This window comes from Sceloporus occidentalis, unplaced genomic scaffold, assembly GCF_023333645.1.
Source record: "Sceloporus occidentalis isolate IW3139 unplaced genomic scaffold, rSceOcc1.0.p SCAF_58, whole genome shotgun sequence".
Lineage (NCBI taxonomy): Eukaryota > Metazoa > Chordata > Lepidosauria > Squamata > Phrynosomatidae > Sceloporus > Sceloporus occidentalis.
Genome location: NW_028317038.1, coordinates 1557912 through 1630000, shown reverse-complemented (window position 1 = coordinate 1630000; position 72089 = coordinate 1557912). Strand labels below are relative to the sequence as shown.

General features: G+C 38.3%; 1 protein-coding gene across 1 annotated transcript; it reads right to left on the bottom strand.

Moving 5' to 3' along the window:
- Positions 1–20984: 20984 nt before the first annotated feature.
- LOC149287609 (spermatid perinuclear RNA-binding protein-like) lies at positions 20985–62799 on the bottom strand. Its single transcript, XM_089492623.1, is given in 16 exon segments — positions 20985–21061; positions 22961–23005; positions 23276–23399; positions 25210–25350; positions 25788–25922; positions 26447–26599; positions 27832–28040; positions 33457–33540; positions 34552–34663; positions 40957–41054; positions 41719–41830; positions 42989–43084; positions 43663–43754; positions 53581–53725; positions 55811–55976; positions 62594–62799. Coding segments are annotated over 16 exon segments (1995 nt in total).
- Between the last annotated feature and the right edge of the window lie 9290 nt (positions 62800–72089).

Sequence of the window (72089 nt, the reverse complement as noted above, 5' to 3'; positions counted from 1 at the left end):
ATATAGTATTAATTGATCTTCTGTTACTGTTTCTTCTATACAGGAGGTCTCAGTATGATCTCCAGCTGCACGTAATTGTAACAGAATAACGCAGAATAATGAAAATGTATCCAGCTCCTGTGTATATATAAGAATATGTTACTATACGTGAAAAAAATGTTTACCTCTTCTGGGTGTTTCCCTGTTTGCTGAAATAAGAAATAAAGCATGAGTTCATTACTTACTTCTCTACTCCCTCCTTTCCTCCGTTCTCTCCCACGTGTTTCACAGTCCCGATATCTCGCCCTTTCTTCCATCCCTGGTTATTCCATCCCTGGTTACTTCTCTCCTGTTCTTTAACTATAATCTCCCTCTCCCATCTCTATCAGACGTGTAAAAATAAAAAGAGGCTTTTTCGAGAAGCTATATCTATAGAGAGAATTAATAACTGGCCTCTGTGTTTATATACAGACCATGTGGACTGAGATCTTCCCTCTAAATACTCACCACACACTCACTGCAGGCTCTTCTTCAACTAAAAATACAAAGCAATAAGTAACATGAATATGATATGTTTGGGTTCTTTTTTCATTCATCAACCACTTTGCTATTAGACGCCATCATATATTCATAAGGAAACAAACAAACGCAGAGAACTCCTATCGTTTTTAATGAAAACCGATGACTTTACTGTGATCTGCAGACCATCCATAACAACTCAATATGTTCCCTGTCTGGGGTTTGAATAACAGTAGGGCTGCAACTAATGATTATTTTCATAATTGATTAGTTGGTCAATAATTTTTTTGGATTAATCAATTAAAAAAATAAATGTAAAATAACTGGATGTTAAAAACAAACGGCAGAATAAAAAAAACATTGATAAAAATGCATTTCTTGTTTTTATTTCCCAACCTGCCCCCCCCCAGTTATGCACATCTGAGCCCAGGCTTGCCACACTACCTCCCAGATATCACATACCTCCAGATATGCCACATATCCCCAGATATGCCACACTGCCTTCCACATATGCCTTATATACCCTATATGCCTTATACCACCAGATATGCCACTGTGCCCCCTGATATGCCTTATACACCAGTATGAATTATACCCCCCAGATATGCCATAGTACCGTCATAGATTCACAGACCTGTTCACATCACACCGACACAATACTTTTATAAATAAGTACTGGGTTAATCTTCACTGCCCCCAGGATTTGGTTTCCCCTTAGTTTGCCCCCCCCTTTACATCTAACTGCAAATTAAGTTAACCTTATTGAATTAATTAAATTAACCCTCCATCATCAGCATTAAATTAATCCTAAAGAACCCATCAACCATAACTGCCCCTAAATTAACCTTAACGACCCCCATCAACCATAGCTGCCCCAAATGAACCCAATCACCCCATCTGTCAAAACTGCCCCTAAATTAACCTTCAACACCCCATCAACCATAACTGCCCCTAAATTAACCCTCAACACCCCATTAACAATAACTGCCCCTAAATACCCCATTAATCATAACTGCCCCCAAATTAACCCTAAGCACCCCATCAGCCATAACTACCCCTAAATAAACCCTCAACACCTCATCAACCATAACTGCCCCTAAATTAACCCTCAACACCCCATCAACCATAACTGCCCCTAAATACCCCATTAACCATAACTGCCCCAAATTAACCTCCACCTCCCCTAAGTTTCAGCAGCCCAAATATTAATGTTATACTGACAGTTAGATGAATGTCTGAGCCATGTGGACGCTATAGGAAATGGGCGCGGCCAATCGGCAGTGTTATTGCAGGGAAGGACTGGGAGGGGAAGGGGCAGGGCCAATCGTCAGAGTGACTGCAGGGAGGGACTGGTAAGTAGTAACTGCTGTGAGCCATTGAATGTAACGGATTATAACGGATTATTTGCTCTGAAAAAACCCTCATTTTATAATCGATAAAAATCGATTCAACTAATCGATAATGAATTTCGTTGGTAACTATTTTCATTATCGATTATTATCGACTTTATCGATTAGTTGTTGCAGCCCTAAATAACAGAAGCTACAATATGATGGGGTCTTGTGTATTACAGTAAAAAGTTACTTCAGAATGTACTTACATGACATCTGACTTCCCATCACCTGAAAAATGAAACACATTTATTCAGTTCTATATCATATCTATATAATCACAATATGTCTCGTTGAGCCGGGTTTGCTGGCGGACTCTGGGCAACCAGGGCAGGAAATTCCCCCATGGTGGGAGAGGGAGGTGAAGCCCCTTATAATCCCTATTCTGATAATTAAACCCAATAAACATTGGTTACTGGGTCTTATTATAAATACCAGTTAACATTTTACTGGCAGGGAGCTTACAACCTATTGTGTGTTTATCACCTGATCACCTATAGAAATACTTACTCACTATCTTCTCAACCTGTTAAGAAGATGGAATAGCTAGTACTTTGTACATCTACATCTGAACTCCATTGGCAGCAGACTTAGTATGAATTAGCTTTAGGGCCACTATACCATTATGAGGGGTAACTTACATTTCTGAGCCTTAATACATCAACCCAAGGATCTTTACCAAATTAGTATAAAAAACTACATTTAATCATTTCCGGATGCTGTGGCAAAGCCTTTCAGCTTGTCGAGGATCATTTCTTTCATGGAGTTAAGCATTTCCTCTGAAGATATAAAGTGGCACATTTGACATTATAAAAATGACTTCTGCGTAGAAATTGGGAATAGAAAGGTAATAATATTGTCGCTTCAAATGAAATATTGGACAGAAAAACATTTAAAGCAACACAACCACAAAATTAATTATAATGCAACCTCTTCTAGGAGAACACCATCTTTCCAGCTGTTGAGAAGAACTGAAATACCGTATTTGCTCGATTATAAGACGACCCTAATTATAATATGCCCCCCAAAATCTGAATATTACTTTAGGAAAAAAAAGAAATAGCCTGAATATAAGACGACCCTATAGGAAAAAAGTTTTACTAGTAAGTGTTAATTCATGTAAACTATGTAATTTTTTTTTATTTTTTTTTAAAAAGCTATGATTGAGAAAAAAAAATTTTGTTTTTATTTCCTTTTATTTTCCAACCTGCCCCCAAGTTATGCAGATCTGCCCCCAGGCTTGCTACTCTGCCCCAGAAATGCCTTATACCCCATATATATGCCACTGTGCCCCATGATATGCATTTTAACCCTCTAAATGCCACTATGCCCCATGATATGCCTTTTGACCCCCTATGTGCCACTGTGCCCCATGATATGCCTTTTGACCCCCTATGTGCCACTCTGCCTCCAGAAATGCCTTATACCCCTATATGCCACTCTGGCATTTAGGGGGTTAAAAGGCATATTATGGGGCAGAGAGGCATATAGGGAGGTATAAGCCATTTCAGGAGGCAGAGTGGTGTATAGAGGGTTAAAAGGGATTTCTGGTGGCAGAGTAGCATAAAGGGGGTTAAAAAGCATATCATAGAGCACTCTGCCTACAGAAATGCCTTATGTCCCCCATTTAACCCCCCTCCAAACTTACCGGTACTCCTGACTCCCCGGTGTGTAGCTGGGGCAGCGTGTAGACGTCTACGCGATTCGCGTAGGCAAGTTCCGCTGCAGCCGGAAGGAGGTGCGGTTAGCAGCGGGGGTTGTCTGCGTCCATCGCGCAGACTTTCATCTGCGAATTGCGTAGACTGACCAGGGAGTCAGAAGCACCGGTAAGTTTGGGGGGGCGTTTTACCAGACAAGAGCATCCAGGTCCCCTGTAGCGCTGCGGGGGATCTGGAGCTTAGTCTCATAGTCAGACAAATTTGAGGTCTGATTATAAGACAACCTCGATTATAAGATGAGGGGTATTTTGACGAGCATTTGCTCTGAAAAAAACCTTGTCTTATAATCGAGCAAATACGGTACTTGGTTGATACAGAATTCCCAGCTCATCAAACACAAAGAGGATTAACTGCCGATGAACCCCAAAGACCCCACATGGCTAAAGAGAACCCCTGAGATTTAACAGGTTAACTATTTAGTAAGTTTGAGCCCCGGTCTCAGGTGGGCTTGGAGGATCCAAGGATTACAGTGAAGGAAAAAATGATTTGATCCCCTGCTGATTGTGTACATTTGCCCACTGACAATGACATGATCAGTCTATAATTTTATTTGAACAGTGAGAGACTGAATAACAAAAGTTTTGTTTGACAAATCGAACCTTCAGCTCCCTCTACAGATTTTCTATGGGATTACGGTCTGGAGACTGGATAGGCCACACCAGGACCTTAATGTGCTTCTTCTTGAGCCACTCCTTTGTTGCCTCGGCCATCTGTTTTGGGTCATTGTCATGCTGGAATACCTACCCATGAGCCATTTTCAATGCCCTGGCTGAGGGAAGGAGGTTCTCACCAAAGATTTGACGGTACATGGCCCTATCCATCGCCCCTTTGGTGAGGTGAAGTTTTCCTGTCCCCTTAACAGAAAAACACCCCCAAAGCATAATGTTTCCTCCTCCATGGTTGACGATGGGGATGGTGTTCTTGGGGTCTTAGGCAGCATTCCTCCTCCAAACACGGCAAGTTGAGTTGATGCCAAATAGCTCACCACAACACTTTCAACTAGTTCTCTTCTGAATCATTCAGATGTTCATTGGAAAACTTCAGACGGGTCTGTACATGTGTTTTCTTGAGCAAGGGGACCTTGCGGGCACTGCAGGATTTCAGTCCTTCACGGCATAGCGTGTTACCAATTGTTTTCTCGGTGACTATGGTCCCAGCTGCCTTGAGATCATTGACAAGATACTCTCGTGTAGCTCTGGCCTGATTCCTCACCAGTCTCATGATTATTGAAACTCCACGAGGTAAGATCTTGCATGGAGCCCCAGACCGAGGGAGACTTCCTTTTGTGAATAATCGCAAAAACTGTTGTCATCTTCTCATCAAGCTGCTTGGTTATGGTCTTGTAGCCCATTCCAGCCTTGTGTAGGTCTACAGTCTTGTCCCTGATATCCTTGGACAGCTCTTTGGATCCTGGCCATTGTGGAGAGGTTGGAATCTGAATAATTGATTATGTGGACATGTGACAAGATAAGCGCTCAGAATACAAATCAATTTATAACTTATTAGAAGTGCGTTAGGATTTTTTGTTGATATTCTGTCTCTCAATGTTCAAATAAACGTACCATTAAAATGTTACACTGATCATGTCAGTGCACAAAAGTACAAAATCAGCAGGGGATCATATAATGTTTTCCTTCACTAGTGATGGGCTGAGTGGAAGCTTTAGTGATTACCATGCTTGTCCTATGTTTATACTGTATGTGTATTACCCACCCGATGATGTCAGTCATATGCTCCTCCGATTCCAACTTTAAGCACTGCTGGGTCTACCTGCAGGATACAGACAGTATGAGAGCATAACTAGGGGTGTAACTAGAAGCCTCAGGGCCCCGGTGCGAGAATCTCTTACGGGGAAACCCTCCACCCCCAACCATCTCCCTACAACCAAACCTCTCCGTACCCTCCCTTCTCACCATCTACCCTCTCCCTACTCCCCCTTCTCACCATCTACCCTCCCCTACCCCCACATTTTTACTTGTCTTAAAGCATATACAAATATTTGGTCAATACCAATTAGTTACTGTTTAAGGAGACTCATGCTATCTTTCTTAATTAAAAAAAATACCTTTAGAACTTTTTTTTAATGTTTAAAACTGACATCAGTGATACAAATGGTATCATCTGTTTCTTTGACAGAATCCATTATTTGGCTTTGTGGCCATGGTTCATCTGTTTTAAATAAGCTTATCTGGCGTTATCAACTTCAGAAATATTCACTTTGCCTGGTGATCTTTATTCCAGGATGTTATCATATGGTCTTTCTCTTTTATTTATTTTTTTGTAAGACTACCTTTGACCTTTGCTGACTAGCTGAGTTTCTTTGTTTGTACAATATATCCTGTGGGTTTTTTTTAGTCAAAATGGAAATATTTTATTTGATTCTTTTTCCTTCATTTGTCAATTTCAAAGGTTTACACAATAGTAACAAAAATGAATACAACCATTTGTTATTACCTAACAAAGTAATCAAACTGTATAGCTAACAATAAAAAACATTTATGTCATTAAGTCTTTCAACATACTATTGCATCCTCGGAAACAAGTGCTAGGTGACCGAGTACGTAATAGTAGGTCCCTTGGTATTTGCACCTGTGGTGACATTCCAAAGACAGCCTCTCTACCTTGCATCACTAGTTTCCTCCTTACCAATGTAAGGGTGCTCTACGAAAGCAACAATTACATAAGTATAGCGGGGAATGCCCAAACATTGTAAGTAAAAAAGGTTCCCAGAGGGTCTATCAAGGCCCTCCTGGGACCCTGATGAGCCCCATGCAGGCTGATCACAGTACTGTAAAATAAGCAATGCAAGGCAATAGAGCCCTGCTTACTGATCATTCTGTGATCAGCAGCAGTGGTGATTCAAAAAATTAAATTCTCCATAGCAACCGAGTTTATTTTGAATCTATTTTCAAAACAAATTTCAGCTCAATTGATAGCATAAAATGATGAAATATATACATAATACAAAATAACAATTTTCCATTAAAAAAATTATAAATACAATGCATTAAAACTCTGGACCAAATCAGAATAAAAAATATTTCAATAAGTTATTAAACACGATGGTTTTAATACCTAAACTGACAACCAATTTTTATTCAGTTACATTTTTGAGTTTAGCAATATATTATCTACATGATTACTATAGTGTAATTTTATATTGTATCAGTACAATAATTTGTTGATCTAATTGATTTATTTGGGAATGTTTTATAATCAGAAGTTGTATTATTGAACACAGATACATAAAAAAAACAGGGCATCAAAAACATTCGATATATGTGAATATTTGTAACTAACTTTGTCCTGATAAGCGGATAATGGACTAATTAGAGACCGATAGAAAAAATGGACGAGAAGTATGATTAATCATACAGCACCTTAAAGAAGTAGCAGGTGAAACACGTAGTATGCATGCATGCTATGATGAGATACAGAGTGAGAGGTCCAGCAACGAGCACAGATCTACAAATCAATAAAGATAGGATTAGTTGAAGGCGACTACTAAAATAAGGAAACTCGTGGATTCCTTCATGGAAGCAGTTATTGTTTGTTTTTAAAGTGAATTTTGTTTTAGCCGTACCTCCTCCCTTGTTTTATTTTCTGCATTTTGATGACAGGCGCATAGTCGATCCGTGGGCCTTCTAGGAAAAAACCCACCAGAATACCCAACCCCCCAAAATCAGACACGGACACCAAAATTGCAGTGGAAAAAGTCCACAGCTTAAAAACATAATTTACAAAAAGGCACTGTCATACAAAATACAATAGTAACAATAATAGCCCGACACCACCCACACCATGACAATGACCCCAAACAATAATTTAACAATGACCAAAAACATAACAATAAAGTTCCAATAATTTACTTTGTCTAAACTCCTTAATAGGGGTATACCCAGATACCCCTACACCCCCAGGTTCTGAGCCACAGACCAGCTCGAAACCTACAAAACATAACAACCAACAACCTTTCGTTAACTTTTACCACAAAAACCCCCATTTAAACGCTCCAAACTTGCCTCTCCACCCTGCCGCTGTGACAAAACGGGACCCCCCTAAAACCATAAATAGGGAGGGAGGGACAACAACAGGTCTGGAAAACTGATTATAAAATGAGATCACAAAATGGCTACCACCTATTTATATGACCCCACCCCTAACCTGGCAAGCCAATAAAATTAAAACAAAACCCCTTAGGCCCACCTCCTAGCACTGTCAGGGCCCCCTCCACTAAGCTGCGCTTGTTCCAGAGGCTTCATGAGCCAGCTGTAGGGCCACTGATTGAGGAAAAGTTAACAATAACAATACAGGGCAGTGTAGCAAGAGTAAAATCTCTCTTTTTAACTCGGTATATGTAAATTTATATTACACCATGTTCTCTTTCTTTTTATTTTCTTAATGATTAATTCTCATAATAAGATATTGAAGATCTCCACTATCTATAAGGGAAGTATATTTCCAAGGTCAGTATGTTTATATTGTCAGGTCCAAAAAAAAATCCTGTGTTTTGAATGTTTCCTAGGATTGCTGTGCAGTTTGCTTACAATGTATTCCAGTTGCGCGAAACCATCTTGGGGGCTACTGATGCAATCGATGCATGTAAGCTTGTAAAACGGTAAAGTCGTTATATAGTGTAATATACAATACTTTGGAACTAAAGGAATTTTTTTACGTTTCATTATTTCTTTCAAATATTGCAAATATGATACCTTGCAACTCTAGGCTGCAGTGGCATAACACAAAACCCTGGGGCTTCAATGCAAACAGTGTTAAGGGACCCTCCCCACATAGGTATCCTGTTTTTTTTGCTAACTGTCCCTGTCTTGGACAAATGTGAAAATAACGATCATTTATGTGCACTGCACATATTATGGAGAGAATAAATGCTATTCTACTCAAAATATGATTCAATGGTATTGGTAGTAACAAACATCTTATGCATGCTCCACAGCAAAATATTGCAGTCAGATTAAGGCCAGCTTCACTTGACTTAGGTGCTCCCCTGCACTGCAAGAGCTGCAGTGACCTGTGTTATGTCACAGAAGCCCAGTCTTTGGTCAGTCCTGGTTGAATACTTAGATGTTGAATCTTCTAAGGCACTGAAAACACTAATATATCTGCTGCGCATTTGAACAACTATGACTACCTAGACTAGATTCTGATTAAACAGTTTTTATACAGCTTTGTAACAGCTGTAGCTTTTTTTCATACAGAAAACAGACATTTTTTTTCATAATATTATACCAACAGAACCATGCATAATAAGAAATCTAATAAACATTGTTACAACTTTGTTTTATAGATCCCTTAATTTAGAAACACTGAAACAAATGGTTTCTGTTGTTAGCCTTAGGACACATTGCTACACTCTCAGTTTTCACTCTGACTCACTTAAATATTATTGGCAGGAATGTGGCACATTTTGCCCAGCTGCAGTGTATGGCACTTTACAGCCCGTTACAACTGTACTACAGTATTCTGAATGTTTAGCACTTTTTTGCTCACTCAGCTCCAAGAGATCATCTGTCAGGATTCATAACCATCATGTCCGAGTATGTGGTATTAACTATGTGGCATTAAACAGTACCGCTTTTAGTAACTTAGAATTGTAGAGACTGGGAGATATGCTTCAGGAAAACAGACATTTTCATAGAAAGGTTCTACAAAGCTATAGTACAGTGTTAGGTGCCATGCAACGGCTGTCATCCAAAAATTGTATCTTTCAGATCATTCCACACACCCTGCTTGCTTTCTCCTTTCACTCTTTGAAGCCCACACTATACATCTGTTTCATCTTCTCATTTACCATCTACCTAGAGAAACGAATCGATTTCCATATCTGTCTTGTTCTGACACTCCAACTAAGTAAGTATTGTATGCAATTATTCTTTACGTGGATACATCCCTTTCTCCAAACACACTACTAAAGAAGAAGCTTTTGTTGCATATTACCAGATGCTAGGTTCTCTTTTGTAAAATGATATATTCCACTTCCCATTAACAAACTAATATTTAGGATGATCCACTTTTAATCAGTTAACTGCAGAGGATGAGATCAGCCACAATGGCACTACCCCAAAAAATTGTATTAATTCCCATAAAAAATCATGTTAATGTAAAAGTTAGCAACAAACCCAAGCTGCGTACACTACTTTACCAAAAGTGAAAAGCCTTCCCAGATGAGCTTTCCAGACATAGCTTCGGAATGAGATATCAAACTAGCTCATTTAGCTGTGATGGCCAGGTGTCTACATACTTTTGGTCATGAAGCGTGACTGGGGCTGTTTTAACATTTTTGCTGTGCTTGTGTTGAGCTGTAATTTTCAGGTATGGATTTACAGTTCCTTGTAAATGTCACTTCCAATCAAAACCTCAATATGTGTTCAGCAAGATCTAGTACAGATTGAGTACAGTGATGTCACCCATGCATAAGTTTGCCTTGTGGTTTGGGAGCTAAAAGGTCACATTTGGCAGGTGCAAATTTTTCATCTTGGAGTTTTGATATCCGGCCATCCTGCCCCACGTTCCATTTGGGAAATTTTTTTAAAGCAGCCAATTCAACTTACCCCCATCAAATCAGATATTTTTTTAAAAAAATAGACACCCCAGGGTATTTCAAATTGAGGTATTTTATCTATTTCCCTGCACTAATTAGATCACAAGCCTTTGTCAAAGTTTGTAGTAGTCATTTCTTGTTTGTTTTTTAATGTACATTGTAACTTAGGTTTTATAACACCTGGTATATGTCACTGCCAAACAACCCCCCAATATGTGCTCAGCAACGTCTTCTAAGTACAGTGATACCACCATTCATAGGTTTGTTGGGTTGTTTGGAGTATGCATTTTTAAATTTGGAATTTTGTCAGTCTGCACCCGAGTCCTATTTGGGACATCTTTGAACCTGACCAATTTAATCTACCCCATCAAACCAATCAGATTGCCACAGGTGTATAAATTCAAGCACCTAGTCATGCAGTCTACATTTACAAACATTTGTGTAAAAAAAAAAAAATATGGGTCTTCTTATTAAGTTTTTATTGTTTTTTTTTTACAGAAACCTCCTTAAATAACTTGTTTGAGACATTTTACATTCAGAAATCAGGAAGAACGTGTTTCTCTTCCTAATTTGAATGAACACAAAACATTGAATACAATTATTATGGTCAACCAAATGCTTGTGTAACAGAACTTTACAATTAGAATGCTTACTTAGGTAACAGGGTGTGCATGATATAATTATGTAATCATAGCGCAGGACCTCCTACAAATATGTACAGCTAGAAAAGCATGTATTTGTTTTCTTTCATTTTGCATTAGATAAATTCTGTAGTTCTGCTTTCTTTATGAAAGTGGTTGAAAATGATTGGCTTTGCTTGGTACAGAGAGAAAATTATTTATCAAACATAATAGCAGAAAGAAAACAACAGATTATCTAGTCAAACCTCATTCAAATTCCTAATGTATTTAGTTTCCATAGCAATTTATGATACCCAGAATTGTCTTCTGTTAACATGAAGAACATTCAGATAAACTTCTATGAACTGGCCAACCTTGTAAAAATAGATGATTATTTATTTGTACTACAATAGCTTCATTTGTAATTCATGTTTTCCAAATGTTGTATTTTATAATTTAATATACTTAATAAACCTATGTAATTGTGTCTGGTTTCTTCCCCTTAGCTTGACCACTTTTTGTATCCTTCCTTTGATCTTGAGTCTGTCTAGCCTGACTCTTTGTTGTGCATTGGCTATGCTGTTCTAGTACTACTGTTATATTGACCTTGGTTTGTCTGACCATGCTTGTTTAACCGTGAACTAACCTAAAATCACGTGCTATATAGTAAAATAAACAAATGATACAAACAATACTTCCCGAATAGGACTGCAGCAGCCCAAAAACGAACACTCCTCCTCAGGGTGTAGAAATTCAAACCAACCAAAAAATTATGGGGCGCAGATACATATAAGGGAAAAAAATAAAACCAATATAGTGTAGAAAGTAAAACCAATTTTTATGTGTGAATTTAATGTTGCACTCACAAATAGAATAGATGATTGAATGCAAAAGTGTCTTTAATAATCTTCGTTGACTCTAGAAAATAAACTTAAAATGGTGCAGTATCTGAGAAAAAAATTATTGAAATCATCAGCAAAAGAAACACTCACATTTCGTCCATGCACCCTAAAAGGTGCTTGCAGAGTGTCAATGAAAAAGTCCACAGGTTTTTGCAGTGTAGATCCTTCTAAACGCGTTTCGCCGATTTGTTCGATTATACTTCTACTGAAGAAGCCAAGTCGGCGAAACGCGTTTAGAAGGATCTATACTGCAAAAACCTGTGGACTTTTGCATCTTTGTCCCCAAACAGCCCAGCATGAGTCAACTTTGTCTCCAAACAGCCCGGCCTGTGCCATCTTTGTTCCATAAACACCCTGCCTGTGTCATATTGGTCCCCAAGGCTCAAACATCCTGCTTGTGCCATCTTTGCCTTTCCACAAATCAATTATACATCTATCAAACACTTTTACAGTCACTCACCAATTCACACTTTCATTCACATAATTAATTCACAATATACTTACTACCCTCTATCTACCTTCCCCCTTTTCTACCCCCTTCTTACTATCTACCCCCCTCTCCCTCCCTTCTCACCATTTACCCCCCCTCTCCCTCCCTTCTCACCATTTACCCCCCCTCTCCCTCCCTTCTCACCATCTACCCCCTCTCCCTCCCTTCTCACCATCTACCCCCTCTCCCTCCCTTCTCACCATCTACCCCCCCTCCCACCCTTCTCACTATCTACCCTCCTCCCACCCTTCTCACTATCTACCCCCCTCTCCCACCCTTCTCACTATCTACCCCCCTCTCATTATTTACCCCCCTCTCCCTCCCTTCTCACTATTTACCCCCCTCTCCCTCCCTTCTCACTATTTACCCCCTCTCCCTCCCTTCTCACTATTTACCCCCGTCTCCCTCCCTTCACACTATCTACCCTATCCCCCTTTGTAGTTAAAGGTTTTGGACTTACCATCCAGAAGTCCTGCGGTGGGAGCACGACGCCTCCGTCTTCCTGCTCTGCCGCTGCGCTGCTTCACAGCTGAGCGGCAAAATATGATGTCATATGATGTCACATACCGGCACTGCAACGGAGTAAGAGGCCTCGCGAAAGAGACTGAGGGGCACTGAGCGGTTGCTAGGCGCCCCTCTCCTCCATGTTAAAAAAAAAAGGCTGCCAGGGATCCGGGCCTGATGAGTGGCACCCGGGGCGGACCGTCCCCTCCGCTAGGTACAATAAAGGTATAGAATTCACTGCCAAAGGGAGGTGGCACTTTAGATAGCTTCAAAAGGGGTCTTGTTTTTTTTTTGTTGTTTTTTTTTTTTAGAAAGGCATGACATACCAGGTTAGGTAGAAGGGATGAACTTGATGGACTTAGGTCTTTTTTCAACCTCATTTATTATGTAAGTCTGTCATAATATTCAATAACAAATTTAACCACCTTAATTAGTTTGGAAGTATCCTCCACAGCAAAAAACAACCAACTCTTCCATAATTTCTCCCTCCTCAGAAGATGATTTATCATCTGTAATTTAAATACATGCATCATCAGAATCCTGATCAGAGGAAGAATCAGACAACTCATCATAACACACACAATTGTGAAGGCTGAACCGCCTGGCAAATCTCTGACAATGTTTGTTGCAGATTTGATTGTAGCCATGACATAGACTCAGTGAGCAGAGCAAGATTGTCATGTATCATTCCGGCATAGATTGTTCACAAATTAAATGTTTCCTTTTAGAAACTTAGAACTTTCTGTTTCAGTTCAGGGAAAGGATCAGGAGGAGGATCAAATAAACAGACACACATAAATACACCAGACTTTATATATATATATATATATATATATATATATCTATATAAAACAAGCAAAAAGGCACAAACAATTACAAATTAGCAGAGATTCATTTAGGGTTGATGAGCTGTGGCAAACCGCAATGGCAGGGAGCAGCTAATCCACCCAGAGACAGAAAACCCAAGGGCAGAGCTAGGCTTAAACTACATTTTTTGCTCTAAAACGCTCCATATTGGCATCACCAGGGCAGCTGCCCTTGATTGATTGATGCCAGAGGAGGCCCTGCCAGCGACCAATAGAGTCGCTCATACGGACCTATGGTCTCCCTGTGCCAAGTTGCTCCAAGGTGTACAAGCTGCACTAAGCTTCTGTAGTATAAATCTCTGATCTGCCAATCAGCCCATGTAGAGCTTTGACACAGGAAGCCAAACAAACTATAGTGCAATCAGCCAGTTGTACAGTGGATAAGACGCTGTCGACTCCAGGACCTGCTGCCCAAGGCCTAATCAGCCTAGCCCAAAATAAGAGAGAATGTTTGACTTGTCTCATTTCACTTACAATTTAAAGGACTGTCAACTGTAAATTCCAGTATCTCAGCTCCAACAGGCTCTTGTTTGCTTCTCTGTATATAATAGAATAGATTTTGTATAATTGCCTTTCTACAGTAAATACACATAACCTACCCATATAGCATTTAACATTATGACATATAATTTCTCTGATGTAGAATATCATTACTCTCTAACCTATTATAATACTAGACAAACCATTCAGGCTTTAAAAAAATACCGTGCTACTGTTTTGAAAAGCTAACCTGTTAATTATTAACAAAAACATAAAATTCTACATTTTTTTTTTACATACATTCTTGCAAGTGAAAAATGTATCTGGACTTGTCTAACCACCTCATTTCTATAAGCAACAATGATTGAAATAAATATTAAAAAAAATGAGTTAGACAATCACAAAATGGAAGACAGGTATGTGTTACTAAATATGTTCTCAGGATGAGATGAGAGTGAATATACTAATAAAAATAATTCATGTTTTTTTAGGTTACTTTTTTTTCCTAATGTTGAGACAACAGTTGATCTTTCATACCATTATTCACATTACCATTGTAGTCTACAGTAATTGTTTATCTGTGTTATTTACAATAACACTATCCATCCACCAATAACAAGACATACAGGAAGTAGAAGCACACAATAGGGTTTAACCGCTAAACAGGCTGTACTGGAGACAAATAGGTGTAGGGGCAGCATGACCAGGCTAGACAGCGAACAAAGTGGTTAACTATATTAGCTGTGGGGAGAATGAGTAAGCAGATTCCCTGGGGAGAGTCTACAGGATGTTGAGAGGGGTTAAAAGGGCAAGTAGAGGGGGTTGGGGGCAGGTCAGGGCACAAGAACAGCAATGGACACTACCCAACACCCACCCTGTTGTATTGATAGGTGGTGCTCCTTTGTCACAGCTAGGGTGAGTGGAGGTTGATGTTGAGTCAATTCCTTGCCATTTTTGGAGATTATCTGTGAGCTATGGTGGTAGATGGCAAGAAGTTAGGCATGATGGCAGTACGTTGGTAGTGGGGCCCTCTGAGCTGGTGACCTGTGGCTAGGGGGTTGTTAGAGTGTCTGGCTTTGCTTGATGGAAAGGCTGAGTAATCTCCACCAGGGTAGAGTTATATGTAGCTGGGGATGTGGCTGCATAGGGTTAATATTTGGTTAATGTTCTACATGACATTAAATTGAGATATCCACTCACCATTGTTTACATTTAAGTTTACTTTGTACTTTAACTACTATTGTTATTGGTAATAAATGTGTTGCCATCTCAATCCAAACTTGTGTCTCCTGTGTGTTTATTAGGGGTTGAGGTAAGGAGGGAAGGAGCGACTTGGCTATGCTATGAACTATGTGAAATCTCAGTTTGAAAACTAATGCTTAAAAAAGTACACTAAAAAGTTCTGAGTCTCTGATAAAGTGTGATGCAGCATTTTGTTGTACGATTATGCAGAAGGTATTGTATATAAAAGTTCACGCAGCTTTAAACACAGAGATTTTTCAAACAAAGAGCTAGCAATTATCTTTTATTTATATAGCACCAAAAACTCAGCGCCTCTACGTCCAAAGGGTGTCATGGTTAGCGATTGGATAACTGGACACATGGGGTGTGGGTGTGCAAGGGTTAACACCAACCCTTTGGTCGCTCACTTAACCCTTATACACACCCCAAAAACCACACCAGACTGGTGATACGCTGCCACCGCTTCTCAACCTAATAAAGTTGGTAATATGAATTGGCCAAAAAACTATCATTTATATTATGCGGTTATATACGGTTAGAGCAGAAGACGTAAAAATGGATTAACATGTAGTTTAATCTGAGAAATGCCACAGTGCTTATGTACAAAGATTATAAACAAAGGTGATGACAATTTAGACACAGAGTATACAACACAGTTAGTAAAAAAAAAATAAAAAAATAAGAAGAAACACAGAAAAAACTAATTATATAAAATCCATATAGGTCATCTGCGGGAACCTCAATGGCCTTTGTTGAGTTTGAGGATTTTCTGTGGTGTTCCAAGAGAGGTTTTCTGATTTTCCATAAAGCAGTCAATTTTATCCCCTGGTGAGATGTCCCCCCCCCCCTCCAGTGTCATAGAGAGATGTCCCGGGCCTAGACCTTAGTATCACACACATATCAAAATACATCTTAACATACATTTGTTAAGATTGACAGATCCCATGGTGTCCTCAACATGACCCAAGCATAGAAAACCATCACCATAAATTCCATGTTATAGAGGAGTTCCCACCAATGGTCACTGAGGCTGAACCTGAATGAATTTATGGCAGGGCTCTGGTATTTACAAGCTGTTGGTCAGTCTGTGTGGCTTAAGAGGGCAAGCTGGAGGCTGTAAAATACATCTGACTAGGTTAACCCTTCCTCAACACCGGCTCTACATGACAGTATGACAAAACTTGACAGGCTAGGACAAACCGCTACATTGTAAATGAGGCTTTGATGCAAGCTTTCAATCTAATGGATGCATCCAAGTGTTCAAATTCCAAGAAATAAAGCAGTACTCATAATGCAAGTTGTATACAAATAGTAAAGAATTAGAAACATAGCAGAAAGTGAACAAATAACATCCATATATGGAGTACATATTGTGCTGAAAACACGCATTTATACAACACACTTTTCTACAGTTTTTGTTACTAGGCACCAAAACATTCCTGAATATTAGAACGCATGTGATAAATGAATGTGACTCATTCTAGAATGCCAGGCTGGTTGCTAACTGTGGCTGGATCAAGGGGCCATCAGTCGCTTACTCCCACTGTCAAGGCAACCTTCACTGACTGAAAGAATGAATTCTCTGAAAGCGTCAATTTACAGCAACTGTAGCATTTACCGTATTTGCTCGATTATAAGACGACCCAAATCTGAATATTAATTTAGGAAAAAAGAAAAAGCCTGAATATAAGACGGCACTATAGGAAAACAGTAAATGTTAATTCATCTATTTTTTTTTTAATAAAAGCTATGATTGAGAAAAATATTTTGGTTTTATTTCCTTCTATTTTCCAACCTGCCCCCCAGTTATGCACATCTGCCCCAGAAATGCCTTATACCCCCTATATGCCACTGTGCCCCATGATATGGCTTTTAACCTTCTAAATGCCACTGTGCCCCATGATATGCCTTTTAACCCTATATGCCACTGTGCCCCATGATATGCCTTTTGACCCCCTATGTGCCACTCTGCCTCCAGAAATGCCTTATACCCCTATATGCCACTCTGGCATTTAGAGGGTTAAAAGGCATATTATAGGGAGGTTTAAGGCATTCAGGAGGCAGAGTGGCGTATAGAGGGTTAAAAAGACATTTCTGGAGGCAGAGTGGCATTAAGGGGGTTAAAAGGCATTTCACAGAGCACTCTGCCTCCAGAAATGCCTTATGCCCCCCATTTAACTTCCCCCCCTCCAAACTTACCGGTGCTTCTGACCTCCCTGTCATGTAGCCGGGGCAGCGTGTAGATCCCACGCACTTACGCTGCAGCCGGAAGGAGGCGTGGCCAGCAGCGGCACCGGTGCGGGGGAACTCTGATCTCTGGATCGCAGACAACCCCCGCTGCTAGCCACACCTCCTTCCTGCTGCAGCGGAAGTTGTCTACATCTACACGCTACACACCGGGGACTCAGAAGTACCGGTAAGTGGGGCGAGGGGGGGGAGACAGGAGGATCCAGGTCCCCTGCAGCTGCGGGGGATCTGGATCTTAGTCGACTCTTCAATTACAAACACACAATATTGGAAGAAAGGATGCATCAAGTGTGTAAATTGTCTCACATGGTTCTGAGCACACAGTTTGTGCAACCACATTCTGGTAAAAAAATTATCTATTAGACACAGAATTACATGTACTACTGAGTTTGTAATATATATGATTACATGTCCATGTAGTTTATCGGAAAAACTGATTTAACGCTACGTGACCAAATTCAGGTCTTGCAATTCTCCAAGTGACTTGCTTCACCAGAAAGACAGCGGGAGATTAGGCATCTGAATGCATGGCTAAAGTCGAGTTGTAAGAAGGAGGGCTTTGGGTTTTTAGTAGACTTGTCCATTCGTATTCGGGCGAACATGAAAACAAACACGAAGACGAATAGCAGCGCTAAAACGTACACGAAGACGCACAAAACGAAGGGTGTTAACTTGGTGCAACTAGGCTGGCAGGGACCACTGGTCTCCCTGCTTCAACAGTTAAAAGTCCGTACGAACGATCAATAAAGTCGCTTGTACGAACCTTTAACTGTTGGAGCAGGGAGACCAGTGGTCTCTGCTGGCCAAGTTGCTGGCCCAGGATTTTAAAAGTCTGTACGAGCGACTCTATTGGTCGCCAGCAAGGGGCTCGGCTGGCATCAACCAATTGCAGGCGACCAATAGACTCACTCGCACAGCCTTTTTAAGTCCTGACGGCGAACCTACGGATTTCCACTCCCATTAACCCCTGCGATGCTGCGTAGATAACAGGAGCCGAAATCCGTAGGTTGGCCGTCAGGGGTTAACTTGGTGCAACTTCGCCGACAGAGACCACTGGTCTCCCTGCGCCAACAGTTAAAAGTCCTTACGAACAGCAGGGGGCTCGTCTTGCATCAACTAATTGGACTCCCATGACTGAAGAGATGGAGCCAGTGATTAATGGTGTCAAATCTACCTCATGAACTCCTTTGCTTCTCCTACTGAAATTACCAAGGAGCTTATTGCCACTGTCCCTAATTCTGGCAAAGATCAGACCGATTACGCTGATTATCGCCCAATCTCACGTCTTAACACAGATCCAAAGATGTATAGTAAATTACCGGAAGACCAATTGAGCCAATTTCTTCCTACTCTAGTCCACAATGATCAAGTAGGTTTTATACCTGGCCGACAAAGCAAAAGACTATGCTAGAAAGGTGATCAACCTCATTCACCTGGTGAGTACCCTTTACAAGCCTTGCCTTCTCTTGTCCTTCAAGGCGTTCGATCAAATACATTGGGAATATCTTCAGGAAACAATTCGGGCATTCAACCTAACGGATGTCTTTGTTTGAGCTGTTTGCACCCTGTATATTAATTCGAGTGCTAGAGTGTTTTTATCAGGTTTCCTTTCCAAACACTTTATGAATGGATCCAGACCCCTGCTCTAGCAATGGAACCACTGGCAATTGTGATTTGCATGATCCAGACACCAGGGGCTTTACTGTGCACTTGATGCAGTACAGGGTCAGTCTGTATGAGAATGATGTCCTCACCATTACTGAACCAATTACATCGCTACAGAACCTACATGCCTTGTTGGATGCTTTTGTGGAGGTCTCCTACTATAAAGGTACTCAATGTGGGCCATCTAGCTGCTATTACACATACATTGTCCCAGTCTTTTCACTACTCATGGAGCACAGATTTTCTGGCTCACCTGGGCATCTCTCTCACAAGAAACAGATGCTTTTTCAAGACTAATTATATACCCTTATGGACCAAAATTAGGGACTCTTTACCTAAGCTTTTGAATTTGTTCCGTATTCATCCTATCCTGGTGCTGGCAACTTTTAAGCAGACGATCCAGTCTTGTCTCACAAAATGTATTTAGTCTAATAAAAGAGCTAGAAGTACTACAGCGTTCCAAGACGGTGGGAGGTTTGGGGGTTCCAGGTATCAAACACTATTATATCGATGCTAACTCTGGCTCAATCTCCTGCTCGGGTCCAGTAGGGGTCCTAGTTTTCTCGGCTATACCTTCTTCAGGATCTTCTGTGGCTTCCTAAGCAGCTCAGATGGTTGTTACAGACTCTCTGTAAACCTATGGGACAAGTACAAACCATTGCCCCACCTTCCCTCTACTCTATTAGCTGCTTTAAGACCTCTCCTACCACATGTAGATCTGGATGACTGGAAAAAGCACAGTGCTCAGTTCCTCTCACACCTGCTGTCTGGGGGGACATATGAGGTCCTTTACTGAGCTCAGGTCTCTCCTCTCTCTCCAAAAGATTTTTTTTCAAATACCTTCAGATCGTGACAATTCTTCTCTAATGTTTTGAGGAATCTCCTTCAATCGCTCATTCTTCACCGGTCGTCCGCTTGTGCATGCAGGCTCCCTGTGCGCCCAAAGCTATATCTCCCTGTGTTACGCGGCTCTGTTGGGTCATGGGGTTGACGCTAAATTACCCTGGGAGCATGAACAGGGTCGCTCATATAATTTTCAAGCTTGGTTCTTCAAGGGGTATCCAAGAATGCATTATACTTTGCGATGGATCGCAAAGTGTAATTTCGCTGGTATTAGGTTGCCATTTTTGTCCATCGAGATATCGTATACTACACAAAAATGTTGGTACTCTGTGCTTTACTACCTTTATATTGATGTTACTATGGACTGCTATCATCTTCTTTCTGTGATAATTTTTATTATGTTTATGTGTATTGGTACATTTTACTTTTTACACTTATATTACAAAAATTAAATTATAAAGTGGGGGAAAAAACTGTTGAGAAGTGAATGTAAACCTAATGCACTGCAGTAGATACATTCTATTTGCAGGAGTGTTTCTAAAATTAAAAAATGCCCAGAATACTCGCTTGTTTTAGGACAAAACATTTTATTCTGTTATCAGTTTAATATTATACATCCTTCACAAATATTATTTAATAATTTTACAGCTTTGTACTTCATTTAAAATGATTTTTTGTACTCCCTAAGTCTTCCTAGGACAGAAGGCTAGCTTAACTCTTACTCTGCCAGATTTACTTTCTATACATGGATTTGCTCCCCAGCAGTAAAAGAGTTAAGTTATCTGTAAATGAGGTAACATTTCACAGTACAATTTTATTTCAAGTTTTAAAGAACTAAATGTGTATTATTTAAAATAAAAAAGTAGGAAAAAAAGGGTTCTTTACAAAGGATTTTCCTTCAGCCAAAGAAAACAAGATGCTTCTCCAACATTCTTGACTGTCTGAGCAAAATGTATCGGTTAAAAAAAGGAGTAGTGGTGTACAGGATATGCTGGGAATTTCATAACTGGTAACAAAACCATCCTCTTGGGGATACCTACAAACAAAAGACAAATACATACAACGTTGTGTGAGTTCACTAGCATAGTTTGTTAGGCATACAAAAACCATTTAAATAACTTTGACACACCGAAAATCTATGTTTTTCTGATTAGGACAAATATGAATAACTTGTGTTTCTCAGAGGTTGTGAAGAGATCCTGAAAACTATTGTTGTGAAGGTGGCCAATTCAATGACGTGTCTAATGTGTATCTTTCAACAGTGGTTTAAAAAAACAAGCAAGTAATTCAATGACCTGACTAAACTGCATACAACTATCATGCATTTAAAGGGTACCCTCAGAAAATGCTACATTCAAACAGGGCCAGACTCGGAATGAAAAGAAGTCCTGGACATATCTGGACACCAGCCCCATACGTTTTATTGTGTTTTCAAGCGCATGTGCCTACACATCACACCAGGGGCATAACTAGAAACCATAGGGCCCTTGTATGAACCATTTCTGCCCCCTAAGCAACCTGCTGGTGCCATCTCTGCCCCTAAACAGCCTGATGGAAAGAAATTTCATGAATTTATTAAAAGAGACAAGCCATTTAATAAAACAATGGAAAAATATGGAATTGACATGGACAGGGAGTATAAATGTTCTTAACAGTTATATATAATCAATAATTTAGCAATTATCCACTGAATGCTTAATTTGCAAAAAAAAAAAAAAAAAGAAAAGGAGGCTTAAACTACCCAATTGCATTAAAAGCTGCTGTTTTGTACCATACACAAATTTAGACCATATATAAATCTGGCAAAAATTAGAACTATTTTCAGTTGATGTTAAAGATTTTTTTCTTCTTTTTTCTTCTATGGAATTGTAATCACTGAGAAGTACTCCAGACAGTTACAAATAAAAATATAATATTAGAAAACCTCCTTTATCATTGAGGGAAATTTAAAAAAAGAATCGCTACGATCACTTTCTTCACCCAAATGGTGTTGCAGCCACCCCCTTGGGCGTCAATGTCCATACATATGGCGGCAGATGCCCATTTTAGAAGGGCTCAAATGCGTCAAACATGAATTCTCCACTGATGTCACCACCAGAGGAATCTTCCAGAAATTTAAAAATTTAATAAATAAGGCCAATATATATATATATATATATATATATATATATATATATATATATATATATATATATATATATATATATATATATATATATATATATATATATATATATATATATAATACTGGTATGTTAAATGCCCTAGTTTTTAAAAATATATGATTTGATGGGGTCAACTGAACTTACCGGCTTATCCCAAATAGGATATGTGAGCAGAATGTCAAAATTCCTATTTGAAAAAAGCCCACTTGCCAAATGTGGCCTTTGAATCCCCAAACAACCCGACAAATCCATGCATAGGTTATCACTGTACTCAGGAGATGTTGCTGAACACATATTGGGGTGTTTTTGACAGAGACATATACCAGGAGCTGTAAATTCATACCTAAAGTACAACGTGTGTGGGGGAAAAAACACACACACAAAAAACACTACTGCAAACTTTGACAAAGGCTGGTGGTAAAATGTGTGCATGGAAAGAGTTAAAATTTCAAATCGCCTGGGTTTTCAAAAACATATGGAATTCCCTAACAATTAACTGCTGTGCATGTACAACATGAAGGACCGATTAAGGAATTCCTGTAAAAATTACCAGAATGCAGATTTTCAGAAGGGAAGCAATGATGTCCCAAAAGTTAAATTTGCAACACATAAATGTGTTTGCTGCTAAAAATCAAACCATAATATTTGGTTTTATGAGTAACATAGAAATCAAAACATATTGGTATGAGTGTTATAGATCTTAACCCTGCACAACGTATATTTTGTTTCATGCAAATACTTCTCAAAACTGACTACAACATTGTACATACCATAGGCAGGGGCCGCAGCGCTGTATCCATACGGGGCTGCATAACCTAGAAAACAAACACAATGAATTAAACTAAGGTAATAATTGAACTAGGTGGCAAGTGTGGATAAATTAATTTAGATGTACATATATGTAAACGAGCAAAAGGAAGTTGGCACACAGAAAAGAAGACATTAATGGATTCCAATTAATATAGGAACCCCCTTTTAGACAGTTATAATAAAGGGAAGGGTATAAACATTTCGACACTTATGTGTTATGAAATCACACAAGGTCCATTGGTGTTTCAAGCAAACAAACATAATGCATCTTTTACTTGGAGTTATATATCCAGGCGCAGCTGCAGCCCCAACAAATGCTCCTCGTGTTAGTGCCACACGTCCTCGGCCACGAGCTGCCTGGACCGCTGCCGAAACTGCTGTGCTAACCACTCCTTTCGTCTGCAGAGAGAGAAAAGAAGGTGCCACATTAGTTTTGTTGGCTATAGTAAATGAAACATGTTAATCACATTATGTTCAAGTAACAACCTGTTATTTGAAACCCCACCGCTGAAGTGTGGTTTAAGAAAATATGTTCTGTGAAATCATTTTACATGAATCCATTTAGATTCCCCTGCAAGCCCACAAAGACAGCTGTATCCCGCAACTCACTTCCTGAATGATGGATTTAAGGATAACACACAAATACCCCACTGGTTTCTTAAACAGCTGGACAGACAAAACACATGGATTGCTGCTTGCAGCTAATCGCAGGTATGAAGAAATGTGCTTCTGGACGAAAGCAGCAACCAAAAGGGAACAGAAAATTTACTGAAAACAGTATCTTCAAAAGATAAAGCACTCCCGAGCAGTTCAATGAATTAAGAACAGTAATGAGATGGAAAAACCTGTTGAAACTTAAGGCATCTGCTGAAATTTTCTCTTGATCAGTTGAAGTTGGCTGTATAATTACAATCAATGAGCTTGTTGCAAAAACCGGCACGCCTGCTTTTAGAGCATTGCAGTGACTTAATTTGCATATTTATGGGAATGTGTAAAAGGCATCTTAATTTCAGGTTTTTAATTAATTTTTTTACTAAGGTCATATAACCATTGTGGTGGATTGAACCTGGACATATTTCAAAATCTCAATTAGCTAGCAGATGCATAGTATCTGATGAAAAGCTGTTACTTTCATATTTATTATTGTATGCAAGTTGTGGGAATTACTATTTCATAGAGAACCAATTGTGTTTACAAATACGTGGCCTCCCATAACGGCCTGCATTTCCAAACTGGCTCTAATTGAGTTTGACACTCCTGCATTAACCGCTCAGTGACACAGGGTTTTAACTCCCCTAAGTGACAGGAGCTTTTTTTGCCGTTTTAAGCAAATCTTTTCACCCAGGATATCCTTTTACCATGTTTAGCGTGCCCTTAAATTATATATTGTTTTATACGAAGTATGAATTACATTTTTAAAACGCAACAAATTAGAAATTTCCATAAAAAAACCCAAATGATTTATCTTTAATGACATCCCCTGAGTAAAATAATACCCCAAATGGAAGTTTTCTATTTTATAAGGTAGCAAAATGATCCCTTACATACTACACTATTTTATTATTATTATTTTTGAATTTTAGATTGTGGCTAAAAAAAAAAAAAAAGGTATTTTTTTTTTAAATAAAGGTTTTTATGGTATACTTATAGTGAGAGGGGCGTGATTTGTTTGGGCTCGTATTGTAATTTTTTTTTCATTTTTATTATTTTATTTTTACTATGATATCTAGTTACATCAGTGGAGTCTGTTTAATTATCTATTATTTTTATTTCATTGTTTAATTTATATTTTTAACCACTTTTAAAAAATATTCTGTGCTGGGAAGGGAGACCTGAGGCTGTCATATGAGACCCTCATCTCCTGTACTGGCAGGGAAACGTCACCACCGGTGCAAACAAATAGGAAGTACTGTAAGAGCATGTTTTAGAGGACATGATAGTGCATCCTGTGTCACTAAGGAGTTAAATGCTCATGCAGGCATGACATACATGTTATGTTCAGAGAGACAGCCATTTAGATGCAAAATGGGATAAGGATTGGCAGACCCCTATACACTACATGCATTGGGTAGCATTGTCAAACACTGAGAAACTGCACTTAGTATGAAATATATTAAATGGATCAGTATCATGGAACTGGAAACTCCAAGAGACGGTAGAATTTCTGCTACCTCCAAGATAAGTTAAAAAGCAACATAAAAGGCATTACCTGAGGAATAATCTTTTTCTTTTTATTGTTTGCTGCATTCGGTCCAGAGAATAGCTTCTCTAGTGCTGCGAGCGCTGCACTAGCTTTTGCCACCTTTTTGTTTGGACCTGCTCCCCTAAATTTCTGAGCATCCACTTCAACCTGCATCACAAAAACAATTCTCAGTTTGCGAGCTTTATAGACTGAAGAATTACATTTCTATGACAGCAAGCAATCTAAAGTATCTAAGACAAGGCCAGAGAGACCCGAGTCCAAAGTGCCAACATAAGACTTATGTATATTTTGAAAAAGGAGGTCTAGATCTGTGCCTGTTTTGATAAAGCTGTCTATCATTCACTCCCTATATCAGTCGATATCATTGATAATGGTAAACATATTTCCATTTTAAAAACAACCTTTTTTGTTTTAAATTCCATTTTGTTGTAGACATATGAGTTTCAAGGACATTTCTGGGAAAAACGTTAACTGTCGACACAGGCTACGATTAGATGACTGCTCCCTGAAAATATTGTTATCCCATTCATTTGTGCACACATACCTTGAGATATACACTATAGAATGCATAAATATGCACTAACCTCCATGACAAAGCGTTTGTCATGACTTCCCCCACTTTCTGATATTAATTCATACTTGAGTCCTCTTCTCTTCTCATTCAGCTCCATCACAGGATTCTTGCCACTTGCCGTAAGGATGGGCCCTTGGGTCCGAACCTGAGTGGGAAGAATAGAAAATAGACATTTTCTCAAGGAAAATAATAATCCACTGCGTACAGTTAGTTAACACCTGACATTTTAAATGACCTATTTATTCTGTCAATAAAAATAAGAAGTTTTGCCAATTAAAAAGCAATTTATCACATCAAGAGACAAGCCCCATCCATTTCAAGATAACCATTGGTACAACAGGCAGTTTTACATAACAGGTGCTACAAAGAATTCATATAGATTATACTAAAAGTAGACTAAAGTAAAACAAGAGCATTGCCATGTTTTGGACATTTGACGTTTCCAGTGAAAAAGCTTCTATGAGCTATTAAGCTTCAAGGTCCATGATTATTTATCCCCTTTTATCTTGTTACGCCTTTTTGTTTACACTAATTAGGTGGCAACCTCAACAGACTGACAAAGCCAAATTTACTAATCCGTTTATGGGCCTTTATAGGAACCTTTACCCCTCCAAAAAAGCTAAATTTCTACTCTTTTACAAAAGGTGTAGTACAACTGAAATCACTGACCTCCAGCGTGTTGGAGCTATCTGCCGTAGAACTCCCTGTGTTACTGCTGGAGTTGCAGGACTCACTTTTGCCTTCATTGTCTGATTTTTCATCAGAACTGAGACACTCCATATCTGCGTCGAAACCAGTGGGGTATCCCATTGCCTGCAAAACCTGTGAATTAAAAAATACGAAATAACTTTGAAATTGCCTGTTTTTTTATTTTTAAATTGTATTTTTAATTGAAGTAGAGGTAAGGCCGCGCAAAAGGAACCATACATCAGAGGAAGACACAAGAAAAGTAGTACAAACCTGAAATACATTTTGCCTACCTAAAAAATACAGGACCTTTCAATCTGTATAAAATATGGATTTATAATAGCATACAACAAATACATGATTGTATGTGGCTGTAAGGGACTAAAGTAATAGGTTGGAGTGATTCAAATATATAGAAATCTTACTCTGGGTGGCTCATCATTTAAGGCCTTGATTTATTTAAAAAAAAATTCACATGACAGCTAACTGGGAGGTGGTTCAAACACTAATTTATATTTGAGTATACACATGCTTTGATCCATACATTACTTGTACACACGTTTCTTTCTATTTAATTCCTACAGAATGTCACTCATAATTAAGTCTTTATGTGCAGTTTATTTGTTGTGGATTTCTAGTACCTAATCACGAACCAACCAAATACATTTCAATATAAACAATGTGCATAACTGAATAGTATATGTGAATATAAACATCTAGAGAGTCATTTACATTTTTCCTCAATCTGTAATTTGTATTTATAAACACATAATCTATTTTATCTAGGTTATTTTGCAGCTGTATATTTCTAATACTCTACTTGTCTGATTTAAGCCAGGCTGGGGACAGAGGCTGAGAGAGTTTTCCTGTGGTGAAAGTTAACTTGTATATTTGCTCTGTACACCACCACCAGAGACCCATCTAGCTGTGCAGAAGATGAAAGTTTTAAAATAAGAACCGCTAAGCAGCCACAACACAGTAAGTATTCAGTGTCAAGTGTTGATCACAAGCACCATCCATGGGATTACTCAGGGATTGACCCCGAGCCTCAGGGTAAAAAGGCATATTCTCAGGGCCACAGAGTCTAGAAGTGACTCATTCATTTTCTACTGTGATCATATATAAGACTCCTCAGTTGGAGCTTTTGTGACCAGTATGTTATGGCTGATATTCCTGCTTGAATGCGGGTGACTCAATTAATTGTATTTTAATAATCTTTAAACAAGTCAAGACAGACATTGGAGCAATTTGATTAATGTATTTGGAGAGCCACTGCGTAGAATCTTCAAAATGGGAAGCTAAGGGGTTAATACGTCTCAGGGGCAGTCTATTTAGAAAGTTCCCAGGTATGCAAACCACAAACTGACCTTAACAGCTACATGGAGCTTGGCGGTTTTTTTTGATGGTCCAGAAGCTTCATGTGTTGTGCCATCTACATCCACTGACATGGTGAATACCGGTGCGTGGACGGGACCTGATTGAGACAGGAGTTTGTATTGCAGCCCAGGTCGGATCTGGTTCAGTCGCATCAGTGCATTCATTGGCTGGTTAGAATCTATGGCTTTGTTGTCTAGCACTGTAAAGGTTAAGAGTGGTATGTACATTTTAATAAAACTGTGAATTATACTGTCCTATAGTCTATTTCTCAACTATGTCTTGTTGTATTCCACCAAGACGATCTTCTTGACAATGCATGGCAGATCAGACTGACTGACAATTGCCTAGTCTCCTACCAACAATGCTGCTGGTCTGTCCAGACCCAGCTGGGATCTAGGATCAGCCCTCCTATCAGCTAGACACACACATGCACACACACACTGTGATCAGAAATTTAGTGCTATGAAGCATTGTTTCCTGATCACTGTGCTACACAGGGAGCTCAAAAGGAGAAGTAGCATAAAACAAAGCTTAATTCCAAAAAATAGAAATAAAAGTTAAAATAAATAAATGATTATAGGGGATAGCAAGATACAAGGAGCAGTATAACACAAGTATAAAATGGACAAAAAAATTATATATATATATTATATATATATATATATATATATATATATATATATATATATATATATATATCTTTGGTTACATATCGCCTGCCATTATTTCACCATAAATCCCAACTGCAAAATTTATGTAGTATATGTAGCTGCACCTACATTAAGCTTGCACACCTATGTAGGTCATAGGATACAATATAATGTAAGGTAAATACCATCATGCAAAATATACTATAGCTAGAAATATGACACTCTTTTTAAGTCCCTGGATACACCCTCTTGAAGGCTGCAACTCCCATGACCCACACCTGTATTTTGGCTGTAGTTCTTGCTTTTAATTTATTTTCCACCTAGATTTTTTGAAGAGCGGAGCAGTGATGTCTAAATCACTGATCCGTGCAAGTTTTCCAGAAAGCTGACTAGTTAAACCTAGATTAGCTGGCAGCATGATGCCACTAATTTTCTGTCTATTGGTTATGAAGGTACTAAGCACCCATATTGGCTGCCTGTTCAAGGGACTAATTGCTGCAGTTAGATTTATTTTTTTCATGTATTCACATATAAGCTGCCAATGGGTCACAGATGAGCAGGAGCAAGCCCAGTAAGCTGTTACATACAAGCACACTTATTAATTTTTGCATGTTTCTATTGATTCAAGAAAAGCTCTATTTGTTCTGAAAAATGTGTAATTTGTGTGGGTACATCAAAACACGGACAAGAGGAATCTTAATGATACCCACTGTTAGGTACTAAAAAGCGGTTAATAATATATATATATAGGATGTCTGTGATTTTATAACATCATGACGGGTTCTCTCAGTTACCAGACAAATGCTTGGGTTTGAAACTTTGTCCTTAACCCCTTAAGGACCAGGCTGTGTTTTACGTTTTGTACCATTGGGACCGAGGCTGTTCGTGTTTAGATGTAATTTTCTCTTCACTCATTTAGTGAACCCACACAAATTATATGTTGTTTTTTTCAGGACAAGAAGGGCTTTCTTCAGATACCATTGTTTTAATCATATTATCTAATTTCCATTAAAAAAAAATAATAAAATATGATGAAAAACAAAAAAAACCCCACATTTTCTGACTTTTACCCCAAAAATCTTTTACTCATCCAAAAAAGCTAATGAAAAAACCTACTAAATATATTCTACTATTTGTCCTGAGTTTAGAAATACCCAATGTTTTTATGTTTTTGTGTTTTTTTTGCACGTTATGGAGCATTAAGTACAGGTAGCGTTTTGCTATTTCAAAACCATTTTTTCCAAATCTGGTAATTCTTCCCCCCATGTGCCATTTCGGGTATCTTTGAAGCCGGCCAATGCAATTTACCCCATCAAATCATATATTTTTGAAAACTAGACACCCCAAGGTATTTCAAATGCTAGTATTTTAACCCTTTCCATGCATGAGATTCTACCACCAGCCTTTGCCACACTTTGTGTTAGTATTTTTTTGGTATTTTTTTTTACACAAACTGTACTTTGGGTATACATTTATAGCTCCAGGTATACGTCACTATCAAACAACACCCTAATATGTGTTCAACAACATCTCTCGAGTACAGTGATACCACCCATGCATGGGTTTGACTGCTGTTTGGGGTTAAAAGGCCACATTTGGGAAGTGCGCTTTTTTTCCTCTATTTTGGTCAGTCTGTGCCTATGCCCTATCTTTGAGCCTGGCCACTACAATTTACCTCATAAAACCATATTTTTTTGAAAACTAGACACCCCAAGGTACTTAAAATGGTAGTATTTAACCCTTTCCATGCATCAGATTCTACCACCAGCCTTTGCCACACTTTGTGGTAGTATTTTATTTTTTATTTTTTTCACACAAATTGTACTTTGGGTATAAATTTATAGCTCCAGGTATACGTCACTATCAAACAACACCCTAATATGTGTTCAGGAACATCTCCCGAGTTCAGTCATACCCCACATGTATGGGTTTGTCTGGTGTTTGAGGTTAAAATTCCACATTTTGGAAGTGCGCTTTTTTTTTTCCCCATTTCGGTCAGTCTGTGCCTATGCCCTATCTTTGAGCTCGGCCACTCCAATTTACCCCATCAAACCATTCATTTTTTTAAATTAGACACCCCTTGGGTATTTGAAATGCTTTTATTTAAATTTTTCCACGTCAGGATTTTTGGGAAGATACAGCGCTAATTTTAGCACTTGCTCATAATAATAAACTTTATTTTTTTATTTTATTTTTTGGACTTTTTTTTTTTACATTTTGCTGGAACTGGATAGTTCCTCTAAAGCATAATAATTTTTAAATGTTACCATGTTTTTTTTAAGCTTTTTCTTTTTTTCCTTTTTTTTTAAATTTTTTTTATTTTTTTTAAAAATATTTTACTAATCACATAGTGATTCGAAAGCTGGGCTCCATTGACTTGTATGGTTGAATGCAGTACCTGTATTCAACCTGCAAGTGGAGCCAGAGTTCTCTAGAGGGTCTGGAGACTGTCTAGCGAACTTTTTCAACTTTATTATTTTTTTTCCCGGGCCGCCGCCATCTTGCGGATGGTGAAGACTGCGTGCAGCTGCGGCTGTGACCGCTCTCCGGAGCGGTCACAGTCCATCAAGAGGTAAGTGTTTGGTGTCGCTGGGTGCCTCCTGCATTCCAGCTACACCATTGAAGTTTAGGAGGTGATCGTTGATCGCCTCCTAAACGCTTTTAAAACGGGCGTCTGTTGACGTCCCGGGGAGGGGCCAGACATGGCCCATCATGCCGATCTCGGTGTTGCTGAATGCCTCGACATTGAGGCATTACAGCAACACCAATTAAGCTTAGAAAGTGATTGTTGATCACTTTCTAAGCTTGTTTAAGTCTGATGACGTGTCAGGCACGTCATAGGTCGTTAAGTGACCGTTTTGCATGACGTGCCTGACCCGGCGATGGACGTTAAGGGGTTAAGGAGTTGAAAAGCCTAACAAATGAAGACACATTCTACTTGTTTTGCCAACACTATGTGTATGGGCATTTGAGTATGAATGGGACGATCATAAAACTATCCTGACCATAGGAGAAGGCTGAAGAACTAGTATGGCTTCAATTCTTGCTGCAGGTAGAAAACTCAAAATGGGATTTAACTTGTTATTAAAATATGTTCATATGCTTAACACAAGGGAACCATTTGATATGGTAGTGTTTGTGTGTGATATATATATATATATATATATATATATATATATATATATATATTAGGGCTGAAACAACTAATCGATAAAATCGATAATAATCGATAATGAAAATCGTTGTCAACGATTTTCATTATCGATTAATCGAATCGATTTTTATCGATTAGAAAAATTATAATCCGACTTCAAACAGAGATCGGATTATAACACTAGAATCCAGATCCCCCGCAACGCTGCAGGGGACCTGGATTCCCCTCACTGTCGGCCGGTCTCTCACTTCCGTCTCTCTCCCCCTCCCATACACCCCTCTGACTCCTCCCCCCTCCCATACATCACTCTGCCTCTCTACCCAGCTCCGTTACTGACTTCATAGAAGCCTCAGCGTAAGTGAAGGGCAGTAACGGAGGCTGTCTGTGCGCATCGTTTAGACCCCCACCGGCTGACAGAGGATCATCCTCTCTGTCAGCCGGTGGGGGTCTGCATCGCACAGACAGCCTCCGTTACTCACCTTCACTTACGCAGAGGCTTCTATGAAGCTTCAGTGAAAGTTCCTGTCAGTAACGGAGCCAGGTAGAGAGGCAGAGCGGTGTATGGGAGGGGGAGGAGTCAGAGGGGTGTATGGGAGCCACCCTCCCACACACCACTCTGGCTCCTCCCCCTCCCATACGGCACTCTGCCTCTCTACCCGGCTCCCTGGTGTCTTGTGAACCTCCGTGGCTGACAGGAGGCAGAGTGGAGTATGGCAGGGGGGAGGAGGCAGAGTGAAGTATGGGAGGGGGGAGGAGGCAGAGTGGAGTATGGGAGGGGGAGGAGGCAAAGTGATGTATGGGAGGGGGGAGGAGGCAAAGTGATGTATGGGAGGGGGAGGAGGCAGAGTGGTGTATGGGAGGGGGAGGAGGCAGAGTGGTGTATGGGAGGGGGCAAAGTGGTATATGGGAGGGGGAGGAGGCAAAGTGATGTATGGGAGGGGGAGGAGGCAAAGTGATGTATGGGAGGGGGAAGGAGGCAGAGTGGAGTATGGGAGGGGGGAGGAGCCAAAGTGGTGTATGGGAGGGGGGAGTAGCCAGAGTGGTGTATGGGAGGGGGAGGAGCCAGAGTGGTGTATGGGAGGGGGAGGAGCCAGAGTGGTGTATGGGAGGGGGAGGAGCCAGAGTCGTGTATGGGAGGGGGAGGAGCCAGAGTGGTGTATGGGAGGGGGAGGAGCCAGAGTCGTGTATGGGTGAGTTATAGTGGTGTATGGGGGGTATTATGAATTTCAGGGCATATAGGGGGTATAAGGCATATCAGGGGGGCATAAAACATATCTGGGGGTAAAAGGTATATCAGGGGGCTCAGTTGCATATCACTGGCATATAAGAGGTATAAGGCATATATGGGGGCAGAGTGGCAAGCTGGGGGTCAGATGTGCATAACCGGGGGCAGTTTGGTAAATAAAAAAAATTTAAACAAGGCTTTTTTCTCATAGTTTTTATTAAATATGAAATATATTTACTAATAACTTTGTATTAAAACCTAGTTTGAGAAACACTGTGTTTGGGTTCTTGTAGCTTTTATTATTATGTCAGTAAAATAAGAAGGTGAATAGAGAGAGAGAGGCCATTGCAATAAAGAGATGAAAGTGTAAATTGTACGTTTTTTATTACATTATTTAAAATTGAATTTTTTTTTAATTTTTTTATCCGATTAATCGAAAAAATAATCGGCCAACTAATCGATTATTAAAATAATCGTTAGTTGCAGCCCTAATATATATAGATATATATATATATATATATATATTATATATATATAAAACCATCTTCGCAACACTAAATAGATTTGAGTATGAAGAACCATTTACTTTTGCGTAGATTGCGTCTCATCTTCTTATTAGGATCTTTATCATCACATGACCCATCATCGAATGGCCTCTTAAGACTGGAGCCTGCAGACGGGACAAAGATGTAATTAGAAACAATATATAATATGCATTGTATATACGGTCACTAAGGCAGATAACTAAAATGTAAAAAAAAAAAAAAATACAAAAATAAAAACAGGAATATACTTCCCTAATTTCCCTACTTGTTTACTTTTCCGAATAAGTTCTAATAAAAAGGTTTAGATTATGCAGTGTAATTCTTGTCAAGATGTTTTCTTTATAAGGGTTTCATAAAGTATTGTTAAATCTAGATAACCTAAAAGGAATCTCACTGCACCTGATACTAAAGGTTTATACATGTTCAGCTGTATTTTTTCAGTAAAAAAATGTATAATCGCATCTGGCTTAACTAACACTTACAAATGTACTACTAAAGCACTATTTCATTATAGATGTATGCTAACTAAAATTTCTTATAATAAGTTGATCAGACTTCACTCACTATGGTTTTTTTTCAAAATAAACAAAACACATGTGAAATGTATGCAAGAAAAACAAGATGGCGGTGGAACTATTCTCTAAACACAAAAATGCAAGACCTCCGCCCCGTGGAAATGACATACAAAGCAATATTTTATTATATCTTATTTGAGGGCCCTGCTCGGAATGCATGTACATTACTTTCAATATAATCATTAGCACTGACCACTGCATATTATGACATAGAATCATTTTGGAGACGCCTCCAATATTTTTTATCAAATCAACCGATTAGTAGTCTTTTTTTTTTTTTTTTAAATTAGGTTTCACTTCCACAAATAATGTTTCAAAACATTAAAGTTGTCAATTATAATGCTTACCTTCCCCAGTCTCCGACGACCTACATACTCCCTAAAATCACTTACAGAAAGCTACCTTCTAGAAAGCGTACCGTGTCTCGTTATCCTCACAAAATATACTTGATTGTATTTCCCGTGTTTTTAACATTATACTGCTCCATGGAACAGATTACTGCTCAAATGTCCACACTAAATAAATAATATCCCTTGAGCAAAAATAAATCTTACTACTCACCTTCCCTGTCTGTGTTAGACCATGAGTATTTCTGGAAGGGTTTGTTGGATGGAAGCGGGTCCATCTGCAAGACTTTATATATTTGTCCAAACGCTAACAAACGTAATGCGTGCTGCAGTAGAGGAAACAGACAAAACTCAGAAAACTGTTGATCAAATGGAAAACAGGAATGCATACAAAATATTATCAGCTGTGGTAATTTTATTAATACAACTTAGTGCTATTTAATTTAAGTAGATGATTCAATGTCATACTAGACAAAAAGCATAGCTGGAAAAAGGTATTTGCTGTTAAGAGCCTAACTACAAACAGTAAATGAGTGCATCTGCAAAGCAAGATTAGAAAACTGAAAAAGCAACGTACGGCAGTATATTCATGTCACCTAACATGTAATTACATTACATATAATTCCAATCAGTAACAACAATCTTCACATTAAAATCACTAAAGTTAGGAGGGTCTACTGCAGAATGCTAGCATGATGACTATGCAAGGTAATTAGGAAATTAATGTTTTTTCCAGACAGAATAGGATAAATATTACACTTGGGGTCATGTTCTAGATTATCATCTGCTACAATATAATATAACAATATAATAGCGCATCTATTGCATGCACAAGTAAGGAGGGGGTCTTCTTAGAGTATACCAAGTGGGTGCAAGCAGAAGCAAATTTACCTTTAGCAAAGGCAGATGTAACTTTAAAGGTGCACAGTGCCCTTTAACTCTACCAGCAAGGTCGGTGAAAACTGCCTGCCCTAAGTCAGGGTAAAGGAGGAGGGTGGGCATGGGGCTCCGACACAGGGAGTAAGCTTCATATTGTCCAAGCAGGCACAGAGAACACTGATATGATGGGAGGTACACTGCCCTAGGTTCATCACAGCATCCTTCAGAAGCAAGAATAGGATCAAGGTGAAGGTTGTGCAGTACTACTCTCCAACCAACAACAATGTAGAGAAGAACGAGTTATGGGGACCTGTGCACTGGAAGAAATGAGATAACAGAGAGATTTGCAGACCTATGTGCACTCAACAACCAGGTCTTTGGAGGCAGGTTCTTTCCTGACAAACTGATCCACAAGAGAACCTGGGCATCACCAGACAGCGCAACAGTGAACTAGATTGACCCGGTCTTCATTAGCAAGAAGGTCAGAAGAGTTAGAACAGGAGCAGCCGTGGCATGCAACCATCATCTGGTGATGGCCAGACTGAAGCTGAAGACAAACTGGAATGAAACCTCGGACAGAAGAACAAAAAATGTCAGCTTTCTGAAGGACTCCGAAACCAAAAAAAGACTTTGGACTATCACTGAAGAACAGGTTTGCAGTACTACAGGCGCTGTTCAAGGAAGAAAAAGAAACACCGGCAGAAAGAGTGGATCGCAGCAGAAACCAAAGGCCAAAAAAAGTATGCTGAAGTCCATACAACAGTTAAGAGTAACATCAGGAAGGACAAGAGAGACTATTTTGGCCAACCGGCAGCAGAAGCAGAGCAGTCACCATAGAGTGGCAACACGAAACAGCTCCAAATGATAAGAAAGCTCAGCAAACCAGAATGTTCCTTCAAAGAAAAGCAGGGAAAGACCATCACGGCAACAGAACAAAAACAGATGGGCGGAGAACTTTGCAGAACTCCTGAAAAGGCCAGCACCACCAAATATCGACCCAGCCACTGAGGACCTCTCGATCAACTACAACAAGCCAACCAGAGATAAGACCAAGAAAGCCATCAAACGGGAAGGTGGTTGGACCCAACAACATTCCAGCAGAAGCCCTAAAAACAGACATAAGTGCTTTAGTGGAGATGCTGTACCCCCTCTTTAAAAAGATATGGGAAGAAGAAGAGATACTGGCAGACTGGAAGGAGGGATACTTCATAAAGATCCCCACAATCTCAACTGTGCCAACAGAATTATACTCTGTCTGTGCCAAGGAGGGTCTTCAAACAAGGTCCTCCTAGTGAGAATGAAGGACACTGTCTATCCACAGCTCAGAGAAATGAGCAGACAGGCTTCCTGCAGAAAAGATCATGCATGTACCAATAGCGATACTCTGAAACACAGTCGAGTAATCCTTGGATTGGAATGCCATATTGTACATAAACTTTATAAATTATGAGAAGGCATAGACAGCGTGGATCAAGAGACCATCTGGAAGCCCAGTCAAGTTGGTCATCCTGATGAACTCATATGACTAAATATCCTGCAGAGTGATCCATTGAGGGCAGCTCACAAATAGCTTCCAGTTGCTTTCAAGATGCTTGTTGTCACCCCTTTTCCCCCCTGCTTGTAATTTATTGGATTATGAAGACATCCACCAGCAAGCACGGAAATGGAATCCAGTGGACTTTGGGGACCCAGCTCAATGACTTGAACTTTGCATTCAATTCACACTGCAAAGAGCAGATGCAAGAGAAAATGAACATAGCAGCCAGGTCATCACAGGTTGGTCTCAACATCCACAACGACAAGACCAAAATCCTCAAGATAAACTTCAATTGAAGGGGCAAACTAAATGCAAGCATCCAACCAACATCACCAGACACTGAGGTGGAATCCTCAAGGTAAGGAGAAAAAGAGGCAGTCCAAGAAACGTCTGACGACCTCAAGGCTGACACCAAGAAGATGGGCTACACCTGAAATCAGCTAGAGAGTGTGGCATAGGACAGAGGACTCAGGAGATCTGTAGTTGGCAGCTTGTATCCTTGGTGACTCATCACAGCCTCTGTACTATAAAGGATGATTTGCTGACTCCCCCTTCCCTGCCCTTGGTTTTGTGGCAGGAGAAGTGCTGTCCCTGGGCTTAGTCACCATCAGCCAGAATATGTTGCTTGTCGTCCTGAGCCTAGCAAGCCTAGAATTTGGTAGGTGGGGAAAGAAGCAAATTCTGCAGAATGTATCCAAATATACAAAACAGCCAACCAGTGACTGCTAGAATTCCAGAGACTGTTAAATCACCATCTTTAAGCAACAACAAAGGGTTTAAAACCCCACACTACTTCTATGTATATCTTTAGTGAAATTAGATTTAGATGGAGTGGTCTGAAGCCATTATCTTGTATTTTTTCTGCCTTACTTTCCCTCTAATGTCTGGAAAAGGTATCCATCATAAAATGTCATTTCTGCAATATTTAAAGCCAAGGAGCAAGAACAAACAGTGAGCAGAAGACAATTGTGATTAAAGGTGACTTAATTGGCAGAAGGTATGTCTGCCTTCTCAGCACAACTGAATACGCAGTTACTGCCTGAACAAAAACAGAAATTACACTAAATACTCCTTAGTCATAAATTGAAAGGTATGATATTTCCAAGTTTTGTATCACAAAACACACCAGAATGCGACTGACAGTAAAAGATTTACAGCCAATTTTTTTTTTTAAAAGGATAAGAGAAAAAAGCCTCAAGAGGATTATGTAACAAAGGATTCTTATTATATGCACTATCCCAATGATCTCCGTGCGAAGGATATTCCAGTTTTCTGGTTGCAATGAAATGGAGCATGCATTTAAAAATATAAATACCTCTTAAAACATTCCGTATCAGACAAGATGTCAAAAGTAATATTTATTTATTCAGTGTTTGGGGTTTGCCAGATCAAATGGTAAGAGCAGATAATGTGCTTCATATTCAAAGCAGAAAACCACTCATAGTTAAAAACAATATTTTAAGGTTTAGAATTCATTTCTGAAGTTAACTACAATACAACAGATGCCCAAGGTGCCACTAGCTCCTATTTGGCTGCACTGAAGCCCACCCAATAAATGAAAATTGTGTGTCAATGATTTAAAGTATTTTGTATCATTCAGCTGCACATAGCTCTTCACACAGCATTCGCTTTCTTTAATCCTTTTCCAAGTGCCTTCTTTCAATGATTCCTCGCAGATGAAAACGACACAAGATCTGTGTCATTAGGTTTCACAGATGTACAAATGAAAGATTGATCAGAACAGCTCAAGTAGTAGTTTATAATATGTTGCCTACTTGGCAGAAACGTCAGAGAGATATTAATATGTCAATTTTCCCCCAACACCAAAAATGTATTTTAAAATTCTGCATACAGCCACATAGTCTTAGCAGATTCCTGAAGTAATATAAATTTGTGTGTCCCCTGTCTTGTAGTTGCCGTGCTGACACAGCTCTCTTCTTCAGTAAAATCTATACATGTGTGTTCTGCGTAAAGGTTTCACACAATGTAAAGGGAAACTCCAGCATACAATACAAACCCTTGATTTATCATATGTACTTATATGAACATTTGCTGATTCAAGCAGTACTCACAGAGTACTTTAACATGCATTCTTCTTTAACCCCTTCAGTACAGAAGGCTTCCTCATTCCACAAAATTTGGCAGACTAGATTATCGGCTGTTAAATTCTATGTTTCTATATGGACATTTTTTATTTTTTTTTATCTTTTATTTATATAGCATCAGCAAATTATGTAGTGCTTCTTACAATACATGACAAAATTATAAATGATATACTAAAATAAGATGATAAATTAGGTAATGTGTGTTAATTTACAATCTATCCAAAATAATTGCAAGAACACATTCTAATCAGGTAGATTACAATTCCCCTTCACTCTTCATTCAACATTACAGAGGTCTCTTGCATTTCTGTAATACAATCTAAACATCTAATTTTACTATGTATTGGACTAGAGTTTGCCCTACAAGCTACAAGGACAGGAAAAGTTCAGGATTACGGTTAATTTATCAGTTGTTTTAGGAGCTGTTTGTGTTTTTTTGTACAATATCAATTCAAAATAAGGCAATAGTATCTATATTTGTACAATTCAGAGATCACTGTAGCTGTCGTAATATAGTGCATATCTTCAGGGTACATTCAAGAATATCTATCAAAATACTTGACTGTGAAAGAAGAATACCACTAGAAGGAAATCACAGCAAAGCATCAAGACTGACCAAACAGACTGAAAACAGATGGTGTCGGAATTGAGCCGAGTAGGCTGAATTATAGTTGAATGGATTTCTGACACTGAAATGCTGTGATACAAAAAGCTCTGGATCATATTACTTTCAGATAAACGCATAGCAATCTACATTTTCAGTTCTGAAACCATAACACTTGGACAAGACCAACAAACAGTATGCTTCACCTTTAAAATGCGAGGTAGTCACTTGCGACACTGATGCAAAAAAATAAATTTCTAAACATTTAAACTTCGGAATTTTAGCTTTAACCATTAAGATGCCATTACTTTATTCTCCAATCTGCATTTTTTGGACCCAGATCACAGCAGGCAAATCAAACTGAGGACAACTGTGAGGTATATCTCAAGGTCTGATGTGTCACCGTGCTTTGAACTACTGTAAAAGTAACTTTATGATGCACTGTATGTAACCCAGCCCTATTTTATGTTAAATGCGTACTGGATTACAATTAGCATTTTCTTGAATTATTTACTTGTTATGGTCTCAATTAACTCCTCCGTCAGCTGCCTTTACACAGAAATCCTCAGTACAATTCTTGCTCATTGCTTTATTGTGTATATGAAATCAGGGACTGTCTGTGACGGTACTACCTGTGTGTTCACATGTTCAACATTATTTTGGAAATGGAAAATTGAAGCTCAATAAATAATGTCCAACACTCCAAATGTAGTATGGTCAGTTCTCCTTTATAAAGGATCAGAACCTCACAACAAAAGCTGTGTAAAGTTCATAGAGCAATATTATCATATGTATCAAAATAGGTATATATATATATATATATATATATATATATATATATATATATATATATATATATATATATATATATACACCGTATTGGCTCGGATATAGGCCGCCCCCGTATATAGGCCGCACCCTAAAAGTTTGGTGCTTTTTTAAAGAAAAAGTTTTTTCTTTAAAAAAGCACCAAAAAAACATGCTGCCACTCTGTCTCCCCCCCCCGAGATATGCTGCCACTGTCCTCATCCCCCCTCGAGATATGCTGCCACTGTCCTCCCCCCCCCCCGAGATATGCTGCCACTCTGCCCCCCCCCCGATTTACCAGAGGAGACTCCCGGGTGTCTTGCGGGGCTGGCGGGGGACATCTACGCAATACGCATACACAACTTCCGGTGCCGGCACCCCCCCCCCGTGGAAAGTGCTGGCAGGGGAGGCTGTCTGAGCGTATCGGGGAGTAGGATGCAGGTCCCCTGCACCGCTGCGGGGGATCTGTATCCTAACCCTGCCCGGCGCCCGGGACTGCATGTCCTGGGCGTCGGGCGCTAGACCCCGAATATAGGCCGCACCCCCACTTTAAAGACTTAAAGTGGGGGGAAAAAAGTGCGGCCTATATTCGAGCCAATACGGTATATATATTCATAAAATTGTAATTAGACCTCTCAGATTTCTGACACTTTTCTTACATACACATTTCAGGTTTTTCTTTTTTACCTGCGCACTGTGTGTTATCTCTTCTCTCTCTGTCACTGTCATATATGACAGGGCGTCTGTGGGTTCCCTTTCACACGGGTCATGGAGACCTGGTCCACCTGCATAAACACATAATGCTATATTGAATGTTCGCAATATTAGATTTGAATACATGTTCAATATAGAATAGTAATTTTCCATACTTCCAGGTGAAAATATGCTGAAGATGGATTAAAATTGTTTGACTATAGCAAAAATGTTTAATAAAATGATGCTTTAAGTAAAACATTGTTTCATATTCCTGCATGCCTCCCCACCCCCAAAAAACACAATCAAAATGACAGATTTACACATACAACTACTGTTGTTAAATATGAGACCAATACAGTTATTTCTGGTACAATTATATTGTACCATGTAATGACCTATATAATGTACAAATGTATCTTGATATGTTGTCAGGTGATATTTTAGACAATAATAATACTCCGAAATGCCATCAAAACATACATGAAGGGCAAATAGCTGCCTAAAGCGGACTACTCATCAATATGCCTTCTTCACGAATTGGCTCTGTATAGAGTCTATTACTCAAACTTCCATAACCTTTGTCCCATGTCGCTTCCTATTTTAAGAACTTGATTTCCATATTTGCACTTACTTGGCAACATCACTTAAAATACCGCCACTTGCTTGACTCCATATTGTCTAACAAACCCTTGTGCAATCTGCATCATAATCATATCCATGGAACCTTTAGATGTTCACCATTTACAGTCTTACCAGGAAGAAGGATCCCCGATGCAAGACACTCCATGACTCTCCGTAATGCTTCCCCGGCACCCAGGGGCCTATTGCACGTTCCTATTGCTTTTTCACAAATCAGTTCCAATGGCTGAGAATGAGAAGGAGGCATTGAGTACAAAAGGTGCACTGCATGGCAAGAACTATATTTTCATATAGAAAAGCAAACTAACACACTTGTATTTTGTGTATATTTCTTTATAATAATAATGGTGTGTGAGAGCAAATAACAATGGCAATGCGCTTTACCTACAATTCTGTGGAATTGGAAAAAGTTGAAACCACACAGAGAAAAAGGGACGAAAATAATAATAAGTTCTTAGACATTTAGGTTTGAATAAATATGGCTCTTTTGTTCCATGCATCACTTACAAGAGTTACTGTTGAGATACATTAATACTGCTTTTTTTTCCCATCATACTTTGAATTTTATTTTTATTTTGTTATGCAGTCTTTTGGGGTAGTTTTAGGATCACTTACGCACATAATGCATCTGATAACATGGTTTATTATCTGAGCACCACATTACAGTGTAGGTTGAAGTTACGCTTCAATAAGTATGTGAAAGTGTGCTTAGCTGCCAACTAACGCGATTGTGTGTCTTTAAATCATGACGCACTTGGCGTGCTGCTGTGAAATGCATATTACCAAAATTTCAAGGATATATGTATGTAGAGACACTGGTTCAAGACCCAGTGAGCTTGCGAGCAGGGACCTCTTTACCAAATGTATCATTTTGCCTTAATCTGTCAGTTCTAACTTTGCCATACCCCTTGAATTTATGTACTGTATGAAGCAATGCATAAAACGTTGGCGCTAAAAACGGATATTGCTTAGGATATACCCCTTGCTAGAAATCATTATGACATGTCGGGGAGTGGTAAAATCAGTAACTAGAGGTAGCTTTCAAAAAAAGGGTTCAGGATCAGGTTTTTGTAATGAAGAACCCACTAGAATATGAATATGAAAGGTGGAATAGCCACCTCTAATATGGAGAACCATGACTCAAATTGTTTTCAATATATTAGTAATTTTTATTTCCGTTTTTGTAGTTAGAGATTTTTAACTGATAAGGTTACGTTTTATTATATTACTCGGGATTGTCCACTTCTGTACACAGAAATAAATATTGTATGGCTTGTCCATTTATCCAATATGTGATAGGTGCTCATCAAGTTAATAATTTAGGTTTGTGGAAGATGAAAATATTAAGTACAGCTTAACACTGCTTTGTTTAAGACAAACTCACCCATCCTTTCAGCTTGGTCCAGGTGGGGACTCTGTTGCACAGATCTCTCAGAATGCGCAGCACAATTACACAAGATTTTAGTCCATTGGCTCTTGCCTGGAATAGATAAAATTGTTCCAGTTCTGCTGCTGTGCTCAGTTCTTCCCCTAACCTACAAAGGCCTTGGATAGATTCTTTAACAGAATTACCAAATACTAAATGATTCGATTCATGCAAAGAAAACTACTGAATGATAGAATATTCATGTTTAGAAATGGCTGAAAAACTTGTGTAAAGATTGCTTTTGTAGCCTCATGATAATGACGTGCCAGCCAAGTCTACTGTTGCTAACCCATACTGACAGCATTAATGCTGCATGCCAGGCTCCTGAAGCTCAGGCTGGCAGAGCATGCCACAAATCTTATCAGACATGGCCACCAGTATATGTGTTCACATGCCTATTGTGGAGAAGATGTTAGGCAGATGCCTCTAGTATCATGGCACAGAGCGATCAGTCTCCACATCTTCCTTAAATATATGGTATTAAACAAGTACGACTTGAAAGTAAAAATAGAATAAAATTCTACTCAGCGCTACTGTAAAGGGCCACAGTGCATTTATACATGAGGTTCTATAGAAATTAAATAAAACCTCATAAGGCTACAATAACAATAAGGTAAGAACAAATAGCCAACCTGAAACCATTTGGCATGTCGCAGAGACGCCAAGGCGTTCAGGCATTTCTGCCTGTCCAATAAGTCCGGAGGATCTTTCATCGCAACATTTTCTACTGATAAGATGGGATAAAAAAAAATAAATAAAAAAAAAAAAAGACAGATACAATTTGACCAAGGGGATTCTGTCACAGGAAAAGCATGGCAGCATCTGAACAAGCTAATAAGACTCCCAGAGAAACTGAATGGTTCACAAAGTGCACTGCGGTTATTTTATTCAAAGGCCATTCAAGAAGTAATGTGCAACACAAAGCGAAGGAGGCATTCACTTCCAGTTTACAAAATCGATAACAGCTATGTACCATCTGGGATCTTATTAAATATGCACAACATATCTCAGGACATAAAAATAGGTATGTAGCACTCTTCAGCCCTCCCCACAATAGTAACAGCAGTGTAGCATCTCTAAGCATTAAACCTTATATCAATGTCCTCCCTACCCTCATTTTGTTTTCTGCATGAATTTTAACAGCCTGGAGTAACAACTAAATTATAAATATTACTAGATTAAAATGTTATGCTCAGCCCTGGTGGTTTCTTTAAGATAATTTATCCATCATGACATGACCAGATACAATGGCTGGAATAGAGAAGGCATCAGATAACTGTCTCTCCGAGTTGGACGCACAGTCTGCATCAGCATGCCGATGACATCGAGAGCAGATTTTAGATTTGCTGTATAATCACAAGGAATTAAATGTTCAATTACTTAAAACATCTCGATTTAAAATGGAGGGTATCATTTTTAAACATTTAAATAGAACACACTGCTAATGTTTTTTTAATTTTCCTGTTGGGGGAATAGCCTAAAATAATATTATAATATAGCTTTCAGAAATTTAAGCTATGCACAACTTAAAACTCTTTAAAGTTCTTTGTTATATACGTTTAAAAATATAACAAGCTTTTATATCTTTACTACTCACCCCAGCGTCACATCTTTCAAAACTAGTTAGTGACTTTTCATATTATATATATATATATTTATATCTTAGCGAGTGTTAGGGTCCTGCGAGTAATATATTTTTCAGTTTGTGGTTAAGGACATCATGCAGAACTAAACCACAGGGATCATAAATGAATTGATTTTATAGGTCTGACAGTCCAGACGTATCCCTAATCACATCCAATCTTATAGGAAGCCTTAACAGTTGTTTGTGTTGACTTAAAGAGGTTTATGACTCAAACTATTTATTTTAGTTTATTTTAGATTCTATGCCCTACTTTTTATTTAGTGAAAATGACAGGCTCTTTAATCTTCCGAGTCTTTGCTTACAGGCATCCGCCGTGAATCCTGTTATCCCCCTTCATTATTGAAGCTCACAGGTTGATAGCTAAAACATCACAAAGATGTTAACCATTAATATTGCATTGTCTAAAAAGGACGGCTAAATTCCACAGCATGACATGTGAAGAGAAATGCTTTGAATTGCTGTTTTTCTTTTGTGTTATTATGTTTAAATTCCTGCCCCAGATTCAAATTATCTGAAGTGCTACAGACGTATTTTCAGACCTGATGAACTCCACAGCAGATGTTTGCATTGCATTATTTCTCACTAACACGTTTAGAACGTCACAAAGCTCAGATTAGATACACTTTGTATCCCTAAATGAAAGCTGCAAAAGTTTAAAGGTGCAGTCCCACAGATGACTTTTTCAAAAATACTGAAGTGGAACTATACATAAATAACCAGCAGAAAGTATTTACATTATCGGGTTATACTGAACAGTTTTTAAACAGTCAAGAAGATATTGGATTGCTAGTGATGTTATAATTTCAATTATCTATGCCAGATGGTGAAGATTTGATTAAGTATAAATGGACAGTCAATCTTCAAAAATAAATAAATAAATGGCTGTCACACATCTCCATAACTAGCCCATCATCCTGTTTGAGATGTCTGCTTTTGCAGACATATGAACCATTTTTTATGGACTGTGCCAGATTGTAAAAAAATGTAACTAGCAGGTCACTTCTGATACTTTTTTTAAATATATAAATACCACAAAATGTTATGTTAAAACACATTACAATGTGCAAATAAAATATGTGGGGCTGCACCTTTGGTTGGTAAGGACCTTGCAAAAAGCACATGGGTTTAGCCATTACATTTCAATGTGAACATCTGCTCCAAGCTCACATATACATTGGAAAGAAGTACAATAAATGAGTGGTTATGGAAGACTGAAGACAGTCTGAAAGGCTGCAGAATGAGCTGGCCATAAAAAAAAAAAAATTGTCCAGTTTTTTTTAAGAATCAGTAAAACATTTGGGCCTCCTCTAGGTTTTCAGACATTTGCCACGTTCTAGAATTACACAAAACTCTACCTCAAACAAGGGTTTGTTAAGATTCCATAATACCATGGGGAGCTGCAGATCTACCTTGCATGGCCTACTTTTGAAGAGCGACTAATGTTACTTATATTTCATGTAATAGGCAGCACCAAGTAAGTAGCAATGTTAAGCTTTACAAAACATTTGGTCATTGCAGTATAAAGATGCCATTAGGGTGTGGAATAATGAGTTTACAAATGTCATCTCAATACATTGCATTTTTTTTGGTAGAGGCTTCTACTTGGTGTGAGTGTGTGCAATTACAAGACAACAGAGGCTTCTACCAATAAAATAAATAGGAACATATTCTAACATGCCAGTGTCAGCACCCTAATAATAATATAAATATCTGGTATTCTTTTCACCATTTTGCAGCCAGTCAGCAACTGTAAAGAACCCTATAAAAAGTACTGATGAAAGGATCATGGGGTGAGGGCAAGAAGATAACAGACTTGCATCAGACTGTCTTGTACATTAACATCATTAGAATGACATGTCTTCATGCTCTGCCAGGAAACTAGAGGTACCCTTTTAGAGGGAAAGTATAATTTTGATAGTCAGCTCATATGATCAGGGACCATCTATGCAAACATATAAATACATAATACAAACATTACGCAACTATAGAACAATGTCAAGACCTGAACTGCAGCATAACTTGTAACGCATTTTGCACATGTAATATACTTGACCCAGTCTTTCAAAATGTCTTTTCTTTTACCGTTAATTTGTTGCATAATGATCATGGTCGCAAGGGTCACAACTGTGGCCAGGTCCCCACTCAAGGGGGCCCAGTTGACCCCTGCTACTGCCCCTTTGAAAGCCACTAGCTGTGAGTAACACCTGCGACACAAAAAGAGTGTAGAGATTATCCAATCGGATGATCACTCACACTCTCTCCCTGCAGTCTATTGTGCAGGAAGTGACATCTCATTCATTTCCTGCATGCTGGATCAGTCTGCGCAGAGGGAGAAAGACACAGGCAAGCTGTTTGGAGCCTTTCATGGCACATGCAGCAGTTTACGGACAAAGATGGCACAAGCAGGCTGTTTGGGGAGCTTAAGTGCGACAGGCAGTTTGTACCCACTGGGGTCCTGCGGTTTCTAGTTTCACAGGAGGCTTCAGTTTGGTTATTATTGTTTAATAAAACCAGTGGAAACCTTAGGAATCACTGTGCAAAATAATAATTCCGAGTACTTAATAGAGCTATAAAGTTAGAGATATTTTCATGCAAATACTTTAATTTTGAACATATCTGCATGTCTTCACCTCTACCTGGGGATAAATTAGCTCACTAGGTTTGTATTATTCAGCATCTGTCTCTGGACAGACTTTACTTTTCCAGGAAATGAAACTGTACAGAAAATAATTGTTCTTGTAAAGTAAAAAAAAAAAACACCCTTTCCTGTCACTATTATACCTAAAGATACATGAGTATGTGAGAGATATATGGCAAAAGGTGACATCTCAGTCTCCTGTCCTAAAGTGTTTTCACCTTCAACCACTTTAAAGGCAAGCAGAACCAGTTGCCAAAGAGCAAGTTGGAAGATGTGTGTGAAAACCAGCACCAAAAGTGTTAACACTAGCAGCAGCAAAGAAACACTGTGCAATTCCCAAATCCCACCAAAAATAGTAAATCTGAAAAAAGAGGGGAGTTCAATGTGAGCTTACTGTATAAAAAAGTGAATATTAAGTGGAATACAATCTGATATACTGTATATTTGTTATCCACTGTCCACGTTCTTGTTTTGTGCTTGACCATGTATATCATAAACAAAGAGATAAACAAATCATAGTGTAGCTTATTTTGTAACAATATGTGATTAAGAATGTGTGGTGGGTATATACAGCTCATGAAAGTCACACCAGTGGCAGTATTTCAATCCACAATAACATTCCGGTGTGCAAAAAAAAGTTTCCTGTTTTCATCCAATACAATAAATGGCAATTGGTGGCTTTTTAACCCCTTCGAGACAAAGGCTGATTTTACTTTTTGTACCCTTTGTGACAATGGCCTTTTTAACATTTCTGCGCTGCTTGTGTTTAGCTGTAATTTTCTTCTTTCCCGTTTACTGAACCCACACACATTAGATATTGTTTTTTTCAGGACAAGAAGGGCTTTCTTTAGATGACATTGTTTTGATTGTATCATATTATTTACTATTAAAAAAATTATAAAATATGGTGAAAAATTTAGAAAAAAATGACTGTTTCTAACTTTTAGTTGAAAAATCTTTTACTCATCTATAAAAGGTAATGAAAAAACCTGCTAAATAGATTCTACTATTTGTCCTGAGTTTAGAAATACCCAATGTTTTTATGTTTTTTTGCTTTTTTCTACCCATTATGGGGCAATAAGTACAGGTAGCGTTTTGCTATTTCAAAGCCATTTTTTCCAAATCTGGTAATTCTTCCCCCCATGTGCCATTTCGGGTATCTTTGAACCCGGCCAATGCAATTTACCCCATCAAGTCATATATTTTTGAAAACTAGACAGCCCAGGGTATTCCAAATGCTAGTATTTTAACTCTTTCCATGCACCATATCTACCACCAGTCTTTGTCAAACTTTATGGTAGTCATTTTTTTGCATTTGTTTTGTCATACACATTTTACTTCAGGTATGAATTAAAATGTTCTAGTTTATGTCACTATCACAAAACACCCCAATATGTGTTCAGCAACATCTCCTGAGCGCAGCGATACCCCACATGAATGAGTTTGCCTGGCTGTTTGGGGGCAAAAGGGCCACATTTGGGGCATGCGCATTTTTCAATGTTGAACTTTGGCATTTGGGGATCCACTGCCCATGCCCTATTTGGTACATCTTTGAGCCGAGCCATTTCAGTGTGCCCAATAAACCCATATATTTTTGAAAACTAGACACCCCAGGGTATTTCAAATGCTAGTATTTTAACTCTTTCCATGCACCATATCTACCACCAGTCTTTGTCAAACTTTGTGGTAGTCATTTTTTTGCATTTGGTTTTCCACACACATTTTAATTCAGGTATGAATTAAAATGTTCTCGTATATGTCACTATCACAAAACACCCCAATATGTGTTCAGCAACATCTCCTGAGTACAGCGATACCTCACATGAATGATTTTGCCTGGCTGTTTTGGGGCAAAAGGGCCACATTTGGGGCATGCGCTTTTTTCAATGTTGAACTTTGGCATTTGGGATCCACTGCCCATGCCCTATTTGGTACATCTTTGAGCCAGGCCATTTCAGTGTGCCCAACAAAACCATATATTTTTCAAAACTAGACACCACAGGGTATTTTAAATGCTGGTATTTTAACTCTTTGCATGCACATATTTTACCACCAGCATTTTTTCAAAGTTTGCAGTAATATTTTTGTGTGTGTATTTTTCCCACACACACCTACTTTATGTATGAATTTACAGCTCCTGGTATATGCCGCTGTCACACGACACCCCATAATGTGTTCAGCAACATCTCCTGAGTGCAGTGATACCCCACATGCATGGGTGTGTCATTTTTTGGGGGAACTAAAAGGCCACATTTGGTACGTGTGCATTTTTCTAATTGGAAATTAGATGTGTGGCCATCCTTCCCCCCGTGTTAATTGGGACGTTGTTGAACCTGGCCCATTCAATTTACCCCATCAAATCATACATTTTTTAAAAGTAGACACCCCACGGGCATTTAATATGCCAGTATTTTAACTCTTTCCATGCGAGAATTGTTTTAAGCTAATATGCTAATTTTAGGACTTGCTCACAAAAATATATTTTTTATATATATATTTATTTTTTATAATTTTTTTTTTAAAAAAAATTTAAAATTTTTTTTCAACTTGGAGGTTCCCCTGATAGTGACATCAGTGGGAAATGATTTTTACATTTTACTGTTTTTTACTATTTTTTTCTAATTATTATTAATTTTATTTTATTTTTTAATTTATTTTTACTAATCACACTGTGATTAGAAAGCTGGGCTCCATTGACTTGCATGGTGAATGCAGTACCTGTATTCAACCTGCAAGTGGAGCCAAAGTTCTCTAGATGGTCTGGACCATCTAGCGAACTTTTAAAATTTGTGGTTCCTGTTACAGGACGGCGGCCATCTTCCTTGATGGCGAAGATTGCCGGCAGCTGCGGCTGTGACCGCTCTCCGGAGCGGTCACAGCCCATCAAAAGGTTAGTGTTTGGTGTCGCTGGATGCCTCCTGATCGAGGCATTCCAGCGACACCATTTAAGTTTAGGAGGCGATCGTCGATCGCCTCCTAAACGCTTTTAAAACGGGCGTCCGCCGCCATACAAAGTATGGCGGATGTTGACGCCCCGTGGAGGGGCCAGAGATGGCCCCTTCGTGCCGATCGCGGCTTTGCTGAATGCCTCGAGGTCGAGGCATTCAGCAACGCTTTTTGGGTGCAGAAAGCGATAGTAGATCGCTTTCTGCACCCGTTTAAAGACGTGCCGGTCCTGGCACGTCAATTGTCGTAAAGCACATGCTTTTCCGTGCCGTGCCAGGACCGGCAATTGTCATTAAGGGGTTAAGGACTATAACACAGACTTAGAGAAATACTCATTTTGTATTGGATGAAAACAAGTATAGTTTTTCTGCAATATGACGACCAAGGAGCGCATATACATGGGGAGAAAACAAAAAACAACACCAATAGTGCAATATGTATGCAAAATTAAAAATAAAAAAGGGGTGTAAGATCCACTCACAAACTTGCTGAATAAATCAGGCTCATTATCTTAACTAATCCGAGGAGAGGGAGGTCTGGATACACACAGTTATTACAGGCACAACTAAATCATAGTGTGCAAAAGCGCAGGTGAACCAAAGTCCCGGATCCACTGTGTGGGATACTCTCTCAGGATAATATCTCTCAACGCGTTTCTCTACTGGCTTCCTCAGGAGAAAATTCGGTTTTAACGTGAATTTGTAGTCCAACAAATGAAAAGTTTTTTGGTTCACCTGCGCTTTTGCACACTATGATTTAGTTGTGCCTGTAATAACTGTAAGTGTATCCAGACCTCCCTCTCCTCGGATTAGTTAAGATATTGCACCATTTGTGGTCTTTTTCTATTTTTATAGATCTTAGAAGATATTAAATTCTGCTATTACCGAACCTTGATGAGCCTGATTTATTCAGCAAGTTTGTGAGTGGATCTTACACCCCTTTTTTATTTTTAATTTTGCATACATATTGCACTATTGGTGTTTTTTGTTTTCTCCCCATGTATATGCGCTCCTTGGACGTCATATTGTATTGTTGAGCATCTTGAGGAAGAGTGTTTTTTGAAGGCTGCTATCTTGGGGAGTATATATATTTTCTTATCGATTCTTATTTATTGTATTTATTTATTTATATCACTTTTTTACACTTGACACGTGAAATTTGGATTTTTGTTTTTGGTCTATATCTATAGTTTTTCTGCATACTGGAATGTTATTGTGGATTGAAATACTGCCCCTGCTGGAAAACGTTGGAGAGCGCTATATACCCACCAATTTTCTGAGTGCAACTCACAAACATTCAAATACAACTGCACTTGAAAAAAAAGCAGGTTGTTTGTCTTTAAACAATTATATTGTGCATAGTATATATAATTATATTATATATATTTGATACATATATATATATACACACACACACACAAATTTTTGTGTATGCAAAGATTTTTCTAGAAAATTATTAAACAGACGCTACTTACATTGAAAGTAAGATCTATGCAATCGTTCACAGATGCCAGCTTTGTTCATGAAGCATTGTCAGAGTCTAATGTGACCAACAGTGCTGTACGCATAAAGCTGGCTCCTGTACATAGAGACTGCCTCTGTACAAGGAGAAGGCACACTGAAAAATGTAATTAATGGGGCTTTTTTCACTTAATCTCAAGAGAACAACCATGCACACCATACTTTTAATTTGTAAGTAAGTGTTTTCTTGTAATCGTAATCTATATTTAGATTTGGTGACGTGTGTTAAATCAATAAAACATTGATTGGATCAGGGATGGATTTTGGGTAGGCTGCACTGGGTGTTTAAGTAAACACCTCAGAAGCACCAATTACTTCCAAAAGTCTCGTCAAGAACACTGGTGTTTTTAATGGCATTGTGAACTTTGCTTTTCTTAGTCTTTAACAAAGCCCCATCTTCAGCTCACCCGGTAGTGACCTCCAGTAACTGAGTGCACGAGACATGTGCTATTTACATACTGTTTTAACATTCATCTACTAAAAATATAAATTGGAAAATAAACATTTTGTTAATTAGATGTGCCAGAAGGTCCCATTTCATGATAGAGCAATCACTAGTTTAATGGTATGATTGTCAGGACATGAAGACATTAGCATCATTCTGACTGCATGAATACACACAGGACAGGTCCACTGCACCTACGTTTGGTGTTGTTAGGATAAAGATTAGCATAGTCAAACCATACCTGGGGAAATATTGGTCAGTTACTGCCTACTTATGACAGAAGCATACTTTGAGTAGTCATATAATATGGGGAATACAGATACAACACATACGCAATTTCGAATTTAGGACAGTTTAAAATCAATCTTACAACCAAATAAAAAAAAGAAAACTAAGTTACCGTTAATGTTTCGGACATGATCTATTACAGACTACTCTATTTCCACGGACTCTAGGGGCAACTTTTTAATCTTGCTATGATTGAAGTAGGTGATTATCCGTTGTATCATGATTCCCCTGCTATTATATACCACATTGTATTCATTTACTTATTTTGCTGCAAATACACCGCAAGAATGGATTCATGTGAAATAGTTTCTATATTAAGAATGGATCTTCCCAGGTGGTCCCACCATTTTTTTAACTGACCAACATTTGACACTGTATAGCTGATGTTTGTGGGAAGGACATAGAGTAGAGGGTGGGGCTAGAGATGGGAGGAGCGACAGGGAGTCCATCTTGCCCAGGTGGGCTGGCTGCCTCAGTTGACATGACAGAGTGTGGCCTGTTGGTCAAAGGTCTGACATAGGTCCAGTGTTGCTTGACAAGTTTGTAGGGACAGGCTTGGGAAGCTGACGCAAATATTACAGACCATAAAATGAAGAGGGGAAAAAACAGAGAAATAAAAATAAAGGAAATCATGACCACATTTGTACTACGTTACTTATGACTTACCCAACCTCACAGCTGCTACAAACAATAGTTGTCATAAGGCATTTTCAGTGTCACCAATTTACAGTAGTCACTTTGGTTAACAGAAAAAAAAATGGCACTGTGTAACAATTTTAGATTTTTCCCATTTTAGATTTCAGATTATTAAAAAGTCTGCAAATAGCATTGAGGTTGTGTAACAAATTCTCTCCAGTATCACAAAAGGTAATTTTTTATATATATATATATTTACTGGACAAACATATAACCGTGTTAAATATCAACAAATCAATCATATGTGAATTTAAGATAAAATAGACTCTGTTAATAAGAGGGGTAACGCATACATTTTTTAATAAATACACAAGGTTTCTAGGCAGTGCAGAAAAAAATGTTATTTCACAAAGACAAAATAAAACCAAGTACCTCCACCTGGCCTCTCGTCCTCTTCTCTGAAGAGTGGTGAAGTTAGAATAACTTTTAATTTTAATTTGGGCTCTTTTGAATTGTGAATAATAAGTGATGCATCTTCGAGGCATTGTCCCACTTGGTATGATTCTTCAGTGAGTTTCTAAAATTGAGAAAGGAGATGGAACTCAAAGTAATTCTGGAATAAACACACAATATAATGGAGGTTAGAAAAACTACATTGTGATGGCGTCACCACAGTTGATGGCGTCACAACAGTTGATGGTAAATACCATACTCTCTATTCTATAGACCATTTAATGTACAAAGCTTAGTTATTTTCTTTAGAATCAACCTAGTCTCCTGTGTTTAAGAGGGTCAGCTTCATTACAGTAGATGATGATCTAACATACTCAGTGACAACGGGAGAGCTACCAGTCATCTATCTTTTAGGATTTCCACTGAGGTCTATTTAGAAGAAAGGTGTTATGCAAAACAGTTGGAAATTCCCACTTTCTTGTATCACTGTGCATAACCTTTTTGAAAGAGAAGTTCACTGAGACTTACCCTTAGTGATATTAGGGAGCTGAATTTTTTAACTCTTCTGCAAACTTCCTCTTTAATGAACAGACCCCTTTGTGAATGTAAAGATCCAAATTGATACACAATTTTGTAACATAAATTGTGGATGTAATGGTTTCAGATGCGCAGCCTCTTAATTACAGATGATCCTTTCACTGATAACATTCTCAGTCAAAATGTCTCAATAGTTGCCCCACAGACTTACTTGGCCAGGGAAAGCTTAAAATTATTTTGAATACCGTATTATAGGATTGTCTCCTTGAAGGCTGGAGCTGAAGCCACATCAGTCTCTGGGCTGGTTACACAATAATACACAATATAATATATTACCGTGCTCCGTGACCCGGCTAAACTTCATATGACATATGAGCCAGCTAGCCTGGCCCTGTCACACCCCCCAAATCTGAATTTTAATTTAGGGGGAAAAAAAGCCTGAATATAAGACGACCGTATAGGAAAAAAGTTTTACCAGTAAATGTTAATTCATGTAAACAATTTTTTTTAAATAAAAGCTATGAAAAATATTTTGTTTTTATTTCCTTTTATTTTCCAACCGCCCCCCCAGTTATGCACATCTGCCCCCAGGCTTGCCACTCTGCCCCAGAAATGCCTTATACCCCCTATATGCCACTGTGTCCCATGATATGCCTTTTAACCCTCTATATGCCACTGTGCCCCATGATATGCCTTTTGACCCCCTATGTGCCACTCTGCCTCCAGAAATGCCTTATACCCCTATATGCCACTCTGGCATTTAGGGGGTTAAAAGGCATATTATGGGGCAGAGTGGCATATAGGGAGGTTTAAGGCATTCAGGAGGCAGAGTGGTGTATAGAGGGTTAAAAGACATTTCTAGAGGCAGAGTGGCATTAAGGGGGTTAAAAGGCATTTCATAGAGCACTCTGCCCACAGAAATGCCTTATGCCCCCCATTTAACACTCCCACTCCCCCTCCCCACCCCACACTTACCGGTGCTTCTGATTCCCCGCGATTCGCGTACACAACTTCCGCTGCAGCCGGAAGGAGGTGCGTTTAGCAGCGGGGGTTGTCTGCGTCCATCGCGCATACCTTCCTCGGCTGTCAGTGAGAAGAGTTCCCCGCACCGGGCGAATCGCGTTCCCCATCTGTCAGTGAGAAGAGTTCCCAGTGCGGGGCGAATCGCGTAGACATCTACACGCTGCCTCGGCTCCACTCCGGGGAGTCCAAAGCACCGGTAAGTTGGGGGGGGCATAAGGCAGGAGGATCCAGGTCCCCTGCAGCGCTGCCGGGGATCTGGATCTTAGTCTCATAGTCAGACCTAATTGAGGTCCGATTATAAGACGACCCTGATTAGAAGACGAGGGGCCTTTTTCAGAGCATTTGCTCTGGAAAAAAAAACCTTGTCTTATAATCGAGCAAATACGGTATACATACATATAAAAAACATTTTTAGGAGCCAATTTCGTTAAATTTCACCTTTCCATACTGCACTGGCCACATACACATTTTAAATGATAAGGCTAGTAAACATTGTTTGGCACTAACAGATTTGCGATTTTAAAGCAAACATAAGCAAAGAAAAAGCTGTCTTATTCTACTTTAATATATACCTTTCCAGAATAGAAAACATATACAGGTAAAGAGAATCTCTAGAAGTAAATAGCTCGATGATAAAGCCGTTTCCTACCTGGATTTGTAATGGAAGGTTGTCTCGAACAGTGGATAACAAGCTCTCTGTTGGCTTCTCCTTACACAGGAGAACCAATTCTAGATCCATATCATCTTTAATGAGCAGCCCTTTGGCAACCAAGCCAATTCTCATAACTCCACACAACACACGACCACTCTCATCCCTGAAAAACAACAATATGTGCGATTAGAGGCGCCAGATGATTATACTTTCAAATTTATGGACACAACTGTAAACACTATAAACCCAGTTATCTATGTAGTACTGAAAAAACAAAAATGCATATTTATACAATGTGTTCAACATAGTGATTATTGTAGCTATAATCATGATTATTTTAAACGTTAATAGAAATTATTACAAATTGAAAGAAGAGATTGAAGAGAAGAAAAAACACACAGTATTGTATTCATAGCAAACAAATATTTATAAATCACACAAACTTACATTGATCTATGAAAGAATAAAATAAAGGAATACACAAATTACACACCCTATCAATTTATAGGATATGTAAAATAAAGAGGATCTGCTCTGACATTAAAAAAATTACATGAAACCACCAGCCTAAATAAAATGTATGTTTATAGATAAATTGTGTATCCTTTTCTAAGAAATTAACAATGAATAATTGAAGTGTGGAAAATTTGAAAGAAAAAGATGTGTATTTTTGTGTTTTAATGATCATTAATACATATTTTAAAACTACGGTGCACAAATTGAGCTGGTGCAAGATTTCATGGATAAAATAAAGGAACATTAGATATAACCTTGCAAGCAGGAAAAATATAATCTGTGGGGCTAGTATTTACATCATGTGGAGAGATTGCAGAGGGTTACAGAATCCCACTGGGAAGATCATTCTACCTGAGCCATGAATAATAGGCTACTCGTAGAGGTGGATAGTGCTTAGCCTGCAAGAAGCAGTACAACGGCATATCTGGAAGAACACTAAAATAAGATTTGGAACTGCTCTGTCAGCATTGCCTCTTTTACTTCGGCACAAAGAGTAAGGACTTGCAATCAGGCATAGCAACATTTATTTAGTAATGCCAAATAAACAGACGAAAAAACATCTTGCCTTAAATACTAATTCGTAATTAGACTTTTTCATTCAAAACATAAGGAGCTCAGCTGTTTATCACACTCTCTGGCACGATAATGACTTCACCCTTCCCTGCAGACTGTAAACAGTATATCTACAAAATATTTTACCCAAAAAAAACAGTTGAAGCATCTCGTATCATGTGTGTTGGAAGTGGGCATTAAAGGCGGCACACACAAACCAGTTTTTCAGATTTTACTCCGTGATACACAATGTTTATTCTTCAATTTGACACTAATTGGAAAAAGGTTATAACTTGCATCATTTTGGATAAGGAGTGCTTATGTTGGAACCATGTAAGATGATTGATACAAAGACAGAAATGATAGAAGTCGCTTGATGATGGCTGCAAGGATTAGCTGGAACACTGGCTATTTTTGATTTTTGTATTACTTTATTTCAAAGAAAGAAGATTGCCTGCCCTTTTGCTGCACCCATGGTAGGTGATATTTGTCAAGGATACCATATCACTTCTTTATATAAGGGCTATGTACACATCTGTTATAAAGATGCATATAATGAACATCAAATATCCATAAATGTATATATAGAGTGTAGAAACAGAAATAGGTTTATATTCATTAAAATCAATTTTAACAATTTTGGACAATGGCTCATTACATCAGCATCCCAGATGTGAAATGTAAATTCTACACAATCCATTAAACAATAAAAACAAGATCACAAGTTAGACCAGCCTGTGATATGCACTTTTAGTCTATAAAAAACGAATACAATTAACATTCCTTGTGGAAAAGGAACATCCAATAAAATGAAAAAAAAATTAAATGGAAAATCTGAATCCTAATTCCTAAATCTTCAATTTCACAGCAGATGCTTTGTAGGACTCGTGTCATCGTATGTGGGACACATCATGGTGCTGTGCCAAGGAATGATGAAGATTTATTTTTTGTTCATTTTATTCAGTGCTCTTTGAAAGAGGTAGCATTTTTCATTTGGGTTAATATGTCCTATTCCTGGTGCATTTGTGTTCAATACATCATTTATGAATAACGGAGGGCTGGGGAATATTTATCACACGTATGTTGTTATTTTGAGGGATCCGAGTATAAGAAATGATTATGATCGAAAAACAAAAAAACATTGCATTAAGGAAATTTCAAATACAATTCTGCAGATTATAGAACCGTCTAATGTAATGGTTTATTGAAGAAGCCAGCTAACAAATCCCTATCCCTTTGCAATACATAAAGTGATCAAATAAGAAAAGGTAGCAACAGATTATGTATTTGGTACCTCCTATATTCACATTTAACATATCTGCAACATCTGTCCCTTTTCAGCTTCATCCAACACGAAGATTGGTGGGCTATACCATTCACCAAAGCCCCCAACTCACTACATGAAAATAGGCAAAAGAAGATGTAACAGCTACGCTACAGAAGGAAAGATGATCAGAACTGTCGAAATCATTAAGGTTACAGATTCTTATACAAAACAAGGGCAGGTCATGAGGATTTACAGGCGAGCAAGTCACTCAATCACGAAGATTACCTGAAATTCACTCCGAACATTGAACTATGAATTATGCAGGGGCATATCAGCCACTTTTGCATGAGAAAGCTTTGAGCTTTATTATTTATTAGTCGAATCCTGCATTAATGACAACCAGCAATCATGGATATAGGGCTTATTCAACTGTATTCAAAAAGGGAGATAAACGATAAAAAAAAACCAAAACTGTAAATGGATAAAAATTAAGTTTATTTTTAAAACTTAAAGAAACAAATGGAGAGGCTACAATCCCATATAGATTCAATTAATGCATCCAAGCATAGCTGGGTGCTGCAACACCAAAAGGACCCGGTCCAGGTTCCAAACTGCAACACAAAAACCAATAGTTGTGCCAGCCGACACCAGTCTCACACAAGGATATCCATGCATGTATAAAAAATACATTTATTGAGTGTCCGTGGACAATACAATCGAAAGGAACAACAGAACGTAAACACGAACAAAAAAAGGCTAAACCGTTTGATGCGTTTCGCACAAACTGTGCTTAGTCATAAGATGCATATATTTTAAAACTTGCATTAACATTTAAATTAACATGACATGTCCTCACATGAAAACTTAGTGGTATGCTACAAAACAAAGAGTGGATTTGGTATTCCAGCATAGTCGTTTGAATTATATACTGTCGGAAATTAAAACAAGGAATGCTACACTATCTTAATTCTTCGTCTGCCAAAAAGAACAATGATAGAACGATGTTCACTGGTCATGTACCTCTCAGGGCATTTCTGCTACGATGAGGATTGTAAGAAAAATAAATGGTGCAATATATTCGCATCTAAAGAGAACCAATAATTTGTATCTTGCAGGAAGGAAAGGATGGAAGGTCTATTTCTGTTCTCCTCTGATCTCTGTGTCATTCTAGGAAATGTAAGATACATCTTGATTTTCCACTTGATAAAGCCAGGTTTATAACAGTCTAATTATTTGGAGCAACTCAACCTCCACAGGTCTATTTCACTTGACCCAAGAGCAGCTTAAGAGATTGATTATCAAGCTGTTAGGTTCCTGAACAACTTTTCCAGTGTGGTATTTGGAACATGTGGCACATAGCCAAAAGTATAAGACTGCATGCTCAAGAATTTGACACAGTGCAGTAAGGACTAGCTTTCATTAACATTAAATAACAGAGTAAGCATTAAAAAGGAAATTGCACCCCGAATAAATTAGGTATAATTACACTAATGTGTAGTTTTTCCTTTCACCAGCCTTTTCATATACACAGCCCCCTGCTATATATTAATGCCAGCAAAATACAGCTGCTATGAACAGCAACCTTGCATTTCAATTTGACTGCATAGTTCCAGCATTATGACTTGAGTTTCAAATTAGAAGTAATACTTGAAAACATATGCAAGCGCTACCTCATTCTGCAAGCAATGTTATGGTAAGCAATTAATAATAAATGAAATGAAACTAGTTAATTTCATTTCCAGAAACCTGCATAATGATTATGTCCTATGTTTCTGAAATATGAAAAATTTGCAAAAAAAAAAATCTGCAAGAAAATTCCTATGTTTTTCATTTTACAAGGCTCGGAATTATCCAGAGTTATATTATTTGTTTATTTGTATATAGAACCATCATATTCCACAGCGCTGTATAATGAGTAAACAGGACAGAACAAGTAATATTTAACATAATAATTTCATTTAGAGAAACCGGTGAGGAGGGCCTTGCTCCAATGATATTACAATCTAGAAATGTCTCGCCAACTGATACAAAGCCCACATACTACAACAGATTAAATACATTCATTATCTCAGTAGTGCATTGATCCTTACTGGCCTGCTTGTAGCTTGAAGAATTGAGAGCTGATGCAGACCAATTTGCTTACGCTGCATTCACCCCTACTATTTTCTATATAACAAAATAATATATTATCCAGCAATTATCACATTTGCAGGTTTAAGTATAACTTAACTAATAAGATTTGAGACAAGAGTTGGGTGTAGTCAAGAGACCTTCCTGTCCAGAGGTTATTTTAATGGGCAAGTAAAACCAAGTGGCATCCAGCCCTATAGGCCCTGTAGCCAGTAACTAAAGTTCTAGCCTTATATCACCTTATTTTACCTTTACAGATAGGACCTATGGTGAGGGCATAAAATAATTCCTGCACCCAGAGGCCGGGAACCCTGGGCTCACTCCTGGTCCGGGCTCTCATTTTAATACTAGTGCCTGCCTAGCTAAACAGAGGGGACAAAAGAAAGGTGTACAGACATATGATGGTGTTATCACTTCTGAGGAATGTAAAACTATTAATCTTTTGGGATTTACATAAAAGTTTTTGAAAATAATATTGTAGAAAAGCCTTATTGCTATTACCTATTAATTGATTTGTTGTTTAAAAAATGGCTGATTTTCTGCACATTTTATTTAACCTCTTACTTGTCAATTAAGGACTAACAGAGGACAGAATCAACCTCTGTATACCAACAATCAAAACAATCAACCCCTGTATACCAGCAAGAGGGAGCCTGGTCACAACCAAACCAAACTGATGCATTTTGCTCTTATTTGAGAATTACATTCTCAGTAATTGAATTGTATTCCAGAATTTGCTTGTCTTCAGGTGAAAAAACACGCAATGATTTCAGACTTTACAATCCCAAGGAGGGAAGACATCAGCAACGATCTTGGAGAAGCAATTGTTGCTGCTCATCAATCTGGGAAGGGTTATAAGGCAATTTCCAAACAATTTAAAGTCCATCATTCTACAGTGAGAAAAATTATTCAAGTGTAAAGCCCTTAGGACAGTTCCAATCTGGACATCCCAGCAAATTCACCCCAAGGTCAGACCGCACAAAGCTCAGAGAAATTGCAAAAATCCTAAGGGTTACACCTCAGATTCTACAGGGCCCCAGTTAGCATTTTAGAGGTTAAAGTTCATGACAGTACAATTAGAAAATGTACAAGTATATATCAGCACAAACACCTTATACTAACTGTCAAGCACAGTGGTGGAGGGGGCATGGTTTGGGATTGTTTTATGACCACAGGACCTGGGAGCATTGCATTCATTGAGTCGACCATGAACTCCTCTGTATACCAAGCTATTCTAGAGTCAAATGTGAGGCCATCAGCCCAACAGCTAAAGCTTGGCCGAAATTCAGTCATGGAACAGGACAATGATCCCAAGCACCCCAGCGAATCTACAACAAAATGGCTGACAACAGAAAAGCTATTGAATCATAAGGTGTAATTCGTTTTTCACACATGGCTTCCCATTTTGGCTTTATTTTTGTTGAATAAATCACAACACCGCGTAATATGTTGTGTGTTGTTGCACTGGCCTAATTTTTAGACCTGCTAAGGAACAGGTTATGTCTTGATATGTAAAACTAAACATTTTAAAGAAAGTGTACTTTATTTTTCACATGAGATTTGGGGCATGTTTCAGCTGTTTGATATTCCATGTCAGTGCTTTTCAACTCAAGGCCTCAAAGACTGTCTTAACCAAATAGAGAAAGTTTAAGACACACGTGAATCTATGCAGGAGTGTGACCGTCCTGTTCGAATCTCCAAGAATTCATCTCCATCCAAGAATTCAAAAAAGGACGCTAGAACAACATCCAGACCTCACTCACCTCGACTAGGCTCAATGCTCATGAATGCCCCATTAGAAAGACCCTGGACAAACACTAGATTAATGGCTCTCTAAGACGAACATGTTATCAAGCTTGTTGAGATGTTTGGCACCACTTTTTGTGAATAGTCTATCATTTAGAATGAGCATTATGTTAAGTCCCACTGACGGTGGCAAAAAACTCATTTATGTCAAACATTCTTTTTACAAGGGAGAAAAATGCTCCATTACATACTATAGTATTTTTATTAGTTTTTTATGCTTTTGGGGCATGGAAGTGTATTTTATATTTCTACTGGAAGTGTACAGGGTGTTTAGGCTCCTGTGTTTACATTTTGAAAACCTTTTTTTCCCCCTCTACAAATCTTTATTATATATATATATATTTATTTTTTTTTATACAATCTGCTTCTCCCACTTTTTTTACTTTGATCACCAGCACAGCTAATCTCAGTGATCTACAGCCCTATAGTGCTTTAACCCTGCCTCAGAAAGGGCCTGCATGGTCAGGGTCACAGGACGTTTTGGGCAGACCCTCTGGGAACTCGTCCACTTTGAAAATTGTTTCCAGTGGACAACTTACTTGGTTTCATCATTGTCTTCTTTCTTGACGTTTACATCAGTCTCCACTTTCACACAGTTGTTTTTCTCATCCATCCAATCAGAGACGTGCTTCAGGGCACATTCCACTGTAGACACCATGTTTTGGACAGCCTCAAGTTCCTCTGGAGATGGATATATTGTCGAGTGCTTTGCCATGACATGGCGATCATCATTTGCAAAGGAGCGTATGGATCTCTGGGTTTTAAGAATCATAAAAGATGGTTTAAAGAACATATAAATATCTTGACAGCATTAACAAAACAACATACAATTTAAAATGTGATAACCTCTTGTGATGTGTTGTTCTATATAATGGGTTAATTATGTCCACCAATTGTCCCCAGAAAACACAATGTATTTTTAACAATTACACTGCACTTTGGCACAAGTTGGTATATTAAACAACTATCTTAGAGATTGAAGATGTAAACAAATGCCAACCAACCATATTGGACCATATACCGTTAATGAAGGATTCACTGTGCAAAGTTCTGAAACACAGCGCATCAAAGTGGTTTATCAGACAGACTACACCAAGATTTTATTTTTTAATCAAGCAGTACATAAAATGACAGTCAAACATATAGTATAGAATCATGACATATATACATACTATAATTGTATTTTTATTTTGCTTAATATGGATCACAAGCATATAGCCCTGTTGGAAATATTTGTTTTCAATTGAAATCTATTCAATTAGAATACAAATTATGCGTCTTACTGATCAGCAAGTAGAATAGGAGAGCATAGATTCTCTCACATTATCATTGATCACTGAAATTCCTTTTCTGTTGGCATGTATTTTATGTCTTGTTCCCATGTCCTTAGGGTACTGTCTCTATCTTTTAATCCTGAATATATTAAAGGATGGCTAGTCCCTTTATTAGATTTCTTCTTGTTTGGTGAGGAGTATGGGTTACGTGTTTCTGTTAGGGGTTAACTTTAGAGGTCTTTCAGGAATTCCATTTGTTAACTCTGGAACTATTACATTATTCAGCAATACATGCCAATGCCAATAAATCTTAGCATTTTAAGTGGGTCACATCTTAATAAATCTAATTTTGCCTAAAAACTGTGCAGTGAAGTCTGCCTAGAGAACTATTAGTTACTTTCCATATGCCTGCAGCCAATAATTGGGAAGACTTTCCATTGAAATCAATGAGCGTTTATTGTGTACATGCACACAGGGGATCTTACAGGGGATCTGCATGGCAATAGGTATATCATGTGGACACAGGACGCAAGAGATGCGTTCGGCGAAAAAAAAATAAAAAAATAGAGGCAAGTGCATATGGGGTGAATGATGCATTTGTAACTAGGGACACTTCAAGCCCACTATGCTACTAAAAGGATAAGTATAAAATCAGAAACACCCTACCTGTAATCATAGTCTCCCCAGTCTTTATAGGGTACACACATTACATTTTAATAATGTTTTTTTCAGAATATTTAAAATCTTCTTAAACTTACACATTATTACATAATCCAGGAGGTATTTACAATTAACTTAACATCTACAAATTTGAAAGTGATGATACATTAATGTATATCAATGACTGGTCTTTTACTTTAACATTTAAAGCTACATGGGCGTTTACGGTACGTCTCAAATCAAATGTATGCATATTAATAATGTATAGATTTGTGTGATTTTACGGGGACTTTCAGAGAAACGTGTTATTAATATAAATAAATCATGCTTTTAAGACTAAAGCAATCTTGACTCAACCACATACAGCCTCAGACAAATTAAGAGAAAATGGCATCTTTCTCTGCCCTGCTTCTCAAGGTCACCTTGATTTTTTTTCTTCGATGCTTTACCAATAACATTTTTAGGAAATATTTTCATAATAAGGTTTTCATAATGAATGCTTTTCAAACTAAAAAAGCTTCAGTTACACATACTGGTCGTACCAAAATGAAAAAAAGCACTGCTTAAAAATCAAATCTTTGCATAGTTGCTAAAAAATTGTAAAAAAAAAATAAAAAAAATTTAAAATGCATTACACTTTTTTTTCTGCAACCATGGATTGTAAACTACAGGATGCAAACCAGCATGTAAATAATTCATTTTCCTTTGGACACATTACAAAAGGTGGGAATAAATCTTTTAACTAAGGATTTAACAAATAAATTGTTCGAATAAACGAAGGCCTTTTTCCCTTTGGAAAACAACTTCAACAATATCAAATATTCTTACTAACGGGTACCATTTAGCAATGCTGCAAAGGTGTCAGACCCTTGGTCTTAAAGCCATATCATCCATGTTGAAAAATAAACAGCGTTAACCAATGTTAGTTACTGTTTTAAGGGCTGACTCTAATGAACTTTGGTTTGGTCCAAAGCGCGTGTGTATTGGTTTGTAGATTACAAATAAAACCAATGAGTTATTGTATTTTTCTTGAAGTAAGCAAGGAACCATCTATACATTTTTTTTAAATTAATTTGGGTCATTTCTCAGTATAAAAATATCATATCCCCTTAGAGACTAGTATTATTTCTGTTCACAATAGGACAACGAATGACAGGTTCATACTTCCCCGGAAAAAAGCAGCGCAGAAAATTGATGTCTTTGTAGCGCAGCCTCAACACTCTACATTAAGCGATGTTTGAGGTCATTTATTACATTTTCGTTTGAAGAACGTCGACAACAATTCCATCACCGAAACAGAAATCGTTCTTACATTAACAAACCAATTATTTAAATCAGAAAACAAAATGATCCCTCACCATGCTGATGATTGGATTCGAGTATTATATCTCTGCTTCCCTCCTCTCTGCAGATGTCCCCAGGCAAGCTTTTGACTGGTTCAAACTCCACATAAGTCTCCTGGTCCCTTGGACACCTCAGGGATTCACGCAGCCTAGGTGATATGCCTGATGCATCCTGTATAAACCTGCTGAGGAAAAGTGCAGTCGTTAGTGCGGGTTCATTCTACTCCTTAATTACGAATATATTTCAAAGCAAACTGCACAGCCTACATTGTCACATCACCAATTATAGCTTCTAGGAATAATGCCTGGATTGGTGGATTGGTATATACAAGCTGACGTTCCTAAAGATCTCCCTTGTCTATTCATCATCATTATGCTATTCCATCAAATTTTAAAGTGACAGAGAGAACAGTACACAACTGGCAAAAATTATTTACAATCTTCAATGTGTTTATGGAAGTGTACAGTGATAAGAGGCTTACACGGAACAAGAGATTCAAATAGACTACTTTATAGTCCATACTACGATCTAGGGAACAACAGATTATACAAGTCTAAGTAAAAAGCCATCAACCACAGAATTACTTAAAAGTACAAAAAAAAAAAAAAAACCACTAAATTGACATCACCTAATAATTTAGTAACTAAAACTGAGATAAATCCCTCTGCATTTCTGTTAAAGCATATAAGGGATGAAGATGTTCTAAATTCTAGGTCCTGGATGATCTGAAAACATACCCCTAATCTTAAATTTGTTAGACAAGGATATCAATATAATTATCATCCTATTCCTAAAATATACAGTATGTCTTGTATTTTGTAGCTGGTATTTCGATATCCTCATGTCGGTAAAACAGATCGATAAACACACGTAACTTTAATATGCCCTCGTTTTAAGCGTATTGCTATTTTCACTGAACTCTCGCCATGATTATGCCTACTATTCTGTTGTACTCACGTCTGACTGCAGGTTTATTGCTTACATTGATCACACTGCCAAGTTGCTGCACATCAGTGACATTGCTTGCTCTGTAACTGCTTGCAGGCAGCTAGAGCTTGTGTATTGTGCGTGTTAACAGCAGATAACTTTTCTTCCGAGTGTCGGGGGAAAAGTCGGGAAAACCTTATGCTCCACAATGGGAAACAAATCTACTTGCATTCAGTACTTATTACCGCAGATTACCAGGGTATCAGTTTGCTAAATTTTAATCACAGCTGTAAATTAATTTAGGCATACAAAAGCGCATTAGGTTTGAAGAGCTCTTTACAGGAAATCAGGGCTATCTACAGGGAGATGAAAACAAGGGCAACGATTGTGAGCCCCACTCTTGTAGTCTGATATTAACACCAGACTAACCTTCGTGGAAAAGAAAGGAACGGTTGTGCGTAACCAAAAAATTAAAGAAAATAAAAGACAAGCATGGACAGAATGAGGTGTCCATAAGATTTGTGAAAGAGTGAATTTAAGATTAGGAAAGTGTGTAATATATTTTACATGTTATATGGAATTAAAACACACACACATATATATTATATTATATATATATATATATATATATATATATATATATATGTACACACACACACACACACACACACACATATAACCTTGTACACATTTTCAGTTGTAACAATAAAAAATGGTGCAGTCATACAGGATGACAAAGGATAAACAATTAAATATAAAAATAACCGTCACTATAAACTGGGACTAAACACCAGTCAATTTGAAGTAGCATAATTCCTTCTTAACCCTGCTTTTAATGTTGGTTTAGGAATGTACCGACTGGATTTGTACGCAGACTGTATTGCAATTAAAAATGTGAATTCTTTGTCAAAGCAATCAGTATTTTAGGCCACCAAACAATAAGCCTCTTATGATGCTCTGTCCTTTTAGATATGTGCTTAGCGGAATGAAATCTCCAGTAAATGTAGATGGAGAGTTAGAGCTATTAGCTATAAAATATACCCACTAGAAAGCATGATATATATATATATATATATATATATATATATATATATATATAAATAAAACGTCACCTGTATTTAGAAACCTTATTAATTCAAATTACTGGCATTGGCACCACAAGCCTACGCACGTATTTTTTTCTCACCATACAAACTGCTGGAGAATTAAAAATAAAATGTGCAATGTCCTATTGCAGAATAATTTTATTCTTGGTTTTCTGCCAACACTCACTCTTTAACAGCATCCACCACAGTAGAGAACTGTATAAGTAGGTCAAAAAACGACAAGAAGGTTTTCAGAGCTCCTGACACAATTAATCAAGTCTTTGGGTAATTTACATTTCTATGACGCAGCACATTACAGACAGAAGTCATTCATAGATTCTGAACATATAATTAAACAGCACAGTCTATACCTGCCAATAGTTTGTTTTATGCCCTATAACTAGGTGTGAAATATTGGTATACAACAGAATTCTACTGTAAGCAGAAGACAGGAGTGCCTTGCAAGTTCTCATTTTCCACAGGACACTCTTAGTTTTGGGGCACTGTCCCACCATCATTCTTTTGCTGGCAGGGAGAATCAGGTTGTTTGTGGAGAGCCCCAGATCTTCCCTGACTAACCTAGGGAGCTTTAAAATTGATGGGCCCACACAGACCACCATTGCAACCCCCATATGGTTGAATGCCACAGGGTTGCTCTTTTCATCCCCAACATATGAGATTGCCAAATCAGGACAATGGAGTGCGTAGCAAGATATGGGGTCCAGCTGTGGGTGGGGCAGCTGCCACCTTACCCGAATAGCCACCTCGCAAAGCTAGCGTCACCAAGAGACCATATGGGAGGTCTGTGCTTCAATAGCAAATATTTCCATTGAATACACAGCTCTCTAGGCTGGTCAGGTGAGATCAAAAGATCTCCCAAACCAGCATATGCTACCCATTGCCAGGAGTGCATGAAAACTGGGACTGTCTCATGAAAAGAAGGGGCCAAGAAGGATTTGTTTTCCCTCGTTTGATGCAAAATTGGAAAGAGCTACAAGCTGGAATTTTTTTGCCTTCTTTTGGATCAACAGCATTTATCAGATATGTGAAAGGCTGAACTTGATGGATGCATGTCTTTTTCAGCCTATGTACTATGTACTATGTACAAATTGGACTGTTGGGAGAGATGTACTTGAGTGAGTGGGTGGTGCATTTCTTTCTGCCTCTGCTCCTAACCCGTGGCCCACTAACAACCGTGTCCCAATTTGGTCACCTGAAATATTGGGGGTATGAGAAAGCATTTTCACAACATTTCCCCTGACCCTTTCATGACAAGGGTATTTTCACCACTAACGAACATTTTTTTTTTTGCAATTTTAACCATAAGTTTATCCATAATGTCCTATTTTTGTGGTTAATGTAGCCACAAAAAATTAAAATTTTAAAGGACAGGTAGGGGTTTTGTTTTAATGTAATGTTATATTTATTAACAATGAAATATAGAAAAAATAGATTAGGTGTCAAATGAAATATATTATGAAATATATGTCCAGCAACATCCGCTGTATCCGAGTACAGTAATACACAGGTTTATTTTTACTTTTTAAGTAGTAGTAGGAATAATTTCTCCCTTTTTATACTCTGATCTCTTTTGCAGCAAATAACACAATGATCAGGATGCAAGGATCTGCAACCCTGCGTTTCTGATCATAGTGTGATTAGTCAGCAGGGAACATTATCAGAGATCTCAGCAGGGCCAGTACAAACTCTCTGTGGTGCTGTTTAGCATTTCAGTGTCACTACTGGCAAGTGTAATTGGTGCTGACACTTCATCTGCTAGCTAAACTTGCGGTGGTGGTGGGGGGGGGGGGTGTTGAAGTCTGGTTATTTGTTGGAAACCTCCCCACTGATGCAAAATTCTTTGGATGTAACCAAGATCTAGAGACAGAAACCGATTTAAATTCCATATAACTTATGCTTAAAGAAATACTACAACCACCTATCTAGATTGCAAGCTTGTTTGGGCAGGACCCTCCTTACCTTTTGTTCCTGTAAGTAAAATTGTTATGTACTATGTGTTATGTCCCGTTTATCCATTGTGGAATATGATAATGCTTTATAAATCTATTATTATTATTAAGTATTACACATAATGGAGACCATTTTGCACAAAAAGCCAATGTGTTTTATAGCATGCAAACCGGCACATGTATTCCCTTTCATAAAGTAGTAGTTATAGTACAGACCTTCAAACCTTACAAGCAGTTCCTGCTTATTTTGTGTCTGCAAGTTGAACTACAACTGCTTTCAGTGGTAGCTCAGCTCATTTGTGCCAAGCTATCATGGGTCAGGACCAGAGCCATTTTTGAGTTTTTGCTATGTCTTTATTCAGTCTAAATTTCTATCTATCTTTCTCATTTAGTGAACCAACACAAACATAAAACAGCATTAAAAAAGATGAAAGATCCCCATGTGGATCACTTGTACCCCCAGATGCTTCTTGTGGAATCGGCTTTGCAGAAAGGGTACGCCCGAACTTCCTGCCGAGCTCGGTTACTCTGCATACATCAGTTTACAGCAAGCTGCCTCTTGCTGGCAGGAGAATCTGGGTTGCTGTTAGACGAAACTATCAAGCACCGCAAATGTCATTTTACCATGACTTTCAAGGTACGTCACAGACATTAACGGGTCATTTTGTGACGTACCAGACTGTCACGAAGAGGTTAACTAGCAACTGAAATCTCAAAAAAAGTAAAAAAAGTTAAATAATTCTTAAAAAAAAAAATCAAAAAAAAAAAATCACCAGAGCCTTCTGCTCTTAAAGGCCAATTTTAACCCCACCATCACTGTGATGTTGGTGCATCTGTATAAAAAATGGAATAATAGCAGCAAAAAGGGTGAGCAAACTGTAGGGAACGTATCTGCCATCCACAACTTTCTCCCAAAGCCTGACATCACAGTTTTAGTTCTGGTTGTATATTTGACACATGCTCTGGCATACATATTTTCTCCTTCTTTTGTCCAGGTCTGGAGTAGGGAACCAAACTCTACAGAAGCTCTCTATAATATATAATGCATACCTGCCAACAGTCCGAAATTTCCTGGGACAGCCCCTTTTTAGGATTCTGTGTTACACTGTGCACACATAGCCTAAACTACCCAGTATCTGTACTGGGTAGCCTAGACCTCAATGGTGCAGGGTCATATAGAGTGCATGGCCCCACTCCCTTTATCCCAGGAAGGAAATGTTTTTGAGCATGATATATGTGACTTAAATGGATAGCCCCAGTGATTGGCATTTGCCCCCAAAGGAATCCTTAGAAAGTGTGCAACATGAGCCACTGCCTGTCTTTGAAAGACTGTTTATTTGAGAGACATATTAATTTAAAATAACCCAAATGATGTTTTCGGGTTATGGTTTTATCGGTTATAATACAGTTCATCTTTCTAACGTTAATACTCTCCCTTTTTTGGTGGAGGGGGACTTGGGCGCATGCTTTCCCTCTTCATAGCTACATGGTAAGTCACACAGAAAAAAAAGGATTCCTTCAATTAATTTAAACACATAATATTCTGTTCTTTTGTTTCTCTTATTTTCCTTCCGTAACTCACTCCAAGATTCTTCCACTTTCTTTGCATGCACCTCTCCGGGCAGAAAACAACCAACACTATCTTCAGTATGTTTTTAATATTAAAGGCAAGTGTTAATACATATGGATCATGTTTAAAGTAAGAGCAGCAGGAGGGTAGTGCAAGAAAGGTCACAGATATGATTATAAATAGCCTCTACTGTTGCCATTCTAGGACATTAGGGTCCTTGTTCCAATTACTTCCTTCCCAGGCTTTTATAGAGACTTGATCTTGTCTGCAAGTAGGGACCGGTGTCCTCAAAGGACACTTTCAAAAATACAAATCCTAGAAGCCATTGGCCTTGGTTCCTAAAATAGTACGGCTGCTTGTTAGCTACTTTATGTTTTTCATACAGAAGTTGATGGATGCACAATTGTAAAGAAATCTAGTAGCTAGCAACAGTTTAGAGTCCCATACAGACCTACCAATGGTGTGTTTTTTTCCTAATTTTTGGCAGCTGTAGATGGCCAAAAGTCACTATGACAAATATGTTTGTTTTGTGGTCATTTATTTAAGTAGAGGCTCAGCATTCGAAATGTCAAATATTTAGAAAAAAAAGTGATGCATAGCTTTTTTTTTTTTTTTTATTGATTTATTTATTGCCATATGAACTCATATTTCCTCTTGGGTGAATTCCTTACAAACCAAACCACATTATTTAAGACAATCTTCTAACAATTAGAATACACTTCAATTTTCTATATTACCACAACAGACTTAATAGTTAAGCAAAAACTATTTCTAGAGTTAAATGTGTAACATTACACCAATTTATGTGTTTAGAGATCTGCGGTCCCAAATAACTTTACTGTTATAGTCAAAAGCCTATGCGTGAACACAACTAATAATTCCTCCAAAAGAAAAATTTTCCTTCAAGAAATGTTCTATTTTTTTCATATCAAAATAGTGGGCAGGTATTCATCTTGGAACAGTAAGACATTCCCTCTCTCACTTGTGAAGAAAGATAGATTTCTCTGTATCTGGTGTTTCAGAAAACCTTTGTAAATTATTAGTACTACTTTACACATAAAGAGCCACTATACTTCATGTTGCTGTACAATAGGGGGAGCACAGAGATTGCTTGAAACAAAAAATGAACAGTATATAGGAACGTATGCAGAACACCTTTAGGGACTTGATGCGTA